Below are 72,089 nucleotides of genomic sequence, written 5' to 3' on the forward strand. Positions count from 1 at the left end.
GTATCCTTTTTATCGTGAATTTATTCCTCCTTCGATTTAGTCATTACCAATATCTTCATCTTGACCACCATCATCTCCATGGTCTTCATCATCATCATAATCATCATCATCGTCATCAACATCATCATATCACCGTCACCCTCAGATTTATCATCTTCATCTTCATACTATACTTCTCTCAAATTGGAGAAAAACTTGCTGAAAATATTCCGACAACTGGCAGTAAATTTGATAATTTTCTGGGGAATAATAACCAATCTTCTTTGTTTTTTGTCCCTACTGACCGTGAGGAAATTATCGGTATAGTGAATAGGTTAGAAGGAAAGAAAAGCTCAGGACACGACGAAATTGATAACTGTCTCCTCAAATCCATAATCTTAACAATAGCGACTCCACTGGCCCACATTTTTAACCTATCACTCACTAGTGGCATTGTACCAAATAACATTAAAATTGCGAAAGTAATCCCGATATTCAAAAAATGAGACACATCTGAAACAAAAAACTACAGACCACAATATCACTGTTACCATCCTTATCCAAAGTTTTGGAAAGGATCGTATTTATTAGAGTAACAGACTTCTTAAACAAACATAATATTTTTTGCGAATCACAGTTTGGCTTTCGAGCAAATCACAATACAACTCAAGCGGTATTGAAATGCATCGATACATTATCACATGCCGTTGATCAACATTTACATACAATTGCAATATTCCTGGACTTTTCCAAGGCTTTCGATACAATTAACCATGATATCCTATTAGTAAAGTTGTCACACTATGGTGTTAGAGGGAAAGCCTTGGAATGGTTCAGGAATTATTTATCGAATAGAAAACAATTTGTACAAATATAGATAATCACAGTTCTGCATTGCGACCAATAAATTGTGGAGTTCCACAGGGTAGTATACTAGGTCCCTTGTTATTTTTAATATACATAAATGACTTTTATAAATCTTCAGATGTTCTATCTTTCATTTTATTTGCAGACGATTCGACCTTATTTTATTCCCATGCGAACCAAAATACACTATTGTCTACTATAAATCGTGAACTGAGACATGTAGTTGAATGGGTTAAAGCAAACAAATTATCCCTTAACATCCTGAAGACAAACTTTATGTTATTTAGTAACACTTTGCAAAATCTACTTGGAGACATCCTTTTGGACGATACTGCTCTAAATAGGGTCTCTTCAACTAAATTTTTAGGTCTCATGATTGACGATAAATTGAAATGGAACATTCATATTCAAAATATATCCAAAACTATATCAAGGAACATTGGTATAATGAATAAAATAAGACACTTTTTTCCAAAATCAACACTTTTTACACTATATTCCTCCCTAATACTTCCCTATCTGAATTATGGAATAATGACATGGGGTAACGCCAACAAATATCTTACAGACAAAATTCTCATCTTACAAAAGAACATTATAAGAATTATACATAATGCTCCTCCTCGTTCTCATACTAACAATTTATTTTACAAGTCCAATATTTTAAAACTTCCAGATCTATTTCTTTTTCAAGCAGGGCAATTTATGTACAAATTGAATTCAAACGAACTCCCAAACATATTAGTTAACATGTTTACAAAAAATAACGCCATTCACAATTACCCAACAAGACAATCACTCCGTTTTCACCTTCCCCGTACCCGCACTCAACTCGCACAAAAAACAATTTCCTTTTACGGTCCTAAATACTGGAATACACTCAGTCACGACATCATTAACTCCGTTAGTCTGAACTGTTTTAAAATCAAGCTAAAAAAGCACATTCTCGAATCTCATAGAGTAAGTCCAAATTGAGCCGCTGCGCTCAGGACCCAGCTTCTCTCTTTCTCACTCTCTTCTTTCCTCTATGTCCTTCCCTTTCATCTGCCATCACCCTTATTCCCCCCCCCCCTTCATTCTCTTTCATCCACACAGGTGCACCAGTCTTTCTTCTCGGTTATCTATCTTTTCACTTTCATCCATCATTTCCGTACTCCATCCATCACAATAGCTTTCTTACGATTTTTTTTTCTCGTTCTTGCATTTATACGTATACCTACAAACCTGTCTTTTAACTTATTCTTTGAGGAATCCACACTCAACAAGCCCTGCTTTTTAGTGGATCCCTCCATTTCCTCAACATTTATTTAAATAGTAAAGATGAATAAAATAAATCATATGCAAAACTCTTTAACATGAATAGTCTGCAGTTATTATGATTGTCTAGTTCATCGTAAATATCATTATTATTATGATTATATTGTTTCGTGTCTATTGTATATATTTACTTATATATGCCACATTGTCATACTGTATATACTTGCATATTCATTTATATCTTTGTAATGATTTCTTTTGCTGTTAAAATTGATTTGATTTGAGTTGAAATGAAATAAACCAAACTGAACTGAACTGAACTATAATATTGCATGAATTTATGTTTCGTATTTGAAAATATATGCCGATTCTGCTTCTAGTTTTAGACCTACAACGGGACACTCTATTCATGTTTCCTAAATCATGAAAAAGAGGGGATCTTCCTACATTAATAATGCGAGCGCAAAGCGCGAGCAGAAAATGTTTATATACGTTTTGAACTGATCGAAAAGTGCCTTTTAAGGACTGCTTGCATGTAGCCATGAAGGCATTACATATTTCACAATCAAATTATGCGAGCGCAAAGCGCGAGCGTAAAAAAAATCGAGATTTCGACCTTGAACGGGATACTCTATTCATGCTTTGTAAATCATGAAAGGGATGAGAAAGGGGGTCTTCCTACATTAATAATACGAGCACAAAGGGCGAGCAGAATTTTTTGATATTGTGATCTGAAACTGGATAACTGAATGAAAATGCGCGCGCGTGTTTCAGATTTAGACCTAGAATGTAGGCATTCTAAACAAAAGCGCGAACAGAAAATGTTTGTATACGTTTTAACTGATCGAAAAGTGCCTTTTAGGGACAGCTTGCATTAAGCCATGAAGACAGTGGCGTAGCTACGGGGGGCATGGGGGGGCACGTGTCTCCCCCCCCAATCGGCTGACCAACAAAAAAAAAAAACGGGGAAAAGGAAAAAAAGAGGGAGAAAGGAAGAGGAACGTAGTGGGAAAGAAGAAATTATTATTCATTATAATGGTATATTACATTATAATCATGTTATGTTATATCACATAGGAAACATTTTTATCATAACTTTATGAAACATAATTTGCTCAGGGCCTATGTTGTCATTGTTCCTGGTGTTTGCATTGTCTGTTTAGAGAGATGTGTAAACCTGTTGTACGAAAAACTCCCGTTTCAAGTCAATATACACCAAATATATTATTGTTTTATGTAGTGGCATATGCTTCTTTTTTAATGACTACTTAAAATGATTGCCCCATGTTAAGGTCTTAATATAAAACATTTCCTGTTCGTGATTACGTTCATATCAGTGGATTGGTGAGATAAGTCTGCTCTCCGTGAATTCCTAAAATCAGTCCTTAAAAAGTCCCTTTTTCTGATCTGAATATCAAAAATTTTCACCTCGCGTTTCGCGCTCGCATCATTTGGTTAGTGAAATACGTAGGGTCTTAGTAAATTCCTACAAGCAAGCCTTAAAAGGCCCCGCTTCAGGTCTGAATTATCTAAATTTTCAGCTCGCGCTTCGCGCTCGCAATATTTGATAAGTGAGATGCGTATGGTAATCATGATTACAATGACTACACAACGTGCTTCATGTGTTCAGATGTAATTCTAACAAAATCAGCCAGCGCTTGGCACTGGTGAGATATGTATACTATTAAGTGATTCCTAAAATATAGTCCTTAAGATCTCCCTGTTTGGGGTCAATATATACAAAAATTTCGGCTCGCGCTTCGCGCTCGCATTGTTTAGCGAGACAGGTACGTATCATGATTACAAAATCGATTATAATGTCCCTTTTTAGGTCTGAATATCAAAAATATTCAGCTCGCGCTTCGCGCTCGCATTATTTGATTTCTGAGATGCGTATTTTTATTTATGATTACAATGACTACAAGTGCTTCCTTAAAATGTCTCTATTAGGTCAGTATACCTGACAAATTGAGCGCGCTTCGCGCGCTAAGTGACTCAAAATTTTTGCTGGTGCCCCCCCCAATGCCGTGACCCACGGTACGCCACTGCATGAAGACATGACATATTTCATCAATCAAATAATGCGAGCGCGAAGCGAGAGCTGAAAAATTTTGACATTTCTACATAAAGAATGGAAAAAATTAATAAGTTTTTGTAATCATGAACAGGATAGCTATACCGTATAACTAAACAATTTTATGCGAGCGCAACGTGCGAGCGGAAAAATTCTAGATTTAGACCTATAGAATGGGACACTCTATTCATGTTTCCTAAATCATGAAAAAGAGGGGATCTTCCCACATTAATAATGCGAGCGCAAAGCGCGAACAGAAAATGTTTGTATACGTTTTAACTGATCGAAAAGTGCCTTTTAAGGACTGCTTGCATTTAGCCATGAAGACATGACATATTTCATCAATCAAATAATGCGAGCGCGAAGCGTGAGCTGAATTTTTTTTGAAATTTCTACATAAAGAATGGGCAAATTTAATCAGTTTTTGTAATCATGAGCAGGGTAGCTATACAGTATAACTAAACAATTTTATGCGAGCGCAAAGTGCGAGCGGAAAAATTCTAGATTTAGACCTAGAACGGGACACTCTATTCATGTTTCCTAAATCATGAAAAAGAGGGGATCTTCCTACATTACTAATGCGAGCGCAAAGCGCTAGCAGAACATTTTTGATGTTGTGATCGAAAACTGGATAATGGTTTAAATAGAGAAAATGTTTTAAAATGTTTGTATACATTTTGAACTGATCGAAAAGTGACTTTTAAGGACTGCTTGCATTTAGCCATGAAGACATTACATATTTAATCAATTAAATAATGCGAGCGCGAAGCGCGAGCTGAAAATTTTTTGACATTTCTACATAAAGAATGGAAAACTTTAATACAATTTATTTAATTACAGAAAAAACAATTCGAATTTGTACTGATTCCCAATATTTATCACACACAAATCCATTATTGCATAAACTAAAGACTCTAACAGTATTTGACATAAATACACTTCAAAGTTTACTACTTATGTTTAAGTACGTAAATAACATGCTCCCACCTACCTTCATTCCACAATTTTTATTCTCTGAATACATCTATTCATTCATACCCTACCCGTAACTCTTCAAATTTCCATTTAATCAACCCAAAACTGCTTATTGCGCAGAGATCCATAAGACACCATGGTCCAGATTTGTGGAACTCTCTACCAGCAGAGTCTGTAAAACAATCTTCGTCTCTTCACTCATTTAAGGCAAACGTTAAATCTATGTTATTATCAGAATATTTGAAGTAAAATTTCTGTGTCGTATCCTTTTTATCGTGAATTTATTCCTCCTTCGATTTAGTCATTATCAATATCTTCATCATGACCACCATCATCTCCATGGCCTTCATCAACATCATCATATCACCGTCACCCTCAGATTTATCATCTTCATCTTCATACTATAATATTGCATGAATTCATGTTTCGTATTTGAAAATATATGCCAATTCTGCTTTATAAATGTATTAATTCAATTAGTATAAGTTTGGGATTGTCATTTTTTCAAGCAATCTGCTTATGATGACAATCCTCCTGCAAATTGTGAATATCATATAGTTAATTATTTTTGTCTGGAATTATTTTTTTAGTACTCTTTATTTATGATTCATGCCAAAAATGCTAACATATTATGTTTATTATGTTGTGAAAAATGTATTATGCGAATGTTATGGATGCAGTCATGCAGAAGAAAACAATAAATCAAATCAAATCAAATCAATTGATGTGAGCGCGAAAGTGCGAGCGGAAAAATTCTAGATTTAGACCAAGAACGGGACACTCTATTTATGTTTCCTAAATCATGAAAAAGATGAGTAAGAGAGGATCTTGCTACATTAATAATGCGAGCGCAAAGCGCGAGCAGAAAATGTTTGTACACGTTTTGGACTGATGGAAAAGTGCCTTTTAAGGACTGCTTACATTTAGCCATGAAGACATTACATATTTCACAATCAAATAATACGAGCGCGAAGCGAGAGCTGAAAATTTTTGACATTTCTACATAAAAAATGGAAAACTTTAATCAGTTTTTGTAATCATGAACAAGATAGCTATATAACTAAACGATTGATGCGAGTGCGAAGTGCGAGCAGAAAATTCTAGTTTTAGACCTAGAACGGGACACTGTATTCATGTTTCCTAAATCATGCAAAAGAGGGGATCTTCCGACATTCATAATGCGAGCGCAAAGCGCGAGCAGAAAATGTTTATATACGTTTTGAACTGATCGAAAAGTGCCTTTTAAGGACTGCTTGCATTTAGCCATGAAGACATTACACATTTCACAATCAAATTATGCGAGCGCGAAGCGCGAGCGTAAAAAATCGAGATTTCGACCTTGAACGGGATACTCTATTCATGTTTTGTAAGTCATGAAAGGGATGAGAAAGGGGATCTTCCGACATTAATAATACGAGCACAAAGGCCGAGCAGAATTTTTTGATATTGTGATCTGAAACTGGATAACTGAATGAAAATGCGCGCGTGTTTCAGATTTAGACCTAGACTCTAGGCATTCTAAACAATCTTTTATCATGAAAATAAAAGCGAGCGCGAAGCGCGAACTTAAAATATTTGATATTCCGATCTGATATTTCAAACACTTTGTAGGAAACTTGTAAGGTGGATATAAATCGCACTTGATAAAGAGCTGATATGTTTCATTATTGCTTTAATTTTGAGACATAGGACCTTGACATCCTTAGGACATGTTATCATATGAATATGATGACTATATATCTTCCTATTTATCTTGCTTAAGCGCGAGATAAAACAAAAGTGACAATTTAATTATTAAATTGATATATTAGTATTAATGCATAATGAGGGCGCGGAATATGATGATATTATGGCCTTAACACTGAACATTCCAAGCACCTTTTTATTTATGAATAGGATGCATCATTAATTAGTTGATTTATTTTTAACCATTAATGCGAGCGCAAATCGCGAGCCGAAATTTTTGATAAACTGTCATGAAAAGGAGATTTTAACTAGTTTGTTATACAATCAGTATTGAGACATACATAACCCGCCAATCAAAAATGCAAGCATAGCAGCGCTAGGTGATGCGTTTTGACAATCAGACCTGAAAAGGGATATTTTGAAAACTTTATGGAATACATGAAAATAATAGGTACCTGATACATCACAATTCGCGAAAGGGCAGCGCAATTGGAAAATGTTAATATTCAGACCATTAAAGTGACATTTTTACAGAGCACTTTTTAAAAATCAATATACAAATCACAAAAATTAATGAAAGTTCGATTTCCAAGGAGAAATATGTTTTGTATACTGACTTCCAAACTTCATATTTAAGCTCCGTGTTGAACAAGATATGTGGATCACTTAACAGGCAATGCGAGCGCTAAGCGCGAGCGAAAATTTTACATAGTGACATAAAATATTTTGTCCAAGTCTTCCTCTCATCTTATTTTATTAATTCGTCTTCCTCCTTTCCTTTTTTCTCTTTTCTTTTCCTTCCATTTTCTTTCTTTCCCACCTTTTTTGCTCTACCCATAGGGGGGTCCGGGCCCCTCGGGTCCCCACCTGGATCCGCCTATGCATGAAGAAGAGGCAATTGAATAATGGTTTTAAAATGATGTGTTCATGAATAAATGTAATATCACTTAAAAAAATAATCGATGCGAGCGGGAAACTCGATCGATTTCTATTTTAACCATTTGATGCTTTCAATTTCGTTTAAATTCTCATCAGGGTAGGCCCTGCTAGAATTATGTATAAAATTGAACACTGCGGTTGGGGTTCAAAACTCCACCCCTAAATTTCAAATTGAACCCCTACGGGTGCAAATGAACCCCAGCCGCAGGGTTCAACTTTTGAAACCCAAATCAGGCGTTCAATTTTTGAACCCATAGGGTGCTGATTTTGCATCAACCTTTCGGGGTTCAATTCTGAACATTTATTTCTAAGTGTGCAAGTAAACTTCAAAATTTCTGTAAATAATATCTGTCAATATATCCATCAGTGTTGTAAGTCAAGGCTCAAACCTCCATGGCCAAGGCTTTAATATCCATAACCAACGTTTTAATCCCCAAGGCCAAGGCATGGAAACCCAAGGCCTAAAAACCTCAAGGCCAAGGCATTTCAAACTTTCAATATATGGAACAATGAGCCAACAACAAGACGGCAGTTCGAATATCAGTTCGGCGCCTCTACTAGTAGGTCGATCATCAATTTGCCCCCCCCCCCCCGTTCGAACATCAATTCGGCCCCCAGTTCGAACATCATTTTAGCATCCCTTCGAACTCAATTTGCCTTCCCTAGTTCGAATATCATTTCGCCTCCCCAGATCGAGTATCAATTTTGCGCCCCCAGTTTGAACATAGATTCGGCGCCCCCTAGTTTGAGTATCAATTTGGCGCCCCCTACCCCGAAAATCGATTCGGCCCCCCTCCCTCTAGTTAGAGTATCAATGTAGCGCCCCCACTTCGAACATCATTTCGGCGCCCTCCTAGTTCGAATATCAGTTCGGCACCCCTATATGTAGGTCGATCATCAATTTGCCCCCCCCCCCCGTTCGAACAATATTCGGCCCCCAGTTCGAACATCATTTTGGCATTCCTTCGAACTCAATTTGCCTTTCCTAGTTCGAATATTATTTCGCCCCACTAGCTCGAGTACCAATTTTGCGCCCCCTAGATTGAACATCAATTCGGCGCCCCCTAGTTTGAGTATCAATTTGGCGCCCCCCTACCTCGAACATCGATTCGGCCCCCCTCCCTAGTTCGAGTATGAATTTGGCGCCCACACTTCGAACATCATTTCGGCGCCCTCCTAGTTCGAGTATGAATTCGGCGCCCCTACATGTAGGTCCAACATCAATTTGGCGCCCTACATGTAGGTTGATCATCAATTCGCCCCCACCCCCGTTCGAACATAAATTCGGCCCCCAGTTCGAACATCATTTTGGCATCCCTTCGAACTCAATTTGCCTTCCCTAGTTCGAATATTACCCCCCCCCCCCCCTAGCTCGAGTATCAATTTTGCGCCCCCCTCCCCAGTTCGAGTATTAATTTGGCGCCCCCAGTTCGAACATCATTTTAACATCCCTTCGAACATCATTTCGGCGCCCTCCTAGTTCGAATATCAATTCGGCGCGCCTACATGTAGGTCTAACATAAATCTGGTGCCCCTAGTTCGAATATCAATTCGGCGCCCCTACATGTAGGTCGATCATCACTTCGCCCCCCCCCCCCCGTTCGAACATCAATTCGGCCCCCAGTTCGAACATCATTTTAACATCCCTTCGAACATCATTTCGGCGCCCTCCTAGTTCGAATATCAATTCGGCGCCCCTACATGTAGGTCTAACATAAATTTGGCGCCCCTAGTTCGAATATCAATTCGGCGCCCCTACATGTAGGTCGATCATCACTTCGGCCCCCCCCCCCCGTTCGAACAGCAATTCGGCCCCCAGTTCGAACATCATTTTAACATCCCTTCGAAAATCATTTCGGCGCCCTCCTAGTTCGAATATCGATTCGGCGCCCCTACCTGTAGATCCAACATCAATTTGGCGCCCCTAGTTCCAACATCAATTTGGCGCCCCTACGTCGAACATCAGTTCGCCCCCCCCCCCCGTTCACACATTAATTCTGCCCCCAGTTCGAACAGCATTTTGACATTCCTTCGAACATCATTTCAGCGCCCTTTTGGTTCAAACATCATTTTCTTTCCTCCTCTTCCTCTTTTTTTCTTCTCGTCCTCCTTTCTTCCTCTCATCTTTTCTTCTCTTCTTTCCCCTTTCTCTCTTTCTTTTTTCTTCTCTTCTTTCTTCACTCTTCTTCTTTCTCCTTTTCCCCTCTTCCTCTCTCTATTCACCCTCTTCCTCTTTTTTTCTTCTCTCTCCCCCTCCCTTTTCTTCTCTTCCTTTCCCCAATTCCTCTTTTTTATCTTTCTTTCCCCTCTTCTTTTTCTCTTTTCTTTCCCCTCTCTTTTCCCCCTCTTCTTTCTCCCCTCTTCCTCTCTTTCCTTTTTCCTCCTTTTCCTCTCTCTTCCCCCCTCTTCCTCTTTTTTTCTTCTCCCTCCCCCTCCCTTTTTCTTCTCTTCCTTCCCCCTCTTATTTTTTTCTCTTTCTTTTCCCCCTTCTTCTCTCTTTTTTCTTTCCCCTCTCTTTCTTCTTCTCTTTTTTCCTCCCTCTCCCTCCCCCTTTCTTTTCTTCTCTTCCTCCTTTCCTTTCCTCTTTTTCCTCTCTCTCTTTTTTCTTCTCTTCTTTTCCCCTCTTCCCCTCTCTCTCTTTTTTTCCTTTTCCTTTCCCTCTCTTTTTCCTTCTCTTTCTTTCCCCTTTTCCTCTCTCTTTTCCTTCCCTTCCTTCCCCCTCTTCCCTTTTTCTTCTTTTCTTTCCCCCTCTCTCTCTTTTCCCCTCTTCCTTCCCCCTCTTCCTCTCTCTTTTCCCCTCTTCTTTTCCCCCTCTCCTCTCTCTCTTTTCCTTTTTTCTTTCCCCCCTTTTCCTCTCTTTTTTCTTCCCTTCTTCTTTTTCTTCTTTTCTTTCCCCTCTTCCCCTTTTTTTCTCTTTCTTTCCTTCTCTCTTTTTTTTAGCCGAAGGAGGGGGGGGGGGGCAAGGCCCTCTCGGCCCCCCATGGATCCGCGCCTGTCTGTAGAGTCTATCGACCTTTATAACTCACCTTGTTTTTATTGATCCTCGCTGAAGTATAATGACGTCACATTCTATGATGATCTCTTGAAAAGAATTGATCGTTTTGATGTTATCTTAAAACTTTGTATAAACTTCAGAGACCGATGTGTTAAACTATAATTATCTATGCTGTGAGACAAGGTGGCGTATGTACATGATCAATGTCGTTACACGTCTACGGATTACGCAGTGGTAATTTCCTTATTTCAGGGGTAATTTTCACACATGGCTAGGCTGTACTACTGTGTGTCGGATGAATATTAAACATTAATTGAGAGGAATGTCCCAATCCAATTTTCAGTAGTCACATGTTTGCATCGAACATGAGAATAGTTGTTTCATGGTGGGAGCGTCGACAATTGATGAACTTCAATGATTCTTCTGATTAGATTAATATGAATTAAAGCAAAGCGATGAGGTAAGAGAGAAAGAGACAGTAGCAGTGAAATAGAGAGGAAGAGAGAAGGAAAGATAGGGAGAGGGGACCAATTTCGCAAACAAAGTAGGAACGGTAAGTATATTTCTAATGTATGACTAGGTCCTTTTTACACCGTACATAATCGGCAAGGAACTTAGGGAAACGTCATGGCTTGAACGTCCCTGAGTGGTGCAGATGTTAGCCACGATGGGAGCATCGATGATTGAAGGACGTGCTTCGGTGCTTCTTGTTAATATATCAATATTAAAACTTATTTCTATTTTATGTATTTATTTGTTTGAAGAACAGGGAAGCACATTCAACAATTTGTTGGTCTCCCATGGTCCCCTGTGACAGTGTACATAGTATAACATAACAATTATAACAAGTCATTTACATAACAGTATCATAATAAGAGAGGAATATATAAAATGGTAAGTACTTGAATCAAAGCATAGAAATGTTTATAAAAAGAGAGAAAAGAAACAGAAGGAACTTGCAGAAAACTATGGAAGCTTAAAAGTGCCACCGAGATGTTGAGATAATTATCTCGGGAAGTCGACATCTTGATAGCAAAGGATAAGATGACGAGATCCCAGATCTCATCATGTCGACATCTTTAAGAAGAGATGATGAGATGACAAGATCCTGGATCTCATCATGTCAACATCTTTAAGAAGAGATGATGAGATGACAAGATCCCGGATCTCATCATGTTGACATCTTGTAGAAGAGATGATGAGATGACAAGATCCTGGATCTCATCATGTCAACATCTTTTGGAAGAGATGATGAGATGACAAGATCCCGGATCTCATCATGTTGACATCTTTTAGAAGAGATGTTGAGATGACAAGATCCCGGATCTCATCATGTCAACATCTTTTAGAAGAGATGATGAGATGACAAGATCTCGGATCTCATCATGTCAACATCTTGTAGTAGAGATGATGAGATGACAAGATCTCGGATCTCGTATTGTCGACATCTTTTAGAAGAAATGGTCAGATGACAAGATCATCTCATCATCTCTTCTACAAGATGTCGACATGACGAGATCCGAGATCTTGTCATCTCATCATCTCTACTTAAAGATGACGACATGACGATATCCCGGGATCTTGTCATCTCAACATCTATTCTTAAAGATGTAGACATGACGAGATCCAAGATCTTGTCATCTCATCATCTCTACTAAAAGATGTTGACATGATGAGTTCCGGGATCTTGTCATCTCATCTCTTCTAAAAGATGTTGACATGATGAGATCCGGGATCTTGTCATCTCATCATCTCTTCTAAAAGATGTTGACATGATGAGATCCGGGATCTTGTCATCTCATCATCTCTTCTACAAGATGTCAACATGATGAGATCCGGGATCTTGTCATCTCATCATCTCTTCTACAAGATGTCAACATGATGAGATCCGGGATCTTGTCATCTCATCATCTCTTCTACAAGATGTCAACATGATGAGGTAATTATCTCAACATCTCGGTGGCACTTTTAAGCTTCCATAGAAAACAGACATTTGACAAAAAACAGGAGCAGATGGGGGGAAAAAGAAATAGAGACAGAGAATGAGATAATAAACTTATGAAATATGTGGAATTTTACAAAGTAGGAACTGAAAATGGTTGTAAAATCGGTACATGGCAATATCTTTTAGTGATTTAAGATTTCTATATTTATCTAAGTAGCTGTTTGTAATGTACGTGTATAAAATTGCATGGGTGGTGGCTCGTCTAGGGGGGGGAGACTGCCCCCCCCCCCCGTAGGTACGCTAGTGCCCCCTTCCCTCATGATTTTTCCGGGGTGTGTTGTGTGTGTTATTACCTATTGGCAGCAAGCATCAACTGGGATTCAGGCGGACATCCCAAAATATAGAAATTTAACCCAAATCATCTCTATTAAAGCGAAGACCTAAATTTTCTATCAGTTTTTGCTCGTCAAATTAAAAAAAAAAGACCCTTTAACCATCGTTTCCAGGCCCCCTGAGAAACTTCACAATCACACCCTTTTCACTGGTCATATAATTAGAGCTGGTATGAGCTTCACAATGAGAGTATCGATGAGGGCGTGCTTCAGTGCTTCTTGTGAATGTATTCACAACAAAAAAGTAAGTCTCCCTTAAACAAGCATCCATAACTTCCAAACCAATGGGAGTTTTTAATATAGTTCATTTAATTTGTATTTTATGTCATGCTTCAGTGAGCACCGCTAGAGGGCAAAATTTTCACTTTTCGAAAGGCACAAGCCAAGTATCATGACTTTGATTTTACTTTATTGGAACGAATTCCACATTCTCATCATAAGAAATAGTCAGAAGGCTTGTAAGATGTGTTTTCTGAAGACGATACAACCTTTTCCCTAAATTTTACGGTTGAATAAACAGATCGAAATTTCCATAATTTGATGTTTACCCTTTCCTTTCGATAAAAAAAGAACAAATGTCACGACGGTTATTTTGGCAAAGATTATCTTCAACAATTCTCATCATTTTAACGGTTCAATGAACATTTAATGAAAACAAAAATACGATTTTCTAAATCATAGGCAACGATGGATATCTGTCACAAAACTCCTTGCATAATTCATTGAATTCGATTTTTATGAAAATCCCGATGTCTAAAGCTTCAGTGCGCACACAGTATTCGAAAATTTTGCAAATGAGATTAAAATTCAAGGCCTCTGCCCTACTCTGTGCCGTATCGGATTATTATTTCGGTGTGCGCACCTTTAGGATAGTGTTCCTCCGAAGCCATGTGCAAAGTTTCACGAAAAAAACTATTGGCAAAAGTAACAAAAATCGTCCATAAAACAAACCCTCATTTCATTTTTGTTAAAAATTTGACTTCCTCTCTCATACATATTGTGTACACTATGGTGTATTGCTTAATAACAATTAACCCTCATTCAATATGGTGGGACTTTTTTCAAGGTTGTCTTTAGCGATGTCATTTGACAGTAATGTTTATCAACCTGTGGGCAGAATTTTGTGCAAAAATGAAATCGATTCTTTTTATTTATGGATGAGTGAGCACGCATCAAAGTGGGAAAACGGGGCATTTTGAATGTCACTGACTCATATTGAGGGGTAATAAAGTGAATGATTGGGGCACATTCGGTTTCAAATGTGACTTAATTAACTTGGGAAAGAATACTGTTTATAGGCATACATGTATTCTTTTCTTCCTTATTTCTCAGGATCAATTGAATTTATGGACAAATAGTGGTGGATCCAGAATTCTAAAAAGGGGAAGGCCGAGTAATTGGGGGGGGGGGGGGCCATCAGCATTTTCAAATTTTTACATGTGTTAACATGTTTAACAAGTTGTAGAAGATACTACTCTAAACCCCTATGATGATACGTCACCAAAAATTGTGCTCACTCAACAATAAACATACGTTATCAAAATTGTGTGTAGAGTGGCTAGATGATGGATAGAAAAACAGCAGTAACACCACAAAATTCGGCTAAAAGGAACATTTGCCCAATTTTGTATTTACACAGTCTGAAAAACGACTCTTATGACTTTCAAAAAGGTTATTTTTAATTCAATCATGGATTTCTCATGCGTGACTTCACCGATCAATATCATTTTTCACCAGGAGTTGTTTAATGACTGTACAGAAATACCTACGAAATATGATATTTCAAAATTATTCCGTTCAAAAGTTACAGCAATTTCATTCAAGGGGGATTATTTTTGTTATGTTCATGTATGTATCAATATGAATACGATTTAAAGCAAATTAATGTTTATCTAAAAGGGGAAACGAGAGACATAAGGAAAGTGAGACAGCATTTGAATTGTTTGAAACTCTATCAAGTAAGAAAGGAACAGTGAGTGTATAATGAACACATATGGCATGTATGTAGGGTGCATTTATACGAGAACCAGCGCTGAATAACCGTTTCGGGTTACAGTTTAAACTGGTTAAGAATTGATGACAATAAAATATGTATGTGATCCATGAGCAACGAGGTGATCAAAAATAGGACTACATTTGCAATCCTGATGGGAAATTTATTGCATCTGTATTAATTAACTGGGATAAAGAAGCAGCGACCAAAATAAAAACTCTTGAATTGCTGTTGACCCGCACTTGTTCAAGTGAATTCTTTAGTGTTGAATTTCACCATGTCGTGGTAAGACCCTCACACACACACACACACACACACACACACGCGCGCGCTCTCTCTCTCTCTCCATTCTAATACACCTCCATTCCCCTTCGCCATCTATGTTCTTCATATTTATATTTCTTCTTTTGTTCTCCCTCCCCCATACACGCACATCCACACACACCCAAACTCTCTCAAATCAATCGTCTTTAACAAACTATCTCTTTCTCTCTGTTGAATCAATGCACTAGCTCTCTCTCTGCTTCTTTGCACCCCTCTCATCAATAACCAACCTCAGTGTCTTGTAACATAATGAAATCAAACTCTTACGATCAGTCATATCACATTGCAGTAAATGTTGTGCGTGATATTGATTGCTTTCACATAACACAATAACATATATCTCAGTCAAAATGTTAACATGAATCCGATCAGAGTAGTTTTATTTTTCACAAGCGTTCACAAGTCTCCATATATTATTGAACAAATCAAACGAGAGTTATTGTATGTCTGCATTCAATCATAAATAAGTGATTTAACAACAGAGTCCAATGTACAACATCTACGATCGGTGGCCCGTTACACACACATTTACGATCAATTTCTCATTGTAAATATTGATTCTGGTTGGTTCATTGTGATTATTCTAACCAATTATGTACGTGATCTTGTTATGCCATGGCAATTTTACGATTGACTGTAAACTTTTGTGAAACGGTGACTAAATTGGGTCTTCCCAATACGTTTCTGGTGCTCAAAAATAACAACCTTTTGCTTCCAATTATTGTTCAAAATAAGCTTGCTGTAAATATAAACTGACAAAAGAGAAGAGACTGTGATTTATGCCAAACATTCCCCAGAACAATATATTTCACGCAAAAGAGTCAAAGTGTGATAGAAAATGAAAACCCAAAAAAAATCAAAGGGAAAGGTCCCACTGACGTCATGGTGCTTCTACACAAGACCAAAATTAACATGAAACATATGAATTTAATAGGCGGAGATACGTCAAGTAAAATAACTACTCATATGTTGTGGCTTCCATTACCAGCTACTCAAAAACACAACTTTATAAGCTTGAATAAATTTCCTAATTTATGATACATGATGAATACATATACCTTATCTTAATTACAACTTATATCATATCAAGAAATAGAAATATTTAGATCATATCAGACCTCTGAAACATATATTATTGTTTTTTTCTTGAAACATTGGGCATGGCAGTCATGTCGAAAATATCATTAACTCACATTATTAGTTGGGTATTTTACAGTTAACAATATTTCGACAAATCTCTTCCATTAAAAAAATAGTCGCTGTAAATATTTATTTTACTAGAAATCTGGCTGTATTTTCAAAGATATACCATAAGACAACGCATAGAACTAAAATCTTAGAAATCAGTAATTTGCTGAAACCAACATTTTTATCACATTCCACTGTTAATCTGCACAACGCTTAGACTGACCAATGAGATCTATACATTACATTCTGAAGATAAAAGAGTTACAAAATTAAAAAGGAATTTAACATGGTTAATATGAAATAATTTTTTTTCAATCATCAATGCTATGAATACAATTATTATGAATTGTCACTAACACAAATTGATATATTACGCGGTTATTTTTATTTTTATTATTTTTTTCAATCTTTATTGAATATTACACGGTTATTCATAAATTCATATCATTGAATATATACGTAGAAACTAACACCATTTTCTAACAATAACAAGCTTATTACACCAATTCGAAAACAAGTATATACATGTTAACTACAAACATATTAAGTGCAATGTGATGATAAGTGTCTAATTGTTCTATATACATATACACTAGATAAGATGCAATCAATATCAATATCCTTTATACAATTATCTTTTGTCTAAGCTAGCTAGGTATTATGTGCACTTTGCTATGAATATGTATTCTAATGTTAATTCAAGTCTATATAGTCACTGTTTTCTGGACCGTCGTCTACATTAATATTACTAATAATAATTGGATTTATATAGCGCTTTTTCCAGAGGATACAAAGTGCTGTTAATTGTATAAGACAAGGGTTTATGGTTATATAAGTGTGTTTTGAGATGTTTTTTGAAGAGGTTAAGAGAAGAGAGGTTTCGAAGAGATGGAGAGAGTTTGTTCCAAAGACGAGTGGCAAGAGATTGAAAGGAGTTGAAACCGGCCTGTTTTCTGGACATTGGAATTACATACATGTAGGAAGGAGCAGCAGTAGAACGAAAAGAGTAAGTAGATCTTTTTGATGAAATAATGAAGACATGTAAGAAGGTAGTCTGGTTGACAGAGACTTATAGGTTTGAATAAGTATTCGATAATGTATTCTATCAGAAACAGGTAGCCAATGTAGTTCATTTAGAAGAGGAGTAGCATGACACCATTTTGGTTTTTGACAGATTAATCGTGCAATTTGTTCTGAAGGCGTTGAAGAAGTCGTTGCATTACCATCATTAATATTACCGCCATCATCATCATCATCATCATCATTATCATCATCAACATCATCATTGTCACCATCTTAAGCAGTATGATATCAGGAATACAGTATGAAGAATAAGATGGGCCTAAGTTTCAAGAACATTCATTTGAGTCTCATTCATCAGATAAATATAAACATTTCCCTAAAATATATCTTTATATCAGTTATTGTGTATGAAAAAAATGAACTAGTTTTCAGTTCGAGTTAGATATTGAACCATCAATCAAAGACGAATTCTTATCATCATCATCATCAATCATCATAATCATCATCATAATCACCAATATCATCATCGTGAACGGTCCGTCATACTACAATACACAAAACCCCTCTCAATACCATGTTTTACAAACTTCATTGACTTACTGCACATCAACATAAATATATATCATGAGACACGGGCGTAAATGAAGGATTATGGGAGGATACATCCTCCTTTGTGAAGAGAGGGGGGAGGGGTGGCATGCAAAATCACCCTCCCCACTTTCAAGACAAAAATATAATAATCATATTATTAATACTACTATAAATGCGTGGACTCACCCTTTAATGCGGTCAAGGTGCTTAAATTTGCCCAGTTTTGAATTCCACTCCCGCGCTCAATCTAATCTTACAAGATTTTGGCCATTACAAATCCCTACGCTTAGCATGTATAGTAAATGATTATATCCCCTGCATAATGAGTAGTAGGTCCTTATTCATGGTGTATGATACCATTGGCTTTTAACCCTTTGCGTTATTACTTTCATCATAAACCAATCAAAATATCATTTATCATACACCGGTGGGTAAGAGTGTTTTCGTGTATGTGTAGGCGGCGGAAGCGGGGGGGAGGGGACAGATCCCCTCAAAATTTGTGGTAGGGGGGGGGGGGGAACGATCCCCCCAAAATTCTTAGTTGATAACCTTTTTTTTGCTTGTCAATTTTTTTTCCTGCGTCCAACCCCCCAAATTCGGGTGGACCCCCCTCAAAATGTCTCTGGTCCACCCTAAAATGAAGGTTGATGACCTTTTTTTTATGCTTGTCAATTTTTTGACATGTGTCCATTGCAAAATTTCAGGTAGACCCCCCAATTATTTGTAATACGGCCGCCAATGTGTGTGAGGGTGTGTGTGTGTGTGTGCTGGGGGGGGGGGAGGGTGTCATACTATCAATTCAATTCAATTTTATTTATTTCACTTCCATCAAACAAAAACAAATTGTATACCATATACATAAAAATAAGTATTTGTATTCATTACAAAGAAACAAAAATAATAATACATATGTTGTGAAAAAAAAAATTACACGATTTGGGCAACACATTGGAGGTTTTAAATAAGTATACTATTTTTCAATAGAAATTAAATTAAGATGGAAATGGAGGGACCCACTAAAAAGCAATGCTTGTACAATGTGGGCCCCTCAAAAATAGATAACAAAACCAATAACAGAGTACAAATACAGACATATGTAATCAAATGAGAAAAAAAATAAATGAGAGATAAATAATACTCACAAAATATAAAATACGAAGTTATCAAAAAATATAGTTTGTATAGGTCAAAACAACCCGTCCTAGAATATATCCACCCTTCCCCCCAAAAAAAAAGAGAAAGGGGAGAATGCCCTGAGAAGATGGATAGGTGCTGCTAAACGTAGGTAGAACACATGCCATCGTGGACTCAAGCAAACTGGATTCAATGTGTATAAAAGGAGAAAAAAATATATAAAATGACCTGAAAAGAATAAAATGCGCGAAAAATGTGATTGATGCCGTAAATAAATAAGCGGTCGGAAGGCGGATAAGCGGACAGGAAAGAGAAAAACGATGAGATAGACACAAATAATGTATGAGGTTCAAAACCGAGCACAACTGGGAAGGACTTGTGTCAGAGTTTTTTTTTCAATTAAAAAAAGGGATGATTTATGTTTTAATTATAGTCTTTATAGTAAAAATAATTACTAGCCTCTTGACAGAGATGATGAATTAGATTTAATTTGATGATACAATATAAGATTTTAATAGAGATAATTTAATTTAGCCTTAAAAGAGTTCAAATATTTTGCAGTTCTTATATCATTATGAAGTGAGTTCCATAACTTCGGTCCCTCATATATAAATGTGTTCTGAGCCAGCAAAGTTCTTAGAAGTGGTAAATGGAATTCACCCAATCGCCTTGTTGGATAGTTATGAATGGATTGATTTTTTGGAAACATTGAATGAAATACATTTGGGAGGTTGTTATTGTTAATTATTGTACATAAAGCGTTGTGGCCCAGTGGATTAGTCTTCGGACTTTGAAACAGAGGGTCGTGGGTTCGAATCCCAGCCATGGCGTAATTTCCTTCAGCAAGAAACTGATCCACGATGTGCTGCACTCGACCCAGGTGAGGTAAATGGGTACCGGTAGGAAGTAATTCCTTAAAAAGCTGTGTGCGCTATGAACGCCTAGCTTAGCCGGGTAATATAGGAGCGCCTTGAGCACCTAACAAGGTGGAAATGTGCGCAATATAAATATCCTATATTATAAACTGACCGAGATTGAACAAATACAAGTCTTTAATTTTCAATATTTTATGTTTCAAAAATAATGGGTCAGTATGAGACAAATATGCTGTGTGACATATGACACGAAGAGACTTCTTTTGTAATAGGAGTAATTTGTCTAAAGAGTGTTTGATGTGTGTTGCTCCATGCTAAAATTCCATAATTTATAATTTAAATAGGGTAATATAAGGGATGAATATAATGTAAGCAGGGATGATAATGGTAAACAAAATTTAAGCTTGTTAATTATACCAATGTTGCTTGAAATAGTTTTACATATGTTATCTATGTGGAATTTCCATGAGAGCTTATTATCGACTGTTATTCCAAGAAACTTAATATGGGATACATTTTCCAAGGGAGTTCCATCCAAAATAATATCAACAAGAAGTGTATTAATAGAGTTGCTAAACAACATATATTTTGTTTTTTGTAAGTTTATTGACAATTTATCCATTGGGTGACATTTTTTAGTTCAGAGTTGATTGTATTAGCAAGGTGAAGGGGATTTTTATGTGAAAAAAATAAGTTAGAGACGTCCGCAAAGAGAATGAAAGAAAGAACATCTGATGATCTACAAAAATCATTAATATAAACTATAAATAAAATCGGGCCTAAAAGACTACCCTGTGGAACTCAACAATTATTTTTTTTTCATTTGAGATTGGCATCCGTTTCAAAAGACATATTGCAATACTTTTCATTTCATTTGATCAGCTTCTCGGAAGTTAATTTTGTGGCCTGTGATGGCTTATAATCATTTCATAATCACCCTTAATCCCGATAATACTGATTCCTTTTTTAATTCTCATCACATAATCATAATCATAATCTCATCGTTGCTCCCCCACCCAAAACGGTCCCGTGCTACAATCTCCTTTCAAAATTACAGATACTTTGTTGAATTACTATACCATTTATTCATAACAATTTGAAACGTCATTGTTATATCTCGGCAATCTATCATTTTTACATTCTTCTCTTTCTTTACTCTCTTCCTTATTTGTAGGTCTGTAAGGTATCAGCTCAGCAATTTTGGGTTCATCAGGAAATATTTGTCAAAATCTGCTACTGAAAAATTGGATCATGCTCTGATTTCTTCACGACTTGACTTCGGGAATGCCTTACTTTACAATTTACCCAACACCCAGTTGTCTAAACTCCAAAAGCTCCAGAAGGCTCCAGCACGTTTGGTCACCCTAACATGTTCATATCACACCCATTCTGAAATCCCTTCATTGGTTAAAGGTCAACGATCGCATTATCTTCAAAATCCTTCTCCTTGTATTCCATGCAATTAACGGCTCTGCTCCACAGTACAATATTAATCTAATCAGCAAATACACTCCAGTCAGGTCCCTACGTTCATCAAACTCTGGTTCCCTAGTTATTCCTAAATCCGTTAAGACATGGGGGGCTCGGGCTTTTGCGCATGCTGGCCCTGTTCTATGGAATGGTCTTCCCCTGACAATCCGTGAATGCACGTCCATTGATACTTTTAAACGTTACCTTAAGACTCGTCTTTTCAATGCCTCTTACTCTTAATTCTTCCTGGATCTATTACTACTATATTTGTACCTGTTCTCTTTCGTCCTTTCTTTCTTCTTTCACTGCACCTTGGGCATTCTGCCGAGTGGAGTTGGCGCATTACAAATCACATATACTATTATCATTATTACATTTTTATTCTGTTTTATTGGATGCAAAACCAGTTTAAAGGTGCTTCAATCAAGCTTTTAGCCTATGTTGCAACACCTTTGTATGTTAATTATTTACTTGTGTTTCATGTATATATTTATATATTATCTGTGTATTCTTTTACATTGTACATTGTGAACATGCATGAATGAATAAATAAATAAAATCTTTAACCAATCAGCAATGAGTTTTTGAACAAAATATGGAGTGTTTGTATTTCTTTTCCTTTCCTTCAGTAGTTCTGTAATTTATTGCTAATTAACCTTCATCATCCTCTGTAATTATATGCACATCATTTTAAACGACTGAAGCAACTTTTCAAGACTAGCAAAATACGCCCAGTCTCTGCATTTTCCCATAATTACATACCCCTTGAAAGATAATTTAGTCATAATTTTGTCTTAAACTATTAACAATTGTGCTCCCTTGCTTCTTTAGCTCGCATACTGATATTTGCTCTAATTCATTTACTTATAACCTAACAAATCTAATTCACCATAGCCATCGAACATATTCCTGATATGTCTTTGGTAATATATATATTTACAATATAAACATATGTATACACTGCCTGTGATGTGATAATTACATCCCAGTCTTGATAGAGGTTTTTGGACATAACTTTGTCTTCTAAATACTCGCTCGCATATTGATATTAACTGTACATCATTATTTTTATATCCATCAAAAAAGATCGTTTGAGGCCCTTAGCATTGTGTACATATACTACTTTCATTCAGCAAGGAATTCATCCACAGTGTGCTACACTCGACCCAGGTGAGGTAAATGGGTAGCGGCAGGAAGTAATTCCTCAAAAAGCTGTAAGCACCGAATAGGTAGCCTAGCTTTATAGCCGGGTAATAATAATAGCAGGGCCCGCTGGAAGAACAGTTTTCGGAACTGAAGTGGCTACCCTGGGTAAATACATGTATACCGTTATTATTATTATTTTTATTATTACTCCCGTATACATAGCCCTTGATGTGGTGGGTGTCCCATTTTTTTATTATTATTTATCATCCCCCCATTGCTCGGATCGGATTTACCCCAGTGTTATAAGGGGAATGATATCTAAAACAGTATCTACCCATCATCCCTGGCCCGTCATATCCATACATCTTACCTTCTCTCTCTCTCTCTTTCTGTTTCACCTTCCTCAACCCCTTTACTTTCTTATTCCCCGTATTTCCCTTTCTCTCTCTCTCTCTCCCCTCTAAGTCTACCATGCATCATAATATCAATATTCAATATGTTTTCAACCTCTATTATTTTAGTATCACATAATGTTTACGTTACATAATATCCATATCTTCGGACAACTGCGATTTGTCCAAGCATTGGAACTTGGCTCGCCAAGTAAATCCGAGTGCCCATCCTGAACTAAGTGTTTTAAGTCACTGTGGTCAGTTGAATCTGATCAATATCTGCCCCTCCATATCATGATGTGTATGGACATCTACCTTTCAAATACGGGAAAATGTGAAAATATAATATTATAAAATATATCCTCGCACACAATAGCTTCATCAAATGATATTTAGACCAATTTCCATCTAAATGATATACGTTCTTGGATGCAGGAGTATTTGTTTTGATATATATTTTTAACCGTGTTGTTTAAAATGGGTGAGAGTTATATTAGGTCTTATCAGGCCTATTAAGTTATTTGACATGATTACTATAGGTATTTCATTTATCCAAAGATTGTTTCATTCTGGTCATTGTATATTTTAATAAAATCAATAACCCATTGATCCCCAAAATATCATCGTTTAGAACGTGAGTCGAATAAGAATAAGAGAATACTATCTCGATCACAAGCAATTATCTTGCCTGATGATGAGATCATTACACGAGATGATACATGGAGAAATCGCCTAAGCTCCGCACTCCATTGATCAGTCAGTCTAGTAGATACAGGGAATGACGTCACTCTTCTCTTCTTCACTTCATTCCCACTCATCACCTGATCAATCATATACGTCTTGCACTCATCATCTATGGGGCGCCAAGTGTCCGCCAGTATATTCTGTGCAATTCAAGCAATTCCGTACACAAAATGTGTTTTTATTCAGACGAAAATCTTTTCGTCATGACGCTGTTTTATTTCGTACACGAAATTTATTTTGTGTCACCCAAAATTAATTTTGTCTCAACGAAAAAAATTTCGTCTAGACGAAATGTAATTGCGTCCACAAAATTTTTTTGGCGTGCCATACTCCGTCCAATTCACGCCATTCCGTACACAAAATTTTTTTTGTTGATATGAAAATGATTTCGTCATGATGCAATTTTATTTCGTATACGAAATTATTCTTGTCACACAAAATAAATTTTCGTCGAGACAAAATGTAATTTCGTCCACAAAATTTATTTCGTACACACGAAATGAATTTTGATCTAACGAAATGGCACCCCAAGTGTTCAAAGGAAAATTCTGTAGGAAAATTTGTGTTTCACTCCAACGAAATTCATTTCGTCATGATGCAGTGTGATTTCGTATACTTATAATCAATTTCGTCCTCAAAATTCATTTCGTTGCGATGCGAATATCTATTCCGTCGATGAAATGATTTTGTGTCACATCACAAAAAATTCCGTCGACGAAATGATTTTGTGTCACATCACAAAAAATTCCGTCCATGTAAAATAATTCTGTCCATGTAAAATAATTCTGTCTCCTCTTTCTGGCAGGGTATATGAGATCGTCGCTGATTGGCTGCACCTTGCTCAAGCCGATCTTCGATCGATCGATATCCGGCCGCGGGACGGTCACACTCACAGGTCGGCATGTTGGTGAACCTTTCCTGTTTAGCTTAGATTTCACGTTATCATGGTTATTCATGCCAACAAGAGCTGCAAACAACTTCTCTAATTAGTAGAATGTGGACGGACATTGCATTCGTAAGTTCAGCTATGTTTGAATTACGTTGAAAACAAAATGGGAAATCGTAGTGGTTGCCATACCTGCTACTTTCATTTGCAAGAAGCTGTGTACTGTAAAAATTATAGTCCCATGTATTCAAGTTTGTGTACTGTAGTCAGACAAGGGGGGGGGGGGATTGGTCTTTTCTGCACACCTAAAATGGTGAGGAATTATACAGGCTGAAGATATTTTGGCCTAGAACTTAGCAAATAATGTAAAATTCATACAGAGCAAAATGCTGAAAATTTCATTGAAATCAGATGACAAATATATTTTTTTTTAATTTGAAATAACAAATTTATTCAACAGTTTGGGCATGTTGGGCGGGCTTGGCCGCAACTTGGCGCAAGTTTACCCAGCCTCACTAACCTCGTACCCCGGGGCCGGGGCACTTGAACAAAAAAGTGGTGGGGGTGTGCCGCAGGAGAGACAAAAACGGGGGCCTTGGGCTTGGAGCGGGAGTATTGTAAAAAGGAGGGTCCTCGGAACGGGGTTTGGAACTAAAATTTTGTGAAATGGGGGTCCTTGGAAGTTGGAACGGATCGATCGCCAGCGTGTGAGTATGTGCGTATGCATCCCTATGGAACGGGCATCTGTGATGCAGCTAGCGCAGCCTCCGCCGGGTGCGCTCGCTCAGAGACGATGGTCGGACAGCGCTCTGTGGCCGCTTTTCACCAAAATTGCAGCAGATCAATGCGACCGGAATGGCGTAACGAAAAATATGCGAAGCTTTGGAGCGAATTTCTTCTTTTTTCTAGATAAGAACAAAATGCTTTGCCTTGGAGCAGCTTTCTTTGTTTTTTTCTCAATAAGACAAAAATGCTATGCCTTGGCTTGGAACGGAAATTTGGGTGTAAAAATGGGGGTCCCCTCCGCGGCACATACCCACTATGCATTATATACTGAGTGCCCCCTCCCCCCGGGCCTCGTACTAGTGTGAGTGCCCTAGCCTAGGCTACTCCACTTACACGTATTGCGATGTTTCAGTCTTGATTCAGGCCCTCTTCAAATTCAGCTCCTCTGTAATTATGCTCTCGCAGACAAAGTCCGGAGGGGGCATTAAGCGTTCCACCTGTCCATTGATTTGCCTGCCTCCCCCCCCCCCACCCCCACTTGGTTTCAGTGCAATAAATTGAAATATATTTGATTGTTTTTTTTTTAAATTTAGGTGTGTTGGTAGATGACACTCTAGGCACCGTGCCTATTAATTCCTGTGTTAAAAAAGTGAGTGCACGCGAATTAAAAGTTGGACTTAAATTACTAGATTTTAACATGGAACTCCATTAAGAAAACTATTTTTAATTAGTCCCTAGATACTACTTTTCTTGGGGTATTGAAGCCTATTCGTCCAGAACTTGCTCAACTTTTGCGACTAGCCTTGTCGCCATAGGGTTGTACACATCCTCGTTTAATACTGATTGTCACGTGACACGGCAATGTGTGTGTGTGTGTGTCGTTAGGCTGTTTGGCCTGTATTCAAGGTGTTCTATCCGTTATGATTTTATATTGAAGCAGAATACATCAGGTATAGGCCCATGTCAAGTCAAATCGATACAGGGATCGAGGAGGGGGGAGGGGTAGAGCAAAAAATTCCCAGTCACATGGTATGAAAATGATATTTTTTAATGATTGTTCATGCATTAGGGCAAACCCCTGTGTGGCAGGAGCATGATGAGTAAAAAAAATGAAATAGTAGAAAGAAAGAGGCCGAAACATATGGCACGTGGGAATAAAGTTGCTTTATATGTTCCAAGCGAATGAAGCAAGCGAGAAAAAACCTTTCGTGCAAATCTAAATTTGAGACAGATATCTTACCTTACACTTTTCCTAATTTTGGTTTCTTTAATTCCCTTCATTTTTTTATATCTTGGTTGTACGTAGAACATTCGGGGGGCATGCACTGGGCATAACCCTGGCTTGTGTACCCCAGTGCTAAATCAGCAGGTGGGTTTTGATATCTCTGGATCTTTAGCAATTTTAAAACTTTTTATAGAATGGATGAGAAAATCCCTGCAATCTGATTGGTTGAGAGCAATGCAAAAATTTTACTGGGCTGCATGAACGATATCCCGATAATCAAAACGCAACGATATCAACTGTAAACAAGCAATCGCCCGAAAAGGTCATTGTGATGTCATCGCGCATGTACTGTTACCGTCACTTGTTTACGTCAAAATTTGAATTTCGATCAAAGCAGAATGAATCAAAGGATGCAAAATGATCTGTAAGTACAAATACGGTACCGTAATTGTCATTGGGATTAAAACTGCCCACATACTCGTTAGTTGAGAAGTCCAGACATACATGTACGATCTAACGTTAGATCTATCATGTCTATACTGCCCTGGGCTGGCTGTGCACAGCGAAATATCCACTGCAGGCCCAGGCAGGCGCTGGCCCCCGGCGCGGCCCGCATACACACACACAGCTACATGTATTGGAGGTCGGAGGCTGCCTCAACTGCTCAAGATATAGTCAATGCAAAGCTGTATCTGGCATTTTGGGTATAACAATATCTTTGTGGCAACATTATCCAGTTAAGCCCATATTTATGTTGTCCAGGGTTATCAAAGTGTCTGCGCTCTGCATTAGATTTTGGAATTTTCATGCATCGATCCGGTAAATAAATCATGCGTCCAGTAAATAAATCATGCGTCCGGTAAAAAAAATCATGTGTCCGGTAAATTAAATTTAGCGGACGCATGAAATTATCATGCATCCAGTAAATCATTAATTTTTGTGGTTTATTAAAAAAAAAATTCCATTCGTGGGTCAGTGGAACTGTGTGCATGTGGTTACCTTGTACACAGAGTTCCTACTGACCCACTCTAACGCATCATTTGTATATAGATGGCTACTATTTTTTATTAAATCGCGAGTGCAGACCTAAATGTAATTATAGAAAAACATTTCGTTAAGGTTTTTATTTTTTTGACCCCCCCCCCATAAAAGAAGGAAAAACAATTATAAACGAAGTTATAATATACACCCCTTTAATGATTTCGCTTTTTCTTCTCTCTTTTCCCCTCCTTTTTTTTTGGGGGGGGGACCTTTTCGTTTATTTCCCAGTCTTCCCTTTCTCCCCCCCCCTCTCTCTTTCTTTCTTTCTTTCCTTTTCTCTCATCTGGATTTTTTTTCCGGTGAAATCCACTAGGGATCAAGGGCCAGCCTGCATGCCCCTGCAGCGGTTTACGCCTCTGCCGTGGTATACGCATGATCTTAACCCTAAAAAGACTGAATCAGCCCCCCCCTCGACATTTTTCGTGATAAATCCGCCGCGCAAATCTTTTTGACCGCGTTGCTCGCTGACTTTTTACTTTCAAGTCTCGCACAACTTTTGAGACCAAAATTGTGACCCCCGGGTACACAGTTTCGAAATTACGCAACATTTCGTTCGTGCATGCAGACCCAAAATTACTCAAAAACGTGAATTTGTGTACAAATCCAATACAAATAGTGTTTTTAGCCAAAATTCATAAATGTATTATTATTTTTCCTTTTACTGCTTAAAATCAATTTATTTTATCTTTTTCATGGTCAAAATAAAGTCCCTGACAATTTCCATTGAAAAAACAATGAAAAACAAAGTCGAAAAACAATGAAATACATAAGAAATTTAGAAAACAATAGAATACATAAGAAAATAAACATGATGTTGAAATTTTTTAAAAATAAATTTGATCAGATGCCTATCTAGAGTAGGTGAAACAAAAATTAGCATTTCAGGGGCATTATTTTATTAATTAGAGCAAACTAATGATTTTACGCAAAAATTAGCATAATTAATGAAACATGAGATTTTTTGCATAATTTGATGTGATAATTTGGTAGATTATGCCATGGGTAATGTGTGCCAGTTTTCGTCGCGATCGCGCAATCGACGTCCGAGATCATAAGGGGGCGCTGAATCAGCCCCCCTCCCCAGTCTTCTTAGGCATCGAAATAGCCCAGTCTATTTAGGGTTAATCATGATTAAAACTAGAGGTAAATCCAAGATTTTCCAAAGTAGGGGGGGGGGTGGGGTGAATTTTCTCAAGTACAATTAGACAACTCCCAAAAAAGGTTCTCACTTAAAAAAAAACCGGTCATTTTGTCTCACGTAAAGTGATGGTCACTAAAAATGAAAGTCATTTCGTTCGCGTGATATTCGGCAAGCTCCCCCAAAAAAAATAAATAAGAAAAGGGAAAGTCATTTTGTCCATGTTATATTTGGCAACCCCCCCCCCCAAAAAAAAAAAAAAAAGGTTTTAACTGTAATAATGATCGAAGGTAATTTTGTCTTGCGTAAAATTTGACAAATGAAAAATAAGATTGTCACTAAAAAAATGAATGTAATTTTGACCCACATAAAATTTGGCAAGCCCCCCCCCCAAAAAAATGAAAAGGTTTTAACAAGCAAAAAAAAGGCTAAAAAGAGAAAGAAGAGACAAGAATATGAACGAAATATATCCCCATTACAAATAATGCTGTGATCATCATGAGGGAGGGGTCGCATAACTAATATAATTCCAAAATATTTACTATAAATCTCAATAGGGGGATCATGTAGAAATGCTCACCAACAGTGAGCATTAATATAATCCATTTTAATTTCAACTAATTTTATAAAGTATTAAATGTCTTCCCACCAAATGAAAGTCATATCGCATAACTCCAATTTGTATTAAGGCGTACATTTACCAAAGTCTTGGGTTTGAAATCAGATTCAGAACAGCATTGTCCAACCGGCAACCCATATTTTGGGTAATGTCGCCTTTGAGGTCCAAACATTAACATTAATCATTGGTACTAGGAGTGTGTGTGTGTATTTTGAGTTTTTGACAGACGTATATCAATCAGGTTTGATTATTTACGTCTGGGACCGACCTTTAATGTCACAATCCGAAAGACGTGATCAGGGCTCGAACCTCTGCATCAATGTGTAACTTCCCCACAGCTTGGAGTGGGTGACACCATAGGAGTGAATGACACCATAGTAATAATAATAATAATATTCCACATATTTATATAGCGCTTAATGCATCGGAACGACGTCTCTAAGAGACTAAGCGCTTTCCAGACTCAGTATTACCACGGTCATCAGAACCTTGTATGCCTGCGTACAATGTATGCACCTTCTCCACTCCCTGGGGAGCACTCCAACAAGAGTTCCAAGACTCAATTGCTAGGCATACTACATTATACATAGGCTTTCACATCCTACCAGGTACCCATTTAACACCTGGTGGAGAGTGGCAAAATGGATTAACGCCTTGCCAAAGGACGCTAGTCCATGGCGGGATTCGAACACACGACCCTCTGATAGTACAGGCCAAGTTTGAATTTGGAGTCGGCAGGTCAAAACACATTAAATATGCAATTTAGTTTCCGCATGATAATGTCTTTTTTATGAGTTATGAAATATTCTACTTATTTGAACAAATTTGGGTGTGTAGGTAGATGATACCAATACAGGCTAAGTTCGAATTCGGAATATGCTGGTCAAAGATCACAGCTCATCAAATATGCGAGTTGGATTCCTCATGATATCTTATCAAAAGTCATCAGATTTTTTAAAATTTGGGTGTGTTGGTAGATGATGATGCACAGCATTTATATAGTGCCATATATCTGTTAAAGACATTCCAAGGCGTATTGGAGGAGCCAGCCAATCTGGGTCGCCTACAAGGGTGCGCACACAGAACTGTGACCCGCAGGTATCTCCTCCCAATTACTGGTTGGGGGTATCCGGGTGGACCACTACACTGGGTCATTAAATATGCGAGTTGGTTTCTTATAAAATAACATCAATATGAAATAATCACGTAGGCCTTATATAAAAAGTGCAAAGGCAAGCAATTTTTTTTCTTACTTTTTTTGGAACTTTTATATATGTATTTAGGATGTATTTTGTCCTGAAAATTTAACATTCTAGGCACCGTTTGTGATCCTGAACAAGATGTGTGTGTTCTAGATAATTACTGAGAATGCCAAGCACGAACATAATTTTTAATAAGTGTTCTAGCATGATCCTGTTAAGGACTGTTTAACCATGAGGATGGTACATATTTCAATAATGGGAATGCGAAGCACGAGCTGAAAATTGTTGACATTCCGACCTAAAAAAAATGGTCATTTGTTCTATGCACTAGATCATAAAATGATAGGTACGTAACTAAATAATTGATGCGAGTGCAAATTGGGAATTTGAGTGTGGCAAACTGATTCTGTTTGGTTCTGCTTGCGTAGACTGGGGCCCGTTTCTCAACACCGTTAAGTCTTCTAACTTCTTAACTAAATTGGAAATAGTTAGCTACCTGTTAGCGAACTGTTTCACGAATCCCTCTTTGCCAAGATTGGGGACAACTTGACCAAATAGTTATGACATCTCCAAACCTGTCATAACTTACTTCTTTCTTAAGGGTCAAGTCCACCTCAGAAAAAATGTTGATTTGAATCAATGGAGAAAGACCAGACAAGCACAATGCTGAAAATTTAATCAAAATCGGATGTAAAATAATAAATTAATGACATTTCAAAGTTTCGCTTATTTTGAACAAAATAGTTATATTAACGAGCCAGTTACATTCAAATGAGAGAGTCGATGATGTCACTCACTATTTCTTTTGTTTTTTTATTGTTTGAATTATACAATATTTCATTTTTTACAAATTTGACAATTAGGACCTCCTTGCCTGAAGCACAAAATGTTAAAATAATGTAATTCCACGTGTTCAGGGAGGAATGACACTTCATTTCACATGACAATGACGAGAAATAAAAATAATTCATATTTCATATAATAGATTACAAAAGAAATAGTGAGTGATGTCATCAGTTTCTCATTTGCATATCGACCGAGATGTGCATAACTGTTTTGTGAAATGAAGCGAAACTTTAGAATGCCATAACTTTCTTATTTTACATGCAATTTTGATGAAATTTTCAGTGTTATGGTTGTTGAATTTTTCTCTTTTTATTCAAATAAAGTTTTTGTTGGAGTGGACTTGTCCTTTATGTAGTGATATCATGTGGATAGACTGTGACATTCAAATGAGCCTCGAAATTTGAAAATTTTATTACGTAATAATTTAAAGAAAAATGAATTATATAGCAAACAAGTGGGATAAATCATTCAATAGTAATTGTAATGCACAGAAAATTATAACAAGTGTTAATTTAAGGTAGTAAAATAATTGAATTGACAAAGATTCTACCACTTCAGGTCATCCATAATTGGACTCGTTTTCAGACCCTTATCAAAATTTTAATAAATTCTTCCTCTAATATACGCATAGCATTCATAAAATTGTGCGTTTAGGTATCTAAAGAGTTTAACAATCCATGATAATATATGGGCAATTCCACAGGTTGGTGGACATGAGCTTAAAAATTCAAATTCAATATTTTCTTGAATTTTTTAATACTTTAAGTCCTTCATACATGATAGTTTCAGGAACATGAAATAAAAGTTTATTTTCATATGTATACTTTGGAAAAAATGGTCAAAAGTTGTGTTTTCCATTGTGTACCAAATACAAGAAAAATAGTGAAAAATGAAATATGCCTTATTACCATTTTGTTGTTGCAACAACATACCACTTTATATATTTCTGAAGTTTAGAAGAGTCAAATTACTTAAAATACACAACCGCTTTTCAAGTAAATTTGTAGTACTCATTCAAAAATAAATATTGCAACTGCTCAGTGATGTAACGTGAGTAACCGAAAAAACTGACTTTGTTTTCTGAGAGAAAAATTCTTCAGAGTTAATTGGTGGGTTTTTAAATTCTCTTCCTTCAAACAATCTTTGACACAGTGATGATGATCAAAATCATTAAAAAGTACAATTTTTTAATATAATTGATTAAGAAAAACTGTAACGTGAGTAACTTTGTAACGTGAGTAACCATCATGTAATGTGAGTAACCAGTAAAAATTATTCAGTTCGGTACATTTTCTGTGGGGTGTCAAATTTTAAGTCTCATGGTGAGTTGTGAAATTACTTTTGATTAATTAAAAGCAAAATGAGGGTACATCTCTTTGATGCGACTCTGTTCATCAAAATATCAGTGGTCATACAATCACACAAAAAAATTGAATATTAGTAGAAGTATTCACAATGCGAGAGTGCATTAGTAAGACTTGGTTTTGATTAACCAAACTTTAAGAGTGTTTGAACAACACATTAAATGCCCTTACCTGTAACCCTATCTAGGCGGGGTAATTTTTGGAGTTGATATGGCCCGGGGTGGGGGGAGGGGGGGCTCCCAGGCCCCCCTTGAGGTCTCGGCCATTGGCCGCACGATCACGCCGAAAATTTGCGTGCAGGTTGTCTTGGACATAATCTACAATACTATACAGTAATTTATTCCATGCAAATTGGTATTAGGCGATTATGCTAATTAATGCATAATTAGTAAGCGAAATCATACTTTTCCCTCCTACTCCCTAATAAAGCTCTGATTGTTCCAATTTTTGGTATAAAATCTCTTTTAGATGTTCCTAGCAATGAATTTTACACACATTATTGAATTTTTAATGACATGTGTGTTGTTAACCATACATAGACAAAATGTAACGTGAGTAACCGTAACGTGAGTAACCATATTATCTGCACCCCAAGTAAAAACCATGTGTTCTTTATTTTTTAATATATACAAAGTTTGTCTCCCTAATACACTTCTTTGAAATGGATATAATCAACTTTCATAAAAGCTTGTATGAGGAGACTTTTCACTTATGTTGACTTTTAATTTTATGCATGTCCAAATCATGTAACGTGAGTAACCGACACATTCCAAAGATTTGCCAGGAGCATAATAGAATTTCCCAAGTTTTGTTTTTATACAAAGGATAGTCAGACTGTGTACTTTGTCGTGATAAGGAGATGTTTAGTTCCTAACAATAATAATGGTGTTACAGCTCCAAGTATGAGTCAAGGTGTCTCCAAATGTAACGTGAGTAACCGTGGAATAGCCCATATTTTTTTGATGATGTTTGGAATCCTGAAAATCTGTTTGATTATCATCATGTTAAAGGCAAAAAGAAGCTGCTGAAAACTGCTTATCTGGAGTAAATTAGAGAGTCAAAAGGGGGCCTAAGCTTTCGATCCTAGCAGAATCTTCGTCGGAGGCAAAATGACAAACATATAAAGTGGAAGAACCATGATATAGACCACAAACATCCAACAGCAACACTAGAAACCATCATGTTAGGAAGAAAGCCTTATGGTTTACTTACGTAAACTATTCAAATTTTATATCTTGGGATAAATATCTCAATGTCCACTTACATGTAATTTTTTTTATCATGATATGAATTAGTGTTAATTTCATTTCCTCAGAAATTTAATGCCCATGTCTGCATGTTTAAGTACTTTTTAAGCATATTTTGCCTCTATTTTTTGCAACTTTTGGAAAATTTGCTATTTTGTGACTAAGGCTACGTCTGGTATGTACTTTCCACCAATAGTATCAATATGATATTAATGGATTCTAGTTAATCCTTTTGGGTAATTTTGGAACTAATTCTGTGTTTGGTAGATAAATAGGACTAACTTGTCCAGGTGTTGAGAAACGGGCCCCTGCTGATGAGTAGGCCTAGAGTTTTTATGCCCCTGCAGATGAAGCCCGGAGGGGGCATTAAGTGTTGCCCCTGTCAGCCCCCCCCTTGGTTTCCGCGCAATAACTTGAAAAACATTCAATGGATTTAAAAAAATTTGGTGTGTAGGTAGATGTCACCAAAATACAGGCTAAGTTCACAGCTCATTATGCAAGTTGGTTCAAAATTTATTTTTTTGATTATATTTATATGCGTATTGATTTCTGCATGATATTAAGTTCAATCATATTGAATGGATTTCTGATCGCGTTAACTGGGGCCCGGGTTGGCACGTTTTAACCAGTGTGTTTTAAAACACATTTTTTTTACTTGTGTGTTATAAATAAATCCTCTTTCTCTTCCCCCCTTTACTCTTTCTTGATTGCTTTGTCATGTTCCTCTTCTCCCTGTTCAATCTTGCACAGCAATCAATATTAAGAATATCATTTTAACAAACAAATCTATGTGATTAGCTCACTTTTATCTACAATAAATTCGTAAACATGGCAGGGCCACACAACATTCAAGACTATTTTTGGAATGCATGCATGGTTACGCAGTTATGATATACACAAGTGCATATTATCAGATCCCGAATTGCTTAAAAACTTGATTTCATGTACAACTCAATGTGAGTCATTGCCAAAATTTGTATCTGTATCATTATTTTCAGAAATTGCTGAAAATTTCTATTAGTAATAAATTTGAAAATCTGTACATAAGAAAAATGAAAAAGTAAAAAAAAAACATTACCAGTAACCTACATAGACTGGGCTATTTCATTTCCTAAGAAGACTGGGGGGGGGGGCTTTATGATCTGGGCAGTCAATCATGGGATCACAGCGATGATTGGCAAACGCATTACCCATGGTATATTCTAAAAAACTATAATCAAATTTTGCCTAAATCTCATTGCTAATTTACGCGTAAAATCAAAAGTTTGCTCTAATTAACTAAATAATGCCCCTGAAATGATCACTTTTGGTTCACAGACTCAATATATTTCAACATCACACTTATTTTCTTATGTGTTTATTGTTGTTTCAATGGAAATAGTCGGGGACCATATTTGACCGTAAAAAAGTTGAAATTAATTGATTTTAATCAGTAAAAGGAAATATAATGGCACATTTATGAATTATGGCTAAAAACACTATTTCCATAGATTTGTACGCAAATTCACATTTTTCCAGCAACTTTTGGTCTGCATGCACTTCCAAAATGTTGTGTAATTTCGAAAGCACATACCAGGGGGTCGCAATTTTGGTCTCAAAAGTTGCGCGAGACTCGAAAAAGTGAGTGAGTGATGCTGTAAGTCTGTGAGTGATGCGGTAAAAAAAATTGTGCAGTGGATTTATTGCAAAATATGACAAGGGGGTAAATCAGCCCCCAGTCTCATAAGGGTTAAAAACATTATATAGGCCTACTGATTGTTTTTAATATACATTTGATCAGAATTCCTGAATTAAAAAAATAAGTAGTTCAAGGGCTATATTTATAGGTTTGAATTGAATTTGTATTTTATGCCCTAAAATTGGTATAATTGATTCAAATGAAATAAAGCATATTGATTTACCCGAAATGAAATTAAGCTTTGAAACCCAATGTATATCAATTTTTCCATTGTGCAAATTCTCCTCGCCCCCCCCCCTCGATTGACAAGACTCAGGACACCTAGGGACAACACGTATATAATCATGTATTAGGAATGAAATGTCATATTACTTATAAAGTGTTTTTTTTTGTAGGCATTCAATTTCCATGATTTAGTAATTTGGGGGAAATATCAACTTTTCTGTTCAAAATTCATAAACAAAATTGTGGTAATCTCTTATTAAAACATCAAGAACTGAAATCTTATTTTATTTAGTGTATAGTTTAATTGATTTACAGAAAATTGCATCATAAAACAATAAAAAACATTTTGTACTACAATTCTGCGGGGGCATCTGTTTCCTTTGGACACGTCAAACTTTCTTAATTATGTGTAATTGATTCTATGACATGTGTTTACATTTGCTGCAGATTCCCATTCAGCCATTGGACTGAACCGGTACCAAGACCGGAACTGTAACACAGTAAGGATGGTCAATATGAAGCGAGCTTCATTGAATTCCTCCAAGAGCTCTGTACTCTGTTCTGATCATTTTGAAGATGCTTGCTTTGACCTGGGCAGACGATACGTCTTAAACAGGATGCTGTCCCAACCATATTTGATTTCCCGCCTCGTCTTCAGAAGGTACAGTGGATCTATATCATACATGCGTTCTAAAGAAATATATATTCTGTTTTATCTACCTTTGTTTTGATAGAACATTGCTTTAATTATTCAATTTTCAGTAGCAAAATAGAGATGAAAATTATCCTAATCAGGAGGATAACCATGGACCGGGGCCTATACTGTGTATTTACAGTAAACTACTAAATAAATATATTTTTTAAAATTTGGTTTAACTCATAATCCTGGGCTACTTTGAGATTGCATAGCCCAGGGAGGGGGAGGTGGGCTTTTTTGGTCCCCCTCTTCAGATCTTGCCTCTGATCAAAACGAAAACCAATGCACACATCAACATCAATGTAATCTGCAAGCATGGAACTAAAGGTTACAGAATTCATTAAAATTTATTGTTAATAAATTATTTATTGTTAATAAATTAGTAATGCTAATTTATGCGTAATAGAGAATTCTTTGTTTTAAAGGTTAATCTCTAAAGAATTCCCGAAATTCTATGATTTCTAACAAAGTTGCTCAAAAATAAATGGTAAATGACATTTCTAATCTTATGTATTTTATTGTTTCTATAATTCCATATGTATTTCTTTGTTTTGGGGCCTTATGTATTTTATAGTTTTTTTAATGGGATCTGTTCATGGCACTATTCTGATTATAAAAAGCAAAGATTTGATTATTTTCAACCAATAAGTGCAAGAATAATGATAAATTTGTCAATTATGACTGAAAATAGAATTTCCATTGGATTAAATGTGTATACAAAATAATATTTTTGAGCAATTTTTGGTCCGACATAAACTCATAAAATGTTGCGTAACTGAATATCCGGGTGTCTCAAAAGCTCTGCAGAATTGACCAAAAAGTAATCATGGTACCTCATTTCTCATTGTGGACTTATCATGAAAAATGTGGATGGGGAGGGGAGCTTATTAAGCCCCCCCCCCCCCCGGGCTAGATAGGGTTTATATATCATCATGTATATTTTAAAAAAAATTATCTTGTTGCAAGTCACTGCAAAAGGTTTGATTTCTAAACGAATATTGTTCTTCATGGATAATCGAATATTTGATTGAAAAATTATCTTTGAATAGTTATCTTTTCATTCTTGTATCTGTTTTTGTTCAATATTCTTTTTTCTTATTTTTTTATTAATTCGTCTCCTACAGAATTCACCCAAACCAAGGTATTTCCCAAAAGACTTTTCGATTCAGCAAACAACCTCCCAGATACTGCAAAGACACCAGTGCCAAAGTCTTCAGCACCTTAATTTCTCGAAGACCACTCCTACTGAATACCAGAAAGTCCAAGAGGGGTAAAGTGGAAGTCAACAACAATAATGGACTGTATTAAAACTTGGAGAAGAGGCTGAAAACCACACAGAAGTCCTACCTTATACATTACTTGCTTTTAAGTTTGGACAAACATTGATTTGCACAACTTTACAACAAAAAATTTACGCTGTGTGGATTCTGATTATTTAAAATAGCTCAATGAAAACGTTTATCACTGGGCATGTAACAAAAATGAATTCATTGAATTTGAAGATGTCTTACAGTATATTCATTCTGATTTGAATGTCAGAAGAGAAAAAAGTTTGTGAAAAGTAGGAATGACGGCAAGCTGACAGAAGAATAGAATACATGTAGGATAGAACAAGGCCACAGTTATAAATGAGCTGTTGGATAGAGACAAAAAGATGAATTAAGAATGGGGGTGATAGAGAAATAGAGACAGGAATTGGGGAGCCTGTGATGAATGCCTGAGAAAGTAAAAATTACCATATTTTATTTTTTTAAGGATTTGAACAGTCAGGAAGAATGTGGTCTTTTTTCTGTTGTTATTTCTCAAAATACTGGTATGTTTTGTGTACAGAAAGGGGTATAATCCTTTGCAATAATCACTCTCACAGAAAATATTAACTAATCAAAAGAAAAGTCAAATATTTCACTGATTTACAATTGTTCGGTCACTCTCATATCTAAAGTTACCCCCCCCCCATCATTTCAAGGTATTGGAGAGAGAGGTTGGGCAGGACATGGCTGTCAGCAGAAAAAAAATGCAGGGTGGGGCAAAACAATTTTGGGATATGTGCGAGGGAGCGAATGCGACAGAGCAGAATTTTGTGGGGGGGATATATGCGAGAGAGCAAAATGACAGAAGGAAAATGCAGGGGCCAAGAGATTTGAGGAATATGTAAGAGGGAGCGAAGTGACCAAGCAGAAGAAATGTAGAGGACAACAAATTGTTGGGTATGTGAGGGAGCAAAGCAACCAATTAAAAAAGGAGGTTAGTCAAAACGTTCTTGAATATGAGTAAGGAAGCAACTTGTTCACTTCCGAGCAGTAGGACTCGTTTTAAAATAGCTTAGGAAATATGTGTTTCCTAAGCATGGTAAACACATATTGTAGGCCTATAGTACAATTTAGGTGCTCTAAGAGTTAAATTCTGAATGAGCTGCATTTGCTGGTAAATCATGCGCAGAGGATCTTTGTCTTTTATCCATTTCTACACTTTTCTTTAGATTTCAGTTTTAAGGCGGGAAGGATCCCACCCTCCTGTGGATGCTAATATTTTGACTGACCCTGGGTAAATAGAATAATTACAAAAACAAAAATGATGTTTTAATATGAGATTTTTTAATGCCCCTTGAAAGTCCACCATCTTTCTCACTCTCTCCATCTTTGTTTTTATTCATTTTAACTTTCCAATTCTTTCTCTCTTGATATCTATAAAGTTCAGGTTCACCCTTTTAACTTGCACTATTCCAAGCCCCCAACCAATTGGCATCCACAGGAATGGGGGAGTGGGGCTTCCCCCTAGAAAATAAAGTCAAACAAAAGAAAAATGTGGAAAATAGAAATGGATAAAGACAAATAATCCTCTACGCATGTCTTACCTACCAATACAGTTCATTCACAATTTAATTCTTGCAACACCTAAATTCTACTATGAGTTTACCATAAAATGCATATTTCCTATGCCATTTTTAAACAAGTCCCTATCGCTGGGAGTGAACGTGTTGCTCACCAGCACGAATTCGAAAATATTTTGATTGACCTGGGGCCCGTTTCATAAAACATTTGCCGCAGCGGCAACTCCCATTTTCTGCGGCAAATCTCAAAACAGCGGCAAATGACAATTTCTGCGGCAATATTTGATGCAGCTATTTGAGCTGCGTCAAATATTTGCCGCAGATACTTTCAGGGGCAAATGACAATTTCTGCGACAATATTTGATCTATTTGAGTTGCGTCAAATATTGCAGCAGAAACGGCTTTTTCATCAAAATATCAACAATTTGGAGGGCCTAACAACCATATTGCTAAAGTTTTTGATGATATTGAATTGATAAATTGCTTTTTGTCATTCTAAATAGAAAATACAGGTATTTTCACTCATTGACAAATAAAAGTAGATATTTATTGAATCACTAAATTTATTGAATTGAATTTACTGAATTTATTAAAGTCAAATTTATTTCATTAAATAGATACATAGGAACATCCATTGTGTTCCTGCAAATTTACACTTTAAAAAAGTATTTCTTTATCCTGTAAAAGAATGAATAATTGTCTCAGTTTGTCAAAGATGTTGCGTCATTGGCTTTTGAGTTTCAATTAGATTCATTTCATTATTCATAAGTGTTTTTTTTGCTGCTGTTGGTTTTTTTCTGATGTGTTTGTTGAAACTCCAGCTGAAGCTGTGGTTGCTGTTAACGTTCCCGGAGTGCTTGTTGGACACCTTGATGTTGTTGAGGTTGCCAGTGTGGTTTTTGCATCTCCTGCAGAAATTGTTGATGCTGCTGTAGTTGTTGCTGTTGGTCAATGTAGTGTTACATCTCCTGTGTGTTTGCTGCTGTTTTTGCTCCTACTGTGCATGTGATTGAAGTACCTGAAATAGTAATTAATTTATAATGCATATGAGCAAGATACTCCCGGGGGGGGGCACTCGACCAAAAATGTGGTGGGGGTGTGCCGCGGGCGAGACAAAAAGGGGGCCTTGGAGCGGGCTTATTGTAAAAAGGAGGGTCCTCGGAACGGGCTTCGGAACGACAAATGTTTGTGAAAACGGGGGTCCTTGGAACGGATCGCCAGCGTGTGAGTGCGTATGCATCCCCACGGAACGGTCATGCGTGCATGATGCAGCTAGCGCGGCCTCCGCCGGGGGAGCTCTGCGGCCGCTTTTCACCAAAATTCGACTCGTTCAATGCGATCGGAGCGGCGTAACGAAAAATATGCTAGCTTTGGAGCGGATTTCCCTCTTCTTTTTCTCGATAAGAAGAAAATGCTATGCCTTGGAGCGGCTTTCTTTGTTCTTTTTATCAACAAGGCAAAAATGCTATGCCTTGGAACGGAAATTTGAGTGTGAAAATGGGGGTCCCCTCCGCGGCACATACCCACTATGCATTATATACTGAGTGCCCCCCCCCCCCCCCGGGAAGATACTAAACTTATTCCTAATTTCAATTTCATTGTTAACCCTTAATAGAGTGGGGGGGGGGTGGAGGCACCTCTTGGTACTTTGCAAGATTTATCCAAATGGACAAGATCCTCAGGCACTCCCGGGATGACCTACCAGAATAGCCTCACAGTAAGGTGTATTAACAGGATTTTGTACTCATAACATTCAGTTGATTTTGCATGAACTCAATTCATCAAATGAATGTAAAGGGTCTACCAGTAAAAAAAATTCTGTGAGCTTTTTCGGGTAATCTTTCTGAGTCCTTTTACTCCTTTAATGAAATATTAATAATTAAATACATGATGAAGTGAGTTTGACAGTTATTTGACATGTTGCATCTTATGTGCTAGTGGTGGGGTCAATCATTATAGAAATGCAGAATATACATGTACATGTACCAATTTGGCAAGAGAAAGCAAGTCACATTATCGACCAATGATTGATATTGGTTTGTTACTTTTGCAGCTGAAAAAAAAATCATCAACACCTCAAACTAAGAGTTTAATTCTAAAATTTGGATTCCTGACAAAGAGCAAATCAAGAAGACAAAAATAATTCAAATTGTTATTATGACTTACTTTCTATGCCAAAATGAATCAGAATTATAAATAAGTTTAACTTACCTTTAAATCACATTTCTCGGCTCTTTATCTGGCTCTTCAAACCCTTCAGTTGTTGATTCTGGCATGACTTTCTGATACTATTTTGTGTCCTTCTGGAACTGTGGACAAAACCTCACCTGAAGGAATAAATTAAAATTTTCAAAAAATGTTTGGCACTATAATTTTTTTTCTCACATGAATACATTACATGTATATCAAAAGAAAAGAAAAGGAAACTTCATTTGACTATTAGGTTTTTGTCAGGGGGGGGGGGGGTAAAGGGGTCAAGATGGGTCAATATGATGAACAAAAATGCAATAGTAAATAATATATAAGGATCAATCTCTGGTTGAAAAACGTCACTTCATGCAATTATTCCTCATAATTCATCTTGCACACACATATACACATAGTGAGGATGGGTGAGAGAGAGCGAGCATCGTCATCGTACATGCAAAAAGTATTAAATCCATCACTGATGTATAGATGGGGGCCATGCCCCCCAGTCAGACTGCAGGTCCCAAGAGAGTGGCTTCTTTCATCCAAATGATATTCATGACTTGAGATGTTTTGTATATTTAATGAGCTTGACGCGGACCATAACACCTTTTCATTCGGTCATTGCTGCTCTAACTGTGCATCGAATTTCATGAATTTGGTACCATTGTAAAGAAGAAGAATCATTCTTTCATGTCATATGTTTGGATTTATTCAAAGATTTTGTAATATAGGTTCAAAGTTTGATCTAAAATATGCTATAAAATAAATATTTTCACCAGACAAAAGTTGCTATTTTCACACTTTATTTGTGTTTGAGCCCAAATGATTTTTATATCATGATAAAGCTGAATATGTATGCTTTGAAACGATATAGGTTTCAAAATAAGAATTGGTTTAATCGGGTCAAGATCACACTTTTCATTTGCCAAGTACATAAAGCAGTTTGAAAACAAGAATACTGCATTCTGATTGGTCAAATAGACCACCCAGTGGCAAATTCCAACGGTTCCAGTGCCAGGGTTCGTAGGAAGGTCACACTTCCCATGTGGTAATCTCCTCAAATACCCTGTGCCTGTTGTTCTGTGAACCTTATCCAGCCAATCAGAACTCTGGATTTCATGCAAGTACAAAATTACAGAAATCTCGTATTGTACCTTAGTGGGAAAAGTGTGATCTTGACCCGATTAAAAGGTGCCGCATATCAAGAGTGGCATTGTGAGAAAGAAAAGAAGTTCAGCTTTATGGTGATATGGATATCATTGAGGCTCAAAATAAAAAGTTTGCACAATGTGCAAAAGAAAATGGAAGAAGAAAATTAAGTTTTGAGGCACACTTTCAGGCCAGAAATTTACTTATTTAACAAAATATTGTATACAAAATAAATGACCAATATGAAAGAGTAACTTTTACTCTATCTGATAGTGCAATAATATTTAATTTAACTTGAGGTTAAAAAGAAATGCCAGTAGTTGCAGTAAACACTGATTTCATGAGAAAGTCTGGCTTAATTGTCAGTATATCATCGAGGATCTAGATTTGGTAAAGTTACATAAACTGAACTTTGTGAAATCTTGAAATCTACGCTGAAAAATGTTCACACTGAAGATCACCAACACAGATAGGCACACGTGGGACAGTGTATTATTATTGCTGGAATATGAGCTTATTTTGCTTATTTCTCAGCAATTACACAATTTCTTCCAGAATCCTTTGGCACATATTTTTTATTCATACAAACAGACACTTGGGTGGTCATTATATTAGATTCTGTAAAAAGTCATTTTGAGATCGTTACCAATACTGGAATTTCTCTTTAAAACAGGTAAATTCTTAGACTCGAGAAAGAAAATCTCATGAATCACAAGATTTTGCAAGGATTCAGCCACGAGATGATTTGGATGTATCTGGACTTTTTGCTCATTAGCATAGGGACCTGCGGTCTGACTGCCCCCCCCCCCAATGTTTAACGACCAAGAAAGAAAAGGAGAAAAAGAAAGAAAGCGAACGAGAAAGGGTGAAATAGAGAGTATTTACTGGATATTATTACGTCAAAATCTTTCCAAATTTTGATTTCTGTATTAAAAAGTTCTAAAATTTTGCACACTCCCTTCGCTCTCTTTGGAGAACTTTTGTTCCATTCGCCATATTTAGCCCTCTCAAAATATTTGGCTCATTACGCCACTGAATTCAATTGTAAGAATTTTATGTTTGCTTAATGTAGACTTAATCTAACCCTAATAAGACTGCCAGGGTATTTTGGAGGCAGGAAAGATGGGCGGAAGGGGAGTGGGGGCCCTCAAGATTGACCGTTAATTGCGCAATTGTGAAGAAATGCAAAATGCCTGCCACAGATGAAAAAATTGTATATTTGATCATTCTAAAATTATTTAGAATTATATGTTTTACTAAATCATGCATGAAATTAGAATTTGGCTGGAAATCTATAAACACAGACCTTGAAGTTTTTGTTCAGACACATAAAAATTAATTGATATCACATACCTTTCATATGTATTTTTTTCCTTTCTTAAGTATTTCTTTGTTTTTTTTTACTTTTTTTATATTGTTGACAAAATTTTCTGATCATAAGCACAATGAAATTAATAGATTTTAATCAGTAAAAATAAACATTAACCGGTACGATACAATTATGAATTCTGGCTAGAAACAGATTTTGCATTGGATTTGTCCATGAAATCACATTTTAGTGCAATTCTGACATGTGTACTTACACAATGCACAATGTTGCATAATTGCAGAACCGGGTACCCAGGTGTCACAAATTTTGTCTGAAAACTCATAAACTTTTTTTAAAAAAGGCTTTATAATGACGCGGCACAATCTTTCACGTTGTGGATTTATCGTGAAAATTTTTGGGCTCCCACGGCCTTTTTAGGGTTAAATCAGATAGCACATCATGATGGGTTTTACTGATATTCATTCTGCAACCCATATTTCAAAGACTATCCATCATATCTGACATTGATTTTTACCTGTGGCAGTATGTTAGTCTCTGCATTTCTACAACTGTGGCCAAATATTCTACTACTAGTTCATTAGATGGGCCCATGGCATTTTTCTTATTGTAGGAGACTGGCAAGCCCTGGCTTTGAAGTTCCTGGTATATCCTTCTCCAGCTGCAATATCTGGTCAGTTGAGGACTTGGGGGCTTTGTGTCAGGAGTGGTCTTGGTAATGGCGGTGGCAATGGTGATGGCAGTGACAGAAGCAGACTTGGTGGTGGTGACTGCAATTGCAGCATTGTTGATGGTGGTATATGCCTCATCACGACCAACATTAGCTCCTGCTGCCATGCTGCTGGTCTCCATCTATTATGTTTTAAATAGAATAAAACATTAAAACAATTGATTATTAACACATCAACTTCAGAACACTAGCATATTGATAATAAAACTTGTAGATTAGCAGTCAAAGCATAAAATGAACTTCCACAGAAGAGTACATGTACCTTCTAATAGAATTTCAGACCACCTTGAGGATGTTATGCTCAAAGCAAGGTTTTTATTTGACAACATTGGTCAGAGGGACATGGATTTAAATGTCAGAATACAACTGGTATCATTGGTTGATCAATCATACTGTACAATACCCCATTTAGATATATGTTGCTGTTATCTTCCACTTTACCCCTCTTAGATTTTTGGCATTGAGTAGTAGTCCCAGGGAAGGTGCTGAAGACTTTGGTACAGGTGTCTTTGCAGTATCTGGGAGGTTGCTTGCTGAATCTAAATGACTTTCTTTCGAGGGTTTCCCTGGTTTGTGTGCATTCTGTACGAGAAGAGTGAATAAAAAAAAAAAACATTAAAAAAAGAAGAAAAATTGAATAAACCGAGATGCAAGAATGAAAAAATGACTTTAAATTTGTCAAATTAATATTCAATAGTACATTTAGAATAATATTTGTTTAGAAATGAATCCTTTTCAATGGACTTGCAGCAAAATAAACATGTTTAAATATTCATGATGATTTATTAACCCTATCTGGCCCCAAAGGAGGAAGGGGGGGTCTTAAAGGGATGGTCCAGGCTGAAAATATTTATATCTTAATACATAGAGTAGAATCCACTGAGCAAAATGCTGAAAATGTCATCAAAATCGGATAACAAATAATAAAGTTATTGAAGTTTAAAGTTTAGCAATATTTTGAGAAAATAGTCATATCATGAATATTCATTAGGTGGGATGATGTCACATCCCCACTTTCTGTTTGGTTCATAAAATCATAATTTTTTCATTATTTCATACATGTGTAAATGATGTGTCTCCATTATGATGAAATAAGTTTCAGCAATTAATATCTAATGTACTAAATCAGTTGTCAATCCAATTTTTCTAGTTCTTGGAGGATAAAATTTAATAAACATAATTTCATATAATAAAATTCAAAAGAACAATTTGAGATGTGACATCATCAGCCCACCTAATGAATATTCATGACGACCGTTTTCACAAACTACTGTTATAAACTATCAAATTCAATAACTTGATTATTTGTCATCTGATTTTGATGAAATTTTCGGCATTTTGCTCAGTGACTTCTACTCTATTTATTAAGCTACATGTATAAATATTTTCAGCCTGGACCATCACTTTAATAAGCCCCCCTCCACATGTTTTGCAATAATTCCACAGTTAGAAACATGTCCTCATATTTTTTTTGTTGGTCAAGTCTCGCAGAAGTTTAGGGACCAAGTTTGCGGCATCCGGATACGCAGTAATGCAACAATGTATGAGTTCATGTCGGACCTAGAATTGCTCAAAAACATTATTTTTCTTACAAATCTAATCCAATGGAAATTCTATTTTAAATCATAAATGACAAATGCATCATTATTCTTGCACTTATTGGTTGAAATTATAAAATCTTTGCTTTGTCTCAAAATATTATATCTATATTTTGATATTAATAGATGCTCTAAGATCTTATCTTTGAAATGGCATTTAAAAAATAAATATGCTTGAGCGAACACGGGACGTTTTATACTTTTAGACTTTTGGCTAATCAGCAGACTTATAATATATTCATTATCTTTGCCATAATTTTCGAAAAATGCTGTCAAATTTCACTAATAAATTTATTCATTTACCTGAATTACATTGGTTTTAATTTGAACTTCTTTTACCTTTGAATTTTCCTTCATAAGTAAGAAGAGACTTTCTTGTCAACCCAAGTGAGAAGATTTGCATTTTTAATTGGGAGAATTTGTAATCATTCAAATCCTTTTTATTATGTGAAACAAATTATGTTATGGTACCTTTGATAATAATTATGTGAAACAATTTATGTAATGGTACCTATAAAAGACATGAATCCTATTTTCAAGGGGTCATTGAATCCTTCACCAAGTTTAATTATGTGCTTGACAGGACAAACAAGAAAATATTCATGTCTTTCAATGGCAATGGTGTATTGAGTCAATTTTGAAGGAGGAAGATATGGCAGATCAGGTAAAATGCATTAAAAAGTTGTGAAGCGAGCAAGCAAAAATTTCCAGTTTTTACTAAAATATCAAATTTTGTGATTTTGACATAATATTCAGAATATCATATTTCACTTTCTATGTTTTCTGTTATTTTTCTTTCCACTTTTTTCCTTGGTCATAATTTTGTATTGGGAGGGGGGGGGGGGAGCACCCCGAGCCCCCACCCCTCAGTATGCCACTGTTCAAAGGCATCATAACCTTTGCAGAACACAATGAAAGGATTCGAAAAAAAACACGCTCTACCATAATTTGGTTTAAAAAAATGTTCTTGCCTAAGGAAGGAATATTCAAAACTAAAAGAGAACATATTAAAAAGGAACAACACCACAACTATCCAAATAAATAAGTAGATTTGGAAATGAATTTTGACTGCATAATTCGAAAATTATGGCAAAGATAATGAAAAGGTTAAGAGGAATTCTGCTGATAGCAAGAAGTCCGACCATCATATTATGCCATTTTGGCGCAAGCTTCCTTTTTTACCCCAGACAAAACAAAAATTTGTGTTTGCGTAAGCACGAACAAAACCAAATTATTTTAATAGCATTTGAAGGATAAGACTCCATAGCATGTATTGACACCAAAATATTGAGATCATAATTTGAAACAAAAATTTTATAGACTTTTCAAATCTATCCCATTTTTTCATACGCACTGTAGAACTTGGGAACTTATTTAGAGATTTACTTAACTGTACAGCAGAGAATTCTCTATTTATGCATAAAATAATTTATCAAAAATGAATTTTAATAAATTATGAAAAATCAGCAATACACCCTTAGCTTTGCAATTTCAAAGAAGCTCATGCTAATTATGTAGGGCTAAACCAAATTTTTAATTTGTTTGATCATTTAGTAAGCGTTAACTTAAAATACACAGTCCCCTGGTACACAGTATAGGCCGAGGTCCATGGTGACCCTCCCGAATAGGATAATTTTCATTTCTCTTTGGCTACTGAGAATGGAATATTCAAAACATTGTTCTGTCAAACCAAAGGTAGATAGATAATACAGAGATTATATTTCTTTAAAACACTTTTGATATAGATCTACTGTACCTTCTGATGACGAGGCGGCAAATTAAATGTGGTTGGGACAGCATCCTGTCTTAGACGAATCGTTTGCCCAGTCCTGTCAAAGCAAGCATCTTCAAAATGATCAGAACAGAGTTCAGAGCTCTTGGAGGAATTCGATGAAGCTTGCTTCATATTGACCATCCATACTGTGTTACAGTACCAGTTCAGTCCAACGGCTGAATGGGAATCTGCAGCAAATGTAAACACATGTCATGAAATCAATTATATATAATTAAGAAAACTCTAGGCCTACTCAGCAGCGGCCCGTTTATCAACACCTGGACAAGTGAGTCATATTTATCTACTAACCACAGAGTTAGTTCCTATCTTTAGGATTTTTTACAAGAAATAATCCATTAATAACGTTATATTGAGACTATCGGTAGAAAGTACAAGAGATGTAGCCTTAATCACATAATAGCATAATTTTCAAAAAGTTAAATCATGATAAAACTTGCAATTATTGTGATAAATCAGGAAATACATCCAATCAAAAAAATAGCAGAGCCAAAACTAGAACAAAAGCTTCAATCTCTGTTAAAGGGGAATCCAACCCAAATAAAAACTTGTTCTTAGGGGAATAAGAAAAATCAGTCAAGTTGATAGGTGAAAGTTTGAACACTATCTGACAAATAATAAGAAAGTTATTTTTTTAAAGTTGTGAATATTGGTAATCCCTAGATCCACGAGACTGCAAATTGGCCACATATGTGATGTCACAGTGATGTAAGGCAAGGACTACTCTTCCATGTACTCCAATACATAAAATGGCTAATATGTCATTTTTTCAAATGTTTTACTTCAAATTTTTATTTTTCTTTCACATGAGGACATAAAACAATATACTACCAGGGTTATATTTAGATTACTGCCCCAGGGGAAGGGCAGTTAGGAGAAAAACACAAATCCCTGATAATTAAGTACATGGCCTATGGGAAAGTTGTCCTTGCCTCTTGTCATAATTTACTTACCCAGTTGCCACTTTGAAATCTACATAATCATAGGGATTTCAATTTTAAAGCAGCCATAACTTTCTTATTGTTGGTCCGATTTCTTTCAAACTTTCACCATTCTGTTTTATCTAATTTTCTCCTTTCCAACACTATATTTTATGACCAAGGCTGGATTCCCCTTAAGTGTAAAGGCATCCGGCCGAGCGTTGTTGGAGCGGTCGTGGAGCGGAGAGAAAAAAAAATCATCACTGCTCGCTACCGTTTACCATTTTCAAGTTCGATTTTAGTTTTTTTTGTTTTCGATTTTTTCCCCCATTTTGAGAGAAAAATTCTACCCTCTTTCCCTACCGCTCCAACAACGCTCGGTCGGTGTGACCATGCCTTTATGTTGGTTGTTCAGCTGAATTTCGTTGGCTTCACTCACCAAATACAGAAAAAGATATAAAAATACTCCTCGAGACAGAGGGCTGCCAGCTGTCTACTAAAGGCAAAACATGCATCAAACATAATTAAACCATGCAGACTTGGGGATTAAAATGCCGAGAAAAATGAAATCATCACTAATTCATTTTGAACATGACTAAAAAACAAGGCAAAAGCAATTTTTGTCTCGCCCACTTATGAAAATAACCAGAAATATTGTGATTTGCGAGGGCACGCAAGAATTATATCGAAACTTCATTGTGAAATTACTGGGATGGAATAACACTTGTCATACCAGCCTTGCACGTAAACTTTAATATTGACCTGAAAATGACCTTTGACCTTACCATGAGACATCCGACTGCAGCATAAGTCTGCAAGTTTGGTTGAAAAGTGACTTACGGTTGCGGAGTTAGGTGTCATAAGAGAGTCTTGCATGTAAACTTTAACCTGTAGATGACCTTTGACCTTTCCATGTGACCTCTGACTGCAGCATAACATGCAGGTCCCCCAAGTCCATCTACCATCCAAGTTTGGTTGAAAAGTGACTTACGGTTGCGGAGTTAGGTGTCATAAGAGAGTCTTGCATGTAAACTTTAACCTGTAAATGACCTTTGACCTTTCCATGTGACCTCCGACTGCAGCATAACATGCACGTCCCCCAAGTCTATCCAACATCCAAGTTTGGTTGAAAAGTGACTTACGGTTGCGGAGTTAGTTTTCATAAGAGAGTCTTGCATGTAAACTTTGACGTTGACCTGAAAATGACCTTTGAACTTATCATGTGACCTCCCACTTCAGCGTAACATGTGCAGGTCCCCCAAGTCCATCTACTGTCCATGTTAGGTTGAAAAGCGACTTACATTTGCGAAGTTAGGTGTCCTGCATGTAAACTTTAACGTTGACCTGAAAATGACCTTCGACCTTACCATGTGACCTCTGACTGTAGCATAACATGCAGGTCCCCCAAGTCCATCGACCATCCATGTTTGATTGAAAAGTGACTTATGGTTGCGGAGTTAGGTGTCATAAGAGTCTTGCATGTAAACTTTAACCTGTAAATGATATTTTACCTTACCATGTGACCTCTGACTGCAGCATAACATGCACGTCCCCCAAGTCTATCCAACATCCAAGTTTGGTTGAAAAGTGACTTACGGTTGCGGAGTTAGGTGTCATAAGAGTCTTGCATGTGAACTGTAACGTTGACCTGAAAATGACCTTTGACCTTACCATATGACCTCAGACTGCAGCATAACATGCAGGTCCCCCAAGTCCATCTACCATCCAAGTTTGGTTGAAAAGCGACTTACGGTTGTGGAGTTAGGTGTCATAAAAGTGTTGCATGTAAACTTTAACGTTGACCTGAAAATGACCTTTGACCTTACCATGTGACCTCTGACTGCAGCTCAACATGCAGGTCACCCAGGTCCATCTACCATCCATGTTTGGTTTAAAAGCGACTTACGGTTGTGGAGTTATGTGTCATTACAGGTTTGTGACGGACGGACAGACGACATTTGGATCCCTTAGTCTCGCCTTCACCTCTGGTGGGCAGGACAAATATGTCATACGGACGTTGATATGCCGCGAGAGCTTTTCTCGAAAGGGTGGGTTGAGGAGGAAAGTCAAACAAAACACACCTTTTCGGGACAACCGGGGGAACTTTCCATGAAAGGCTGCATGTGTTTAATATTTTTTCTGAACCAATCGTTTCTATGAAAATTAGTCTTGAAATAACAATATAACAGTAATATAGACACTAGACAGAGGTGCATAGATGGGGGGAGGCTTGGGATGCTCTCCCCCCCCCCCCCCCAAAAAAAAAAGGGAAAGAAAAATGAAATATAACATTTTCTGAATATTTTTATGTCAAGCTACAAAATGTGATTTTTTTTTAATGAAAAGCTTGCTCGCTCACAACTTCTATTGAATTTTGCCTGATATGACACATCTGACTCCCTCAAAATCTTGGGCTCATTTGTCTCTGATTATTAGGAGAAAAAGAGAGCTTGCAGTTTTTGTGATTCTGAATAAAATTTCATATTAATGAAGTAATTCTGGACACAAAATAATTACACAAAGCCATATGGAATTATGAGAAATAGTAAACAAATATATCAGGCTTTGAGAAAGTATAGTTGAATTATTTATCCGAGGTTGGTCTGACAATTACTTCCTGAGGGGCGAAGCCCCGAGGGAAATATAGTAGTTTTGCCAGTCCAACCGAGGATTAATAATTCCCACTATGCTTTCGAATGAAACGCCTGATATATTTGTTTTTTATCCAACTTTTTATAATTTATAACCAAAATCTATGTGATGAGCTTGCAAAGTCCGGTTACTTGAGTTGAATTACCTACTTTTCTCTGAGCCATCGTGCTCAGCAGAACGCAGATCAGTGCCTGTGCCGACACATCGCTGGACTTGCCCGGGAGAGAGAGCGCGCTGGCCGGTGTGCCTGAGAGTTTAGCTAGATCCAGTTTTGTGAAATAATGTCAGACCTCGATATACTAGTATCCAAAAATATATCGAGGTATGACGTCAGAGTTGAAATATATTCGGTCACATGATGCTACTTGAACCAATAGTACTATACATGATTTACTCTATGTAGGATATAATTCTATAGGCGTAAGTATTTGCATAGAAGTGTGATGAAACAAATCAGTGGCGAAGTGAGCCAAAGTTTTGAAGGGGCTAGATATGAATAATTGGGCAGATCTTTTTTTTGTGAGCGAGCAAAAAAAATAAAAATATTTAACTTTATAAATATCCAATGAAAGCATAATATTCAGAAAAAATATATTTCACCATTTTCTTTTCTACTTTCTTGGTCATAATTTATTTTTGTAGGAGAGGAGAGGGGGCAAGCGCCCGAAGACCCCCTCGCCTCATCTGTGCACTGAAGAAATTACTTTGAAACTGACTTTCCTTTGCAAGCTGCTGGATAATCTTTATATAATAGTTACCATGCAAGGACGGCTGCACTGCCGAGACTATTGAAAATAAATACATGAAAATGCACAAAATTTGTGTTTTCCCTTCTTTCCTTCCGTTTTGTTTCACCTGCATAGGAGAGTAAAATTATATTATAGGCGCTGTTTTTCTGACGGTGGCGGCATCAACACCAAATCTTAACAAAAGGTTGTGTTTTTTAAATGAAAACTTAGAAACCTAGTTCATGAAATTTGGGCATAAGGTTAATCAAGTATTGCTAAACGTCCTGCCTGAGTTTCAGGTCACTCAGTTGTTGTGTGTCCGTACAGGTTGTGTGTCCACACGATCAATGTTAGAAAGTCATTTGAAAAAAGTTAGAAGCGAAGTTTCATCAAATTTTAGTACAAAATGTTGGGAAATATAAAGAACAAAATAGAAGATGATAACAAGTATTGAATTCATATTTTTAGTGTAATCCAAAGACAAAAAGGAAGGCTTCAAAAAGATTGTTTACATTCATAATTCCGAAGCTTCGTTATTCCGAAGGTTTGGATATTCCGGAGGTTCGTTAATCTGAAAGCGAAATAAGGTTCGTTGTTCCGAAGGTCCGACAATCCAAAAATTGAAATGACGTTCGTTGTTCCAAAGGTTCGTTAATCCGAAAAGGAATAATGAGAGTCATAATTCCGAAGGTTCGTTAGTCCGAAAAAAAATGAGGTTCGTTGTTCATTTAGTTTTTTCGGATTAACGAACCTCATTTCGTTTTCGGACTAACGAACCTTCGGAATTATCACTCATTATTCCTTTTCGGATTAACGAACCTTCGGAATTACGCCACAAATGTTCGGATTAACGAACCCTTTTTCGATTTAACGAACATTGTGGTTCAGGCAATAATGAATTCACGTGTTTTGGAATTACGAACCTTCTGAATTACGAAGTGTAACCAAAAGATAACATGTCCGGACACTGGACCCCCTCCTATATTAGTTTTGTTTTTAAAGATCGTGATGTTCCATGAGTTTTATATTTCCCCATAAAATCCCACCTTTGTCACTCGGAATATCAGATCGACTTAACGGACACGATGTTCAGCCAGATGGAGCGTATAGTAGTGGTGGTGAAGTGGAGCCGGCACAAACATCGCTCGAAGTAACTAAACTTGTACTAGTAATGAGTGGGGCTAGGACCTAGGCCAAACATACTTAGGCTACCACAACAGGCGATAGGCTTTCTTACCCCTCCAAAGATAACTTCTTAAATTGGAGATAAAATTTTACCTTCTAGGGCAGCCATTCTCAATTACTTTTTTTGAAGCGCCACATTTCTTGTTGAGAATCTGTAATGCTCCACTATACATTACGCAAACTAGCAGAGTATTTCGGAAGGGGTCCAGAGGCCCCTGGTGGGGGTCGAGGGGGCAGAGCCCCCAGAAGTTTTGGAATATGAGGCATTTTAAACTGCCCAGAGGGGCTCTAATTGATATCAACAGAAGAAATACAAATGCCAACAAACTACACAATATTAACATTAAAAGAAAAATGACCAGTGACTTTTTCACAACACATGATACTAGTTCAGACTGTTATGCACCAAATCTATTGGCTGAAGCAATTTAGTGGCCTAATGAGTAAAAAAAAAATGAGTGGGCTAGATATGGCAGCTGAAGCAAAAATATTGAACTTTTCAATACAAAAATCTTTATTTGGACTTAAAATTAAGAGAATAATGCAATGTTCCACTCTTTCCCTTTCCTTTTCTCCTTTTTTTTCTTGGCTGTGAAACACTTGGGGGGGGGGGCAATCCCCAATCAAAATTTCTCGCCGTTGAAATAGAAATCCTACAAACGGGGTTTTCATATCACTTGTGTGGCACATAAACTTTGTACAGCATAGAATATATAAAAAGGAGAACACCATCGATCCTCCATAATAGGGGTTATCGAGTGCTAAATTGGACAAAATTAGAGGAAATCAATTAGCAATTAAGTGTCAAGAAAAGAGTTTTTGTTTTCTCTTTGTATTAAAATGATCACCAAATCCTTATTTCCAGGTTACTGCTAGATACATTTTTTCTCACCAATTTTTCCTTATATTTACTTTTTTTCATACCGATTCCCAAGCGCCACTCCGCAAGGCTCGGTGCGCCACAAGTGGCGCGCGCGCCACCATTTGAGAATCCCTGTTCTAGGGTGACCTTTTCTTGGACTTGCCCTATACCCTGTACCATGAACCGTTTTGGCAGTGGATATCTAAGTCAGTGGGTCGCGCATGGGATCTCATTCTTACTTCTGGTGTCCATACCACATGATTTTTCTGTGCGCGGCGGCGCATCTTTGGGCCCGAGCCGAGATAGGCCTCGACTCTAACATTAGAGTCTACGGACAAGCCCAACTCTTGGTCAAGGGTTCATTACATGCAGAAACAGATCTAGAGGGGGGGTTGCAACCCCCCCAAAAAAAAAAAAAATCTGGGGACCATTTTTTTTAAATCTTATCTTTTTTAAAAAACTTGTAATTTTATTTTATTCTATTTCTATGTATTCATTTATTATTATTATTTATTTGGGGGGAGGGTTGGGTGAACAAATGTCACATATAGTCCTTTTTGCCCCCCATCAGCTTTTTTGAGGACACGGGCCACCGCGGAAGTGACAATCTAGGCCAGGGTTGCCGATTCTCATCCCCAAACAAAAATCCCCCCATTAAAAAAAAAAAATGGGGGATTGCAACTTAATTTTACAAATTTTCATGGGGGTTAATTTGGCAACGACCTCTATATCAAAAATAGTGGTGTTTTAGATGCAAGGAAACGCCATTTTCACACACAGATTTTCAAAAATTTTCCCGGCTACGTGGGAGGGGGGACACCCCCCCCAAACACCCTCGCTTGCTCCGCTCGCTTGGACTCGGTCGCTACGCTCCCTCACATACCACCCCAACCCCCCCCTTTATAAAAGCTGGATCCGCCCCTGACATGCCACAGCGCACAGAAAAACCAAGCCATTACTTAGAAGTGGTGTGTTTAATGCCTTATGGACGTGGACATCACTTGCAGAAGTGGGATCGCAGCAAGCCAGCATGCGCGACCCACTAACTCATTAACTGTCAATTCGAAATCCACTGCCAAACATGGTTCAATGGTTTAATTTACCAGTATTAATACTAACCTCGCAATGCGTGTGGGTGCCCAAGCTAAAGCTGTTTTTAATAATCTAAAAATAAAATCACGTCAATCACTGACTCAGTGACCAGTCTCAGACAGTCAATAATTATATAAAATTTGTCATCCAATGAAGTTTCCAATTTCAACATGCATTTTGCTCTGAGTCAGTCTGAGTATGAATTTTACACCATTTATCAAAATCTAGGCCTAAATATCAGCCTGTATAATTCATTACCATTTTAGGTGTGCACAAAAGACCAATCCCCCTGGCCTGGCATGGGCACTTGTTCACTGCTACCATCTGGCCTGTGGAGAATCTACAGGTAGGACTATGGTATGCCAATGCTGTATAGAGCACACACTTTAAAAAATCATTAAAATATCACTTTTGTGACCAAAATTACTAATTTCCATACAGTTGCAATTTATTTATCATTAGTAATGTGGGAATAATTTTTGTATTCACCAGAGCGCTCAAAAACTTGAATTTTGGGCATATTTTTGTGTACGCCCTCTATTGGTGGAAAGTAATATGGCAAGAAAATTTTCATTTTTTATCTCTATTTTTAATTAAGAATAAATTATATAAAGAATCAAATTTAAATAAGAGCCAAGCAGTATGAATTAACAGGTCTAATGGAAACTGTCAGTGTAAAAAAATCAAGCATTTGCCCCAAAGAAAAAGAGAAAATAAGTCAAACATTGCCACCCTTATATTGTCACACATGGAGATATAACTGAGAACAAGGTTATATTATAACCTTGTTCATTGAATGAGTGGGCATGGGCATGGTCGACTACAGTAGGACCCTACACAAACTTGAATACACGGGACTATAAATTGCACAGCTTCTTGCAAATGCAAGTTTGGCAACGACTAACGAATTCCCATTTTGTTTTCAACGTAATTTTGAAGTCGAAAACATAGCTAAACTTACGAATGCAATGTCCGTCCACATTCTACCAATTAGAGAAGTTGTTTGCAGCTCTCGTTGACATGAATAACGTGAAATCTAAGCTAAACAAGAAAGGTTCACCAACATGCCGACCTGTGAGTGTGACCGTCCCGCGCCTGGATATATATCGATCGAGCGAAGATATCGGCTTGAGCAAGGTGCAGCCAATCAGCGACGATCTCATATTCCCTGCCAGAAAGAGGAGACAGAATTATTTTACATGGACGGAATTTTTTGTGATGTGACACAAAATCATTTCGTCGACGGAATTTTTTGTGATGTGACACAAAATCATTTCGTTGACGGAATAAATATTTGCATCGCAACGAAATGAATTTCGAGGACGCAATTTTATTTCGTCTCGAGGAAATTGATTATAAGTGTGACACAAAATAAATTTCGTATACGAAATCAAACTGCATCATGACGAAATGAATTTCGTTGGAGTGAAACACATATTTTCCTACAGAATTTTCCTTTGGACAATTGGGGTGCTATTTCGTTAGATCAAAATTCATTTCGTGTGTACGAAATAAATTTTGTGGACCAAATTACATTTCGTCTCGACGAAAATTTATTTTGTGTGACAAGAATAATTTCGTATACGAAATAAAACTGCGTCATGACGAAATCATTTTCATACGAACAAAAAAACTTTTGTGTACGGAATGACGTGAATTGGACGGAATTTACCATCGGACATTTGGTGCGCCATTTTGTATGGCACGCCAAATGAAGTTTGTGGACGCAATTACATTTTGTCTAAACGAAATTTATTTTGTGCATTTCGTCGAGACGAAAATGATTTTGTGTGACACAAAATAAATTTCGTGTACGAAATTAGAAAAGCGTCATGACAAAAAGATTTTCGTCTGAATAAAAACACATTTTGTGTACGGAATTGCTTGAATTGCACAGAATATACTGGCGTACACTTGGCACGCCATAATCATCCGATGCCACAACGTAGAGGTCATGTTATAGGATCAACACTGATATTCAAGATGACATCACTGTGGGGGATTTCCCTTTGACCACCCTCTCTGTCTATGATTAGTACTCTCTTATCAACAGGTTGAGCGATGATATGACCTGATGATAGCACACCTCGCATCAGTACTTCCTCTTTACATTTGATGGTATTCACGATCTTACTATCAGCTGGGTTGATGACGTATATCTTAGACTGAAGTCGCTCAGCAGCGATGATCATCCCATCACGGTCAACAGCTACATCCACCGACGAGGTATCGCGCGTTGTGTTTCTTGGTATTGTGACGTCATTAATGCGTACCCATTGTCTGTCGTACACACTAATGCATCCAGTCAAACTGTCCCCTGTACAACCTTTACAGTCTCTACCGCACACTATCTTGTCATCATTCAGTAATGCACAGGAGGCTACAATTGATGTATCAGTACCTGTTATCACTCTCTGGATGTGTTTAGTGTTCATATCTAACATGTATATATGCTCGCTATCTGAAACCCAGTCGGTGAACACATTCCATTCATCTATGCAACCAACAATAACTGGGTCTATGATTTTATCTTTGACACTTATTGCATCACGAAGCATCCACTCGCCATCATACCCACCAATCCTACCATCATACTTGTCTCTCCCAACACCCTTCACAAACCTAACACCTGATATTCTATCAGTGATTTGTTTCACATCATTCTTATAAAGTCGTTTCTTTAGTTTATCACTCACTGACATGTTCACACTGTGGCCGTCTTTAACAATGTTTTTATCGTCTTCTACTACTGTATCTATGGTCTGTATTGCATTATCTATTGTTTTTGTGTAATCCTGCAATGATTTCATCAACTCTCTGATCTTCTTATCCTTCTCTTTAACAATGTTATCAATGTCTCTATGAAGACCAATCTTCTTATTGTCCATGTGTCTTTGTCTAATGTGTGCATTTGTATGGATTACTTCAAGTTGTTTCTCTCTCTCTTCATTGTTCTTTCGAATCTTCTCATTAATCTTCATAATCTCTTCTTGAAGTACTTGATTCTGATCATCAAATTCTTGGTTAATTTTGTCAGCCTCCATCTACTCCTTGACTTTATCTATGCTGATCGCTTCCTTGATTATGGAATTAACTTCATCTTTCAAAGCTTGTAGACGGGTGTCTGTGTCTTTCGGGCATTTGTCAATTTCATCTTCATACAGTACAGACGACCTTCTTTCAATTTGTCCCTCCCTTTTTCTTTTAGAACTGTTAGCCTCGCCCCATTGTCTTTTATTGCATCATTTATATCTTGTCTCTCGCAAGGCTGTAGATGTTTGATCATAGCGCATGAATAACACAATGGAACGCCATGATATTTACAATATAATTTTACCTTTTCATCATGTTCTTCACAGACACAGGTGACAAGTGTGACCTTCTAGCTCAGATTTTTTAAAAGTCAAACCAATGTTAACCAATCACTTTAATCTACAGTATAACGTTGATAGAGTTTTTTGTGTGCTCGTTGAAGCTTTCTTGGTTTATATACATGTATATATACAATCATATTCTTTACGCTTCGAGTAATCATATAGCAGTTTGATATGTGACTGTGCGTAAGCCTCGATGTGGATTGTTTCATACCCTTCCTACCCTGAACATTGTTCTCACGAACTGAAGTTTTGTTAGCCCCGTTTTTATTTATTCTCTCACTTATACAGTACGTATCGATAACAAGCTTACGCTTTCATTGATAAAGTTCTTGGAATTGAAAAAGAAACAACCTGGGGTGATCTGTTCACATATGTTCCTGGGTTTTGGTCTCATCTTTCAAATGAAAGCAATTTTTTTGACGGAATGCTACACTTGAGTGAGCACTGTCCATTTTAATAAATCTCACAGAAATCGATTTGCGCAGAAATGCTTATTATTCACGCTGTGTCAATGAAAAACGGGGGAGACATACTGATCGTGCGGTTCATTTCTCATACTTTTTTTCATTTTCAGTTATTTGAATAAAAATATAAATTTGAACATTCTGTAACAATTTTGCAACCCAAACTAACATTTTAACCCGAGGTAAGCACAACCATTACCTTTCTTGTGCCAGCTGGATCTGAAGAAAAATCTTAATGTAAAAAAAAACATATATATATATATATATATATATATATATATATATATTTGGGATATTTCCAGCATTTTTGCTAAGCTATTATATTTAGTGCATAAGTTTTGATTTCCCTTTTCATTTTACTTCTTGTTTCTCGACACTTTTCCCAAGCATGACAATGATAAACAGAACGAAAATCATGCCAATCAAGCCATTCATCTCTGTGTTTAAGCCAGATGCCATCATAATGCCTCGGTGTGTGTGTGTGTGGGGGGGGGGGGCGCATTGGGGCTCTATGAACTATTTTGGGCAAGGAAACAAATTAAAAATGTAAAACATATTTTCAAATTACTTTTTTTATAAAGTCAATGAACTCTTCATGATTGATGTTTACTTTTATCCACATAACTATTTTTTTATTTCTGTGTAAATAATTTTTTCCGAACTTTTCAAAAGTAAGTGGTGCTCACTCAAGCGGAAAGTAGCAGTTATATCGTAATTCTTTTAAAGAGACCTGTACCAATTTTTAATTGTGGAAAAACACTTTAGGATATTTTACACACACACATATATATATATATATATATATATTAGGATTCTCCTAAGTGCAATTTTTTTTATACGCACTGTAGAGGAAAGGAAGAGATGAGCAAGAAGAAAGAGAGGTTCAAATCTCAGTCATATCCCTTTCAACCGAAAAAACATGCATCTGCAGACATTACTTACAAATCAGCTAGTTTAGAATTATGCCACTACACGTACTCATAACTACTCAATCTGGTGAGATAAGAGTCTTCCTAGAGATCACCAAGATGGATAAAGGAAACAAAATACTCATCTGAAAACCTAAACTACAAGAGTGTTTCCCCCTTTGCCATGAAAATTCTTTACCTTCATCTGTTAATGTTTCAAACAAACTATGAATAGAAACTCCGACCAATATCGTTTTGTCATAAGAGCATTTATAAAGTGTCATTTTTTATTTTTATTTTAGGTCACAATATGAAACATAGCTTAATATGATTACAATGTGTATCTTTGTAGACCTAACCGTAATAAAAGTAATGGCAGGTAAATTAATTTGACTTTTAAACAGAGTTTATTAGGGTCTTTTCTGTCTGTTCGATCTACTCTCTTATTAGATGACCACCGCTGTTCTCACCATGTTTGGATCAAAATACAGGTGCGAAAGTGCATTTCCACAATGAACACTTTTTAAGAACTCATACCGGAGTACCTTGACAGGGGCCGCGGAACGGTTTTCAAGGGGGGGGGGGGGGGGTGGTGGCTGGCCATGCAAAAATCACAATCATATGGTCACTATTTTTACGTTGTTTGTGCATGGTTTGGGAAAAAGTGGGGGCTGACCCCCCCGCGCTTCCGCGGCCCCTGCTTGACCAGTGAACAATTGTACCAGTGCCTTTGTTGGCAATTACACCTTTTGTGCCAAGGTTCAAGCAACTTGTTTCTCACAGACACTTTTCACATGTATATTGAAAGTGACTAGGAGACTGACATCCTTGTTAGAGTCTACAACATACATACTTTATTATTAATTCAACTTTGACTATCAAAAAATATTGGTACTTTAAGATATTACCTGTCTCCCCAATACCAGGTATGTATAGGTACAATATAGATACTACAATTTTGTTTTCATTAATATTGACTCTCGCTGCATTTCGAAATCTTTTCTTATTTTGCCTGCGTTCCATATAAAACTGTTATATTTTTTTTTATTAAATGCTCCAAAAATAAGGGCCAGATTGCAAAAGAGAGCATCTCGGACACCGACCGCAAGGGTCTTTCCGCTTTGCGTACATTTTTTTTTCTAATTATCCACTCCACCCAGTCCCTTTCAGGTTTACTTGTTGTCTCATCTGGCCCTTCAAAGAAAAAGTTTGAGAACCCCTGTTGTAGGGTATAACGACCTTTATTACTCACCTTGTTTTTATAGATTCTCTCTGATGTTTTATGACGTCATCGTCTATGGCGATCTCTTGAAAAGAAATGATCGTTTTGATGTTATCTTAAAACTTTGTATAAACTTCAGAGACCGATGTGTTAAACTATAATTATCTATGCTGCGAGACAAGATGGCGGATGTACATGACCAATGTCGTTACACAATTACGCAGTGGTAATTCCCTCATTTCGGGGGTTATTTTCACACATGGCTAGGCTGTACTACTGTGAGTCGGATGAATATTTAATATGAATTGAGAGAAATGTCGCAACCCAGTTTTCAGTAGTCACATGTTTGCATGGAACATGATAATAATAGCTTCAAGGTGGGAGCGTCGACAATTGATGAACTTCAATGAGTATTCTGAATAGATTTTGTTTCTGTTTATGGCAGGACAGCGTTTGCTGGTAACCGGGGGGGGGGGGCATTCGACCAAAAATGTGGTGGGGGTGTGCCGCGGGCGAGACAAAAAACGAGGGCCTTGGAGCGGGCTTACTGTAAAAAGGAGGGTCCTCGGAACGGGCTTCGGAACGACAAATGTTTGTGAAAACGGGGGTCCTTGGAACGGATCGCCAGCGTGTGAGTGCGTATGCATCCCTATGGAACGGTCATGCGTGCATGATGCAGCTAGCGCGGCCTCCGCCGGGGGAGCTCTGCGGCCACTTTTCACCAAAATTCGACTCATTCAATGTGATCGGAGCGGCGTAACGAAAAATATGCGAAGCTTTGGAGCGGATTTCCCTCTTCTTTTTTCTCGATAAGAAGAAAATGCTATGCCTTGGAGCGGCTTTCTTTGTTGTTTTTCTCAACAAGGGAAAAATGCTATGCCTTGGAACGGAAATTTGAGTGTGAAAATGGGGGTCCCCTCCGCGGCACATACCCACTATGCATTATATACTGAGTGCCCCCCCGGGGCTGGTAAACGCCAACCTGGTACATAACCAATTACCTAGGAAACATTTTACGTCTAGGTTAATCAGTCTTAGTGGCTGCCCTTATAGACGACAGATATTACTCTCTGGCCTTTTTATCCAAGTGGAGACAATGGCAGAGTAGGGATTCGAACTCACATCCTTGCAATTTTGAGTCCAATGATCTAACCACTGGACCACACGACCCCTTGATTGATATGAATACAAATTAAAGTAAAGAGAAGAAGAAAGAGACACAGAGATAGTATAGCAGTGATATTGAGGAGAATAGATAAGGAAAGAGAGAGAGAGAGAGAACCAATCTATGAAGTATATGACATTTCCCAAACAAAGTTAACAAGAAACGGTAAGTATATTTTTAGCACCTGACGAGGTCTTTTTTACACCTCATATACAGGGCGTCCCAGAAAAAAAGCCCCGGGATTCCTATGTATTTTCAATTGAAAGGCAAATATTCTTATATTTCATGTACATAATCAAATAATTCAATTATTCCTCTTTATAGCATGAGACGAACACCTAATGCATTATAGAGCAAGACGAGTTTGAAATTTTAATGTCAAATCCAGAATGGCCAGAAAAAAAATTGACATTGTTTGCGATACGACGACCGTGCATATTTGACGACTAACTCATTAGCATTTTTTTTATAATTCTTTGTTAAGCTTCTCTCAAGTGATCCCTGAAATGAGAGCAATATTTTTTTTTCTGTGCAAATCGTTTCTTATATGCCTCAATATTTTGTAATCTGCCATGCGTAAGCGATTTTCTATTAAAGCTGTGGGTTTCAAAATGAGAGATGAGATTCCACTCTTGACACGTGTATCAAATTCATAGTAAAAACATATTCATTTTGATTGTAAAATCTATCTCTGAAAACGGGTTTCCCTTTTTGTGGGACGCACTATATCAAAGGAAAAAAAGGTAATCGTCATGATTTATTAGAGGTCACATGTAGCGTTTCTCATTGGAGGAGTTATCAGTCACGATGGGAGCATCGATGAGAGACATGCTTCAGTGTTTCTTGTGAATAGATTAACACGAATATGAATTAAAGCAAAGGAATATTTATGAAAAGGGAGTGAAAGGAGAGACAAAATGAACTTGTTAAACATTGAACACTTCACAAAGAAATAAGCAGGGAAAGAGAGACATGTGTACGGTATAGTGACAATAAGGAAGTAGGGGCACTGGTAGTAATGAATCACCCCACCCCAGGGATTGATTTGATTTATTGATTTCCATTTCACAATTGTACATAATATGTTAAACTTAACATAACATGGTCGAAAATACTACAAAACATAGATAATATATATGTATAACATAATCATTAAATGAACACAATTCATTAAATAAATACATGTTATCTCATATGACATTTGTATTTAAAAGTAAAACGGTGGGTCTCGCTGAAAAAAACAAAGCTTGTACAAAAGGCAAGCCCCTAACTTAGTTTTATTACAAAATTACAGCAAATAAATGTTTGGTCGTAATAATATATAGAAACTTTGTTTAAAAATAAATAAACGATTTGTGCGCGCTTTACCAAAAAACAAAAACGATTTGTCGTACATTTCTAGGATGTGTTGTATATTACCTACTGGAATTCAGGCGGGTATGCCGAAATATAGAAATTAAACCAAAATCATATTTTTTTGAGCGAAAAGCTATATATTGTATCGGTTTTTGCTCGTCAAATGTAAAACATAAATAACTCTTTAACAATAATTTCAAGGCCCTTTGGGAAACTTCACAACCACACCCTTCTCACTCGTCATATAATTAGAGCTGGTATGAGCTTCACAATGAAAGTATCGATGAGGGCGTGCTTTAGTGCTACTTGTGAATACATTGGTGTAACTACGGGGTGCATGGGGGCACGTGCCCACCCCCCCCCCCCCCCCCGCCGCCATCGGCTGACCCCCAAAAAATTAAAAAACGGGGAAAGAAAAAAGGAAGAAAGGAATGTAGCGGCACAGCTTTGCAAGACGGCCGGTGGCCGCCCACCGTCTTGCGCTGCCCACGTACAAAAAAAAAGACGGGAGTCAAAGAATGACAAGTTCGAAGAAGTTAAGTTGTGTATCAGGTTTTATTCTAAATCAAAGTCTAATTACAAGCTGGATGATAAAATACGTCGCATCTCTGGGCTGGACGACCGACGACAGACAAAAATTAAACCGACATGGCCTACGGCGGCAAAACAAATCGGGAACGAAAAACTGCCCCTTGTCAACCAAACACTCCCTTTTTATCCCCTTTTTGGTCAAACCCCGCGTGGCGAAAAAAAGCCTTTCCCCAAGTCGACCCTATCACTTTTGGTGTAATGCGCAGAATTAATCCGCCTATAATGTAAGTGTATAAAACGGAACTTAATTATTGTGTACTCCGATTCCAAATTCAAGTTCTTGGGCTTTCCATTATTCTTCCTACTTACGTAACTCTCTTGACCACTCCCCCAACTGCTCTCTCGATCAATTAATCTTCTTTTGCGACTCTTGTCACTTCAGCCACTCCCACTCACAGCTCACTTCCACCAAAGAATTACCATTGCTCCTTGCTTCCACACCTGTTCACATTCTCTCTCTCTCTCCTCTAATCACTGAAGAATGCAAGCGAGCCGAAGAACATGAACAAGAAGCAAAGTAGCAAAATATCTGAAGTTCCAATGGACTTCTATTAGTCCTTGAACGTCTAGCAACCCAGTCAGTTTGCCCTCTTTCACTTCCACATTCCAATCGCTAGCCTGGCCCAGAAAAACAAGCAAACGAAATCAACACCTTTAAGGAATGTAAACAATGGAAGAAGGCGAACGAACTTCTTTACCCAAACAAACAAATCTCTATTTTCCATCCCGCTATAGGAAGAAAAACGTAGTGGCAAAGAATAAATAATTGTTAATTGTAATTATGTTTGCATAAAAAAAGTTTTTCCTAATTTTATGAAACATGATTTCAGGGCCTATGTCTTTATTGTTCCTGTGCTCGCATTGTCTGTTCAACGTGATATATGATCCTGCAGTACTAAAACCTCCCGTTTTCAAGTCAATTTACACGAAATATATTTCCTCGCACTTCAACTTATTATTGTTTTATGTAGTGACATATGCTTCTTTTCCATGACTATTTAAAGTAATTGCCCCTTTTTATGAAATAAATCTGAATATAAGAAATGTTCAGCTCGCGCTTCGCGCTCGCATCGTTTGGTTAGTGAAATACGCTTGGTCTGAGTGAATTCCTACAAACAAGCCTTAGAATGCCCCTCGCCAGGTCTGAATTTCCTACATATTCAGATCGCGCTTCGCGCTCGCAATATATGATTAGTGAGATGCGTATGATAACAATGATTACAACTACAAAAAGTGCTTCGTGTGTTGAGATGTAATTTTAACAAATTCAACAGGCACTTGACCATGTTGACATTCGCATTAGATGACTATGTTGAGATATGTATGCTCTTAATTGATTCCTTAAAAAAATAGTCCTTAAATTATCCGTGTATGGGGTCAAAATATACAAATATTTCAGTTCGCTCTTCGCGCTCGCATTTTTTGTTTAGTGAGACAGGTACGTATCATGATTACAAATGTTTGCTTATAACGTCCCATTTTGGGTCTGATTATCAAACATTTTCAGCTCGCGCTCGCACTATTTGATCGGTGACGTACATATCCGTTTAATGCACTGTACTTAAAATGTCAATACATGAATATATATCAATATGAATATGATTTAAAGCAAATGAGTGTTTATTAAACGGGGAGAAAGAGAGACATAAGATGGTGAGACAGCATTTGAAAAGATGAAAAGATTTGAAAAGAATTCCATAAAGCATGTAAAGTAAGAAAGGAACATCGTGTGTATGATGATCGCATATGGCATGTTTGTAGGTGCATTTACATGAGAACCAGAGCAGAGTAACCTTTTCGTGCTTCAGATTAAACTGGTTAAGAATTGATTGCGAAAAAAATGGATGTGATCCATGAGCTACGTGGTGATAAAAAATACAACTACATTTTAATAACTCCATCTCAACCACTATCCTTTCCTATCGTGTTTGAAAATTGATTGCATCTGTATTAATTAAATGGGGGGGGGGGGGTAAAGAAGCAGCGAAAAAATAAGAACCTTTAAATTGCTGTTAACCTGCACTTGTTCAAGAGACATTCTTTAGTGTTGAAGTCCATCATATCACGGTAAGACCCCCTCTCCATACTCAATACTTTCATTGAAATTACACTCTGGCCTTCTCTATGGCTAACAAACGACAGAATGAATTCAATGTATTAAGATAAGGATGACGGACATTTTGACAGTATACAAACCTTTACTCTTTAGAACGTTGTCCTCTTGAACTAATTGCCAATCTTTTTTATGTTGATTCGATTTGTTTCAAACTTGAAATTTGACATCAACCACCCTAACACGCACACATCCACTTAAACACGCATGCACCCTCAAACACACCCACGCAAATTCTTTTCTCTCCCTTTTGTATTAACTCTCTCCCATTCTCTACCCCTCATCTCTGTTCTCCATTTATATATTTCCTTTCGTTTTAAATCCATCCTCCATTCACACACACACACACACACACACACTCTCTCAACCACCCCCTCTCTATCACACACACGCACCCTCCCTCTCCAACACAATCACACACGCACGTGCGCACACACCCATGCAAATTCTTTTCTCTGTATTAAATCTCTCCCATTCTCTACCCCTCATCTCTGTTCTCCATCTATATATCTCCTTCTTTTGTAATCCATCCTCCATTCACACACACACACACCCTCTCTCTCACCCACACCCACACACACTCTCTCTCTACTAAATCATTCATCTTTCTCTTCTTCATCCCGTCTTTTTCGACAAAACCCCCTCAGCTATCCTTTGTTATTTGACTTGTAATATCAAATGTATTTATGTGTTGTAGAAAGCGTGTGCGTAGTGATTGCCAAAGTATCCTATTGTATACAACCGTTCTCTAGAAAACACACTTCTTGTTTGTCCGTCGATGCGACGAGGACCATCAAATCATCCTGGGGTTTGATCATTAGCTTGATGGGTCCGCAGATGGCTAGTCAGGCCAATCTGTGCCCTAAATAGTCTCTGGCAGTGTGGACAGGGAATATTGGCTGCTGCTACAGGGTTGGCAGTCCTTGCCTTCCTGGCCTGCCTGCGGGCTACGGCCACTACGGTCCTATTGGCCTCACATGTTACAGCACCCTTATGTACAGCTGTTCGCCATGCTCCTCTGTCTTGGGCTTTCTGTTCCCATGTGTCATGGTTGATGTTAAAAGACTTAAGTGATTCTTTTAGTGTGTCTTTAAATCGCTTCTTTGGGCCTCCATGAAAGCGTCTTCCTTCCTGGAGCTCGCCAAACAGAAGTTTCTTTGGCAGACGTTCGTCCGGCATGCGAGCTACATGTCCTGCCCACCGGAGCTGAGACTGCATCAGGACGGTGTAAATGCTGGGCAGGTTGGCACGAGTGAGGACCTCAGTGTCTGGTATCCTGTCTTGCCACTTGATGCCTAGAAGTTTTCTCAGACAGGTGGTGTGGAAATGGTTCAACTTCCTGGCATGGCGCCGATATACTGTCCATGTTTCACAGCCGTACAACAATGTGGTAAGAACCATGGCCCTGTACACCTTGATCTTGGTTGTTGCTGAGATTCCTCTCCTGTTCCAAACTTTCTTGTAAAGTCTGCCGAAGGCAGCGCTTGCCTTAGCAAGTCTGACATTGACTTCATCGTCAATGACAACGTTTCTTGAGAGTGTGCTGCCGAGGTATGTGAACTTGTCCACCACATTTAGACGTTGTCCGCTTATTGTGATGTTGGGTTCAACGTAAGGCTTTCCTGGAGCTGGTTGATGTAATACTTCAGTCTTCTTTGTGCTGATGATAAGGCCGAAGTTGTTGCAGGCCTCAGTGAACTTGTCAACACTATGTTGCATGTCAACCTCTGTGGAAGCAATGAGGGCACAATCATCAGCAAACAGGAAGTCATTGATAGTGTCAGTTGAGACTTTGGTTTTTGCTTTAAGCCTCCTAAGGTTGAAGTCAGAGCCATCAGTCCTGTACCTGATGCCAATGCCCATGTTTGTGTTGCTGAAGGCATCAGTCAGCATGGCTGAGAACATGAGACTGAACAAGGTGGGAGCAAGGACACAGCCTTGTTTCACTCCGTTGGAGACATGGAATGAGTCAGAGGTCTCGCCGTTGTCCTGAACTCTTGCCAGCATGCCATCATGAAGCTGTCGTACGATGGCGATGAACTTTTTTGGGCAACCATACTTCGCCATGATTCTCCAAAGACCCTCTCTGCTAACAGTGTCGAAAGCCTTGGTAAGATCGACATAGGTGGAGTAGAGTAATATCAAATGTATTTATGTGTTGTAGAAAGCGTGTGCGTAGTGATTGCTAAAGTATCCTATTGTATACAACCGTTCTCTAGAAAACACACACACGCACACACACACAGGGGCTGGGGGAACCGGGGGGGGGCTTCAGCCCCCAACTTTTTTAAAAAAAACCGTGTACAAAAACGTTGAAATGACCATAATATGATTGTGATTTTTAGCATGGTCAGCTCCCCACCACTTTTGGCTCAGCCCCCCCCCCCTCTCTCTCTCCACTCTAATAGACCTCCATTCCCCTTCACTATCTCTGTTCTTCATCTTTATATTTCCTCGTTTATACTCCTTTCTAAGGGGCGGATCCAGGTTTCGCCAATAGGGGGTGGGGGCGAAAAAATATTTTCATCAACATTTTTCTCGATTTTTTTTTTGGGGGGGAGGGGGTTCAGGAGTTAGTCCTTACTAAAGACTGAAGTTTTAAGTATATGTTAGTCTTTATTGTTATAACAAGATAAGGTATCTCATGTGGTCTTAATATATAATGCGAGCGCGAAGCGCGAGCTAAAATTCTTTGATATTTTATGTCCTTAGAACTGGAGATTCTGAGCAATTTTAAATCATGAACAGATATATGTATTCAACTAATCAATGCGAGCGCAAAGCGCGAGCCGAAATTTTATTATATTCACGTGAACTCAATTAGGACTATTTTTAGTGATTAATGAAGAGGATACAAGTATCACCAATTAAATAATGACAGTGCGAAGCGCGAGCTCAATTTTTTTTTATATTCCGACCTGACTGAAAACTGGACAGTCTATATAAGCGCGTTTTTATGTGTCTCAAACAATTAAATGCGAGCGCGAAACACAAGCCTATCTTTTGATATACTGACATGATAAAGGAGCATTTTGACAAATTTTGGAAAGAATTTCCAAAGAGGATATTTATCTCACAAATCAAAGAATGCGAGCGCGCAGCTTGAGTTGAAAATTTCGATAATTATAACAATTTGTGTAAATCAAACAAAATAATGAAAGCTTGATGTGCGAGCTAAAATATTGTGTGCAAATTGATTTCAGAACTGGATATATTAAATGTCATTTAATCCTCTTGAATGGGATTCATTACACAGGCAACGCGAGCGCGAAGCGCGAGCGAAATTTTTATATAAAGTCTATTTTCCAATTCTTTCCCTCACCTTTTTTTGTTTCCTTTCGGGGTCGGGCCGGCCGTTACGAGGCTGTAAATTACACATTTTGTGTATAATACTCATACTTACTTTTTTTTCTGTTTTTGATAGTTTCTAAGTTAAAGAGTACACTTTTTCTGCAGGTTGTCAAAAATAGGGGGGGCGGCTCGGCCCCCTCCTGGATCCGCGCCTGCTTCTCCCCATTCTCTCCATTCTAATACACCTCCGTTCCCCTTCGCCATCTCTGTTCTTCATCTTTATATTTCCTCTTTTATACTCCCTTCACTCTCACACACACGCACACTTTCTTTCAAATCAATCATCTTTATCTCACATGCTATCTCTCTCTCTCTCTGTTATATCAATGAACTAGCTCTCTCTCTCTGCTTCTTTGCACCCTCTCATCAATAACCAACCTCAGTGTATTGTAACATGAATAAATAAGATCAATCTTACGATCATAACATCGTAACATCATATTGCAGTGAATATTGCTCGTAAAATTGATTTCTTTCATGTACATATACCATATATAACAAATACGTCAGTTACAATGTTAATGTGAAGCCGATGTTATTATAAAGTAAGAAAGGAACAGTGAGTGTATGATGATCGCCAGTGGCGAACCGTGGGTCACGGCATTGTGGGGGGGGCACCAGCAAAATTTTTGAGTCACTTAGGGAGCGCGCGAAGCGCGCTCAGTTGTCAGGTATACTGACCTAATAGAGATATTTTATTGACATGCAGTGCAATTGAACGAATATGTATCTCACTGATTAAATAATGCGAGCGCGAAGCGCGAGCTGAAAATTTTTGATATTCAGAGCTAAAAGGGGACATTACAAGCAATTTGGTTTTAATCATGACTCGTAAATGTCTCGCTAAACAAACGATGTGACCGCGAAACGCGAGCTATTTTTTTTGTATATATTGACCCTAACCAGGGAAATTTTAAGGACTATATTTCAGAATCCACTAGGAGTATAAATATCTTGATATCTTGATTGTAATCATGATTATCAAGCGCATCTTACTAATCAAATACTGCAAGCGCGAAGCGCTAGCAGAAACTCGGGGTTGTGGCGTGCGCCTGTAATCCAAGCTGTGGGGAAGTTACAAATTGATGCAGAGGCTAAAGATTCGAGCCCTGGTCACGTCCTTCGGATGGTGACGTTAAATGTCGGTCCCAGACATAAATAATCATATCTAATTGATTACACGTCTGACAAAACTAAAATACACACACGCTAGCTGAAAATTTATGAAATTCAGACATGACGAGAGGCATTCTTGGCTTGTTTGTAGGAATTCCCTAAGACGTGCATATTTCAATAACAAAATGATGCGAGCGCGAATATATTGACCCAAAAAATTGATATTTTAAGGACTATGTTTTATAGGAATTCATTAAGAGTATAGTTATCCAATGTGAGTGCCAAGCGCTTGCTGATTTTGTTAGAATTACATCTAAACACATGAAGTACTTTTTGAAGTAATTGTAATCATGATTATCATACGCATCTCACTAATCAAATACTGCGAGAGCGAAGCGCGAGCTGAAAATTATGTAGGAAATTCAGACCTGAAGAGGGGAATTCTAGGGCTTCTTTGTAGAAATTCACTAAGACCCTACGTATTTCAC

The 72,089-nt window shown here is 37.4% G+C and overlaps 2 protein-coding genes across 3 annotated transcripts; one reads left to right on the forward strand and one right to left on the reverse strand.

The window, feature by feature from the left end:
* The first annotated feature begins 24,798 nt into the window (after positions 1-24,798).
* On the forward strand, positions 24,799-39,705 carry LOC121417570. 2 transcript variants are annotated; one of them, XR_005970388.1, is made up of 3 exons: positions 24,799-25,004; positions 36,634-36,847; positions 38,008-39,705. XR_005970388.1 is itself a non-coding variant. In XM_041611307.1 (3 exons), the coding sequence occupies exons 1-3, from the start codon at positions 27,244-27,246 to the stop codon at positions 38,189-38,191; spliced, it is 405 nt and encodes a 134-aa protein (XP_041467241.1). In that variant the 5' UTR covers positions 27,117-27,243; the 3' UTR covers positions 38,192-39,705. The 2 variants fall into 2 exon arrangements, 1 of the variants encoding a protein (XP_041467241.1); XM_041611307.1 differs by lacking the exon at positions 24,799-25,004 and adding an exon at positions 27,117-27,250.
* A 134-nt stretch (positions 39,706-39,839) lies between these two features.
* On the reverse strand, positions 39,840-52,325 carry LOC121417571. The gene is made up of 6 exons (XM_041611308.1): positions 52,221-52,325; positions 48,464-48,669; positions 45,551-45,691; positions 44,897-45,231; positions 41,925-42,040; positions 39,840-40,731 (listed from the first exon to the last, which is right to left on the reverse strand). Exons 2-5 carry the CDS (start codon positions 48,620-48,622, stop codon positions 42,037-42,039), a joined length of 639 nt encoding a protein of 212 aa, XP_041467242.1. The 5' UTR covers positions 48,623-48,669; positions 52,221-52,325; the 3' UTR covers positions 39,840-40,731; positions 41,925-42,036.
* Positions 52,326-72,089: the final 19,764 nt, after the last annotated feature.

This window comes from Lytechinus variegatus, chromosome 6, assembly GCF_018143015.1.
Source record: "Lytechinus variegatus isolate NC3 chromosome 6, Lvar_3.0, whole genome shotgun sequence".
Taxonomy (NCBI): domain Eukaryota; kingdom Metazoa; phylum Echinodermata; class Echinoidea; order Temnopleuroida; family Toxopneustidae; genus Lytechinus; species Lytechinus variegatus.

What these genes read in the sequence shown, in the direction of transcription:
- LOC121417570 (XM_041611307.1), top strand. An exon ending in TCCCGCCTCGTCTTCAGAAG is followed by an intron (nt 36,848 to 38,007) that starts GTACAGTGGATC and finishes CGTCTCCTACAG; the next exon opens with AATTCACCCAAACCAAGGTA.
- LOC121417571 (XM_041611308.1), bottom strand. Translation starts at nt 48,622, where the DNA reads ATGGTCAATATGAAGCAAGCTTCATCGAATTCCTCCAAGAGCTCTGAA. An exon ending in TGCCGCCTCGTCATCAGAAG is followed by an intron (nt 45,692 to 48,463) that starts GTACAGTAGATC and finishes CTTCTCGTACAG; the next exon opens with AATGCACACAAACCAGGGAA. An exon ending in ATGCCAAAAATCTAAGAGGG is followed by an intron (nt 45,232 to 45,550) that starts GTAAAGTGGAAG and finishes AAAACATAATAG; the next exon opens with ATGGAGACCAGCAGCATGGC.